Genomic DNA, 72,089 nt, shown 5'->3' with positions numbered 1-72,089 from the left:
AGAGAGCAGACAGCAGAAGCAAGAAGAACTACAATCCTGCAGCCTGTGGAATAAAAACATATTCAAAGGAAGAGAGACAAGGTGAAAAGACAGAGGGCTATGTACCAGATGAAGGAACAAGATAAAACCCCAGAAAAACAATTAATGAAGTGGAGATAGGCAACCTTCCAGAAAAAGAATTCAGAATAATGATAGTGAAGATGATCCAGGACCTCAGAAAAAAAATGGAGGCAAAGATCGAGAAGACGCAAGAAATGTTTAACAAAGACCTAGAAGAATTAAACAACAAACAAACACAGATGAACAATACAATAACTGAAATGAAAACTACACTAGAGGGAATCAATAGCAGAATAACTGAAGCAGAAGGACATTCCATCCAAAAACAGCAGATTACACTTTCTTCTCAAGTGTGCACGGAACATTCTCTATGATAGATCACATCTTGAGTCACAAATCAAGCCTCAGTAAATTTAAGAAAATTGAAGTCCTATCAAGCATCTTTTCTGAGCACAACACTATGAGATTAGAAATGAATTACAGGGAAAGAAACATAAAAAACAAAAACACATGGAGGCTAAACAATACAGATAAGTGACCTGGAAGACAGAATGGTGGAATTCACTGCTGTGGAATAGAATAAAGAAAAAAGAATGAAAAGAAATGAAGACAGCCTAAGAGACCTCTGGGACAACATTAAACACAACAGCATTCGCATTATAGGGGTCCCAGAAGGAGAAGAGAGAGAGAAAAGACCAAAGACAATATTTGAAGAGATTATAGTCAAAAACTTCCCTAACATGGGAAAGGAAATAGTCACCTAAGTCCAGGAAGCACAGAGAGTCTCATACAGGATAAACCCAAGGAGAAACATGCTGAGACACATAGTAATCATATTGGCAACAACTAAAGACAAAGAAAAATTATTAAAAGCAGCAAGGGAAAAATGACAAAAAACATACAAGGGAACTCCCATAAGGTTAACAGCTGATTTCTCAGCAGAAACCCTACAAGGCAGAAGGGAGTGGCATGATATACTTAAAGTGAGGAAAGGGAAGAACCTACAACCAAGATTACTCTACCCAGCAAGGATCTCATTCAGATTCAATGGAGAAATGAAAAGCTTTACACACAAGCAAAAGCTAAGAGAATGCAGCATCACCAAACCAGCTCTACAACAAATGCTAAAGGAACTTCTCTAAGTGGGAAACACACAAGAGAAGAAAAGGACCTACAAAAACAAACCCAGAACAATTAAGAAAATGGTCATAGGAACATACATATCGATAATTACCTTAAACGTGAATGGATTAAATGCTCCAACCAAAAGACACAGGCTTGCTGAATGGATACAAAAACAAGACCCATCTATATGCTGTCTACAAGAGACCCACTTCAGACCTAGGGACACATACAGACTGAAAGTGAAGGGATGGAAAACGATATTCCATGCAAATGGAAATCAAAAGAAAGCTGAAGTAACAAGACTCATATCAGATGAAATAGACTTTAAAATAAAGTATGTTACAAGAGACAAAGAAGGACACTACATAATGATCAAGGGATCAACCCAGCAAGAAGATATAACAATTATAAATATATATACACACAACATAGGAGCACCTCAATACATAAGGCAACTGCTAACAGCTATAAAAGAGGAAATCAACAGTAACACAATAATAGTGGGGGACGTTAATACCTCACTTACACCAATGGACAGATCATCGAAAATGAAAATAAATAAGGAAACAGAAGCTTTAAATGACACAATAGACCAGATAGATTTAATTGATATTTATAGAACATTCCATCCAAAAACAGCAGATTACACTTTCTTCTCAAGTGTGCACGGAACATTCTCCACGATAGATCACATCTTGAGTCACAAAACAAGCCTCACTAAATTTAAGAAACTTGAAATCATATCAAGCATCTTTTCTGACCAAAACACTATGAGATTAGAAATGAATTACAGGGAAAGGAACATAAAAAACAAAAACACATGGAGGCTAAACAATACGTTACTAAATAACCAAGAGATCACTGAAGTAATCAAAGAGGAAATCAAAAAATATCTAGAGACAAATGACAATGAAAACACGGCAATCCAAAATGTATGGGATGCAGGAAAAGCAGTTCTAAGAGGGAAGTTTATAGCTATACAAGCCTACCTGAAGAAACAAGAAAAATCTCAAATAAACAATCTAACATTACACCTAAAGGAACTAGAGAAAGAAGAACAAACAAAACCCAAAGTTAGCAGAAGAAAAGAAATCATAAAGATAGGATCACAAATAAATGAAAAAGAAATGAAGAAAACAATTGCAAAGCTCAATAAAAGTAAAAGCTGGTTCTTTGAGAAGATAAACAAAATTGATAAACCATTAGTCAGAGTCATCCAGAAAAGAAGGGAGAGGACTCAGATCTATAAAATTAGAAATGAAAAAGGAGAAGTTACAACGGACACCGCAGAAATACAAAGCATCATAAGAGACTACTACAAGCAACTCTACTGCCAATAAACTGGACAACCTGGACGAAATGGACAAATTCTCAGAAAGGTATAACCTTCCAAGACTGAACAAGGAAGAAATAGAAAATATGAGCAGACCAATTACAAGTAATGAAATTGAAACTGTGATTAAAAATCTTCCAACAAACAAAACTCCAGAACCAGATGGCTTCTGAGGTGAATTCCATAAACATTTAGAGAAAAGCTAACACTCATCCTTCTCAAACTCTTCCAAAAAATTGCAGAGGGAGGAACACTCCCAAGCTCATTCTATGAAGCCACCATCATCCTGATACCAAAACCAGAAAAGGATACTACAAAAAAAGAAAATTACAGACCAATATCACTGATGAATATAGATGAAAAAATCCTCAACAAAATACTAGCAAACAGAATCCAACAACACATTAAAAGGATCATACACCATGATCAAGTGGGATTTATCCCAGGGATGCAAGGATTCTTCAATATATGCAAATCAATCAATGTGATATACCATATTAACAAATTGAAGAATAAAAACCATATGATCATCTCAATAGATGCAGAAAAACTTTTGACAAAATTCAACACCCATTCATGATAAAAACTCTCCAAAAAGTGGGCATAGAGGGAACCTACCTCAACATAATAAAGGCCATATATGACAAACCCAGAGCAAACATCATTCTCAATGGTGAAAAACTGAAAGCATTTCCTCTAAGGTCAGGAACAAGACAAGGATGTCCACTCTCACCACTATTATTCAACATAGTTTTGGAAGTCCTAGCCACGGCACTCAAAGAAGAAAAAGAAATAAAAGGAATACAAATTGGAAAAGAAGACGTAAAACTGTCACTGTTTCCAGATGACATGATACTATACATAGAGAATCCTAAAGATGCTACCAGAAAACTACTAGAGCTAATCAATGAATTTGGTAAAATTTCAGCATACAAAATTAATGCACAGAAATCTCTTGCATTCCTATACACTAATGATGGACAATCTGAAAGTGAAATTAAGGAAACACTCCCATTTACCACTGCAACTAAAAGAATAAAATACCTAGGAATAAACCTACCTAGGAGGACAAAAGACCTGTATGTAGAAAACTATAAGACACTGATGAAAGAAATTAAAGATGATATAAACAGATGGAGACATATATCATGTTCTTGGATTGGAAGAATCAACATTGTTAACATGACTATACTTCACAAAGCAATCTACAGATTCAATGCAATCCCTATCAAATTACCAATGGCATTTTTTATGGAACTAGAAAAAAAAAATCTTAAAATGTGTATTGAAACACAAAAGATCCCGAATAGCCACAGCAGTCTTGAGGGGAAAAAAACGAAGCTGGAGGAAACAGACTCCCTGACTTCAGACTATACTGTAAAGCTACAGTAATCAAGACAATATGATACTGGCACAAAGAGAGAAACACAGATCAATGGAACAAGGTAGAAAGCCCAGAGGTAAACCCACGCACCTATGGTCAACTAATCTATGACAAAGTAGGCAAGGATATACAAATACAATGGAGAAAAGACAGTCTCTTCAATAAGTGGTGCTGGGAAACCTGGACAGGTACATGTAAAAGAATTAAATTAGAACACTCCCTAACACCTTACACAAAAATAAACTCAAAATGGATTAGAGACCTAACTGTAAGACAGGACACTGTAAAATTCTTAGAGGAAAACATAGGAAGAACACTCTTTGATGTAAATCACTGCAAGATCTTTTTTGATCCACCTCCTAGAGTAATGGAAATAAAAACAAAAATAAACAAATGGGACCTAATGAAACTTCAAACTTTTGCACAGCAAAGGAAACCATAAACAAGACGAAAAGACAACCTTCAGAATGGGGGAAAATATTTGCAAATGAAGCAAGTGACAAAGGATTAATCTCCAAAATTTACAAGCAGCCCATGCAGCTCAATATCAAAAAAACAAACAAGACAAACCAAAAATGGGCAGAAGACCTAAATAGACATTTCTCCAAAGAAGATATACAGATGGCCAAGAGACACATGAAAAGCTGCTCAACATCACTAATTATTAGAGAAATGCAAATCAAAACTCCAATGAGGTATCACCTCACACCAGTTAGAATGGGCATCATCTGAATATCTACAAACAACAAATGCTGGAGAGGGTGCAGTGAAAAGGGAACACTCTTGCACTGTTGGTGGGTATGTAAATTGATACAGCCACTATGGAGAACAGTATGGAGGTTCCTTAAAAAACTAAAAATTGAATTACCATATGATCCAGCAATCCCACTACTGGGCATATACCCAGAGAAAACCGTAATTCAAAAAGACACATGCACCCCATTATTCATTGCAGCACTATTTACAGTAGCCAGGTCATGGAAGTAATCTAAATGTCCACTGACAGACGAATGGATAAAGAAGTTGTGGTACATATATACAATGGAATATTACTCAGCCATAAAAAGGAACGAAATTGGGTCATTTGTAGAGACATGGATGGATTTGGAGACTGTCATATAGAGTGAAGTAAGTAAGAAAGAGAAAAGCAAATATTGCATTTTAACACATACATGTGGAACCTAGAAAAATGGTACAGATGAACTGCTTTGCAGGGCAGAAAATGAGACACAGATGTAGAGAACAAAAGTATGGACACCAAGTGGGGAAAGTGGCGGGGGGGTGGGTGTGTGGTGTGATGAATTGGGCGATTGGGATTGACATGTATACACTGATGTGTATAAAATTGATGACTAATAAGAACCTGCAGTATAAAAAAATAAATAAAATAAAATTCAAAAAAAAAAAACAACTTTGCCAATTAAAAACAATTCTTTAAATTTTTTCTACAAATGGCATATATATATGAAGAAGATCCATTGATTTTTGTTGAATTTTTTTTAATCTCTGAATAATAGCTTTTCATCCTATATATCGTTATTTCTTCCTATGTTTTAAAAATAAATCGCACATATTTACTGCCTGTAAAAAAAAAAAAAAGAAAGAAAAAGAAATTAGGGTCTTCCAATAGAAAAGATAGCATAAATTTATTTTTCAATAAATCCCTTATCCCTCAAACTTGTGGAATGACTAATACAATATTTTAAATGATAGCTGAATTTTAAAATAATATCAATATCACTGTGAACAAGAAGTAGTCCAAAAATACTACAATATGTGAGGATAAAGTTCTTTGTTCTGAGCATGTATGCAGGAAATGGCACATCTTGTGGGCAAAGGGGAAGAAAAATTTCCATGTGAGTTGGGAGATCTGAGCCCAAAGTTCATGCCTTGAGTGGGCTCCCTCACTCATGAAAGAAAGGAAGTTGAGAGAAGTCCTGCCAAGTATTTCTAAGTTTATAGCTTCACCTCATGACCAGGCATTTAATAAATCTGTTAGCTGAGTTTGCATAGGTAGGTGATAGCTCTGACTTCTCCATGGGATGAGAGATCAAGACTGCCTTCTTAAGACTCAGTACTTAACTAGAGCTCTCAGACAAATTAGATGCACTCATGGGACCTCTGCATTGGGGAAGATAATTGGAAAGGGAAGGACAGAGAGAGAGAGAGAGAAAACTAAAGTAAATCCACAATAGAAATATATAAACATAAATTAAACCTAATACTAACAGAGTCAACAAAATACAAAATCAACAAAATAAACTCCAGATGAAGTTATTGTTATAGAACAGTATGGCAAAGCTTTATAAACAAATATAGTTACAATGCTTAAAAAGAAAATAGAAGGAATTACATCCATTAAAGCACACACACAAGATACTATGAAACAAAGCAGCAATGAAAAAAAAAAACAAAACTTACCTAGAAATTTTGGAAATAAAATATGGGAAATTGAAATTAAATAAAATGTTACAGATAAGATAAATTGTAGACTGAATAAAGTCACAGAAAGAATGAACAGGAAAATAGTACTCAGGAATTCACTCAGAAAAGCAATTGAGACAATCTTAATGCCATGAAATGAATTCAGGCATCCTTTCCCAAAGTGAAATCTACATGAAGATGTTCTGTGATAAAAAAAGGGACTCTGTGCTCCTTTATAAATTTGAGAAGGATTGCATACTATATATACCACCATTGGAGATTCATAATTCACATAAATATATCAAAGTCTATGTAAAATCTTTCATTAAAAAGCACATAATTTAATTTTATATTCTTTTTCCCAAAACTATTGGATATTGAACTCCATTTCCAAATACACAATGTATTTTTAAAAAAGAGATAATGTCTTGGTACACCAAGAAAATATTGTAATATAGTGAGAAAAAACATCCAGACTGGGAATGATAAAACTAAGATTTTAATTTGAGTTCCGTCACTAAACAATTATGTGATACCTGTTACTTTTTTTCTTAAAAAAATAGAATAATAATTATTTATATTTTATAGCTTTAAGATCAACTTTTATGAATAGAATATGTCATGTCAATGTTATATGACAATCTAGAATGAGTGATGCTCTGGTGGAGGGTAAGGAAGTGCTTTCCCTGTTCTCTACAAGTGACACGTGCAGACAAATGCCCTCCTGGTATCCAGGTGTGCTATACCTTGTACTCAGAGGTGGCTAGGATGAGCATGAGAGGACTGAGGTTTCAAAAAGGAATCCTGAAGGGGAGGAATCTTGTTTGTCAAAGACACTAAAAAACAAAAAAGACATTGAGAAAGCCATTGCTGAAGGGGCAGGGGCAGCATTCAAGATGGTTGGTCTTACAAAGTCTCTAAAGTCAGTATGAAACTTACAAACATGCAAATAGACCCAGGCTTTGTTTCCGCAAAGAAGAGGGATACCCTCTTGAGAACCTGTTAGGAAAAGTTCAGTTTCGTTTTTGTGTCACTCAGAGTGGTACAACTACCACAAAGGTGATAGTTCTTGGACCTAGGACCTGGCATTTGAATAGGCACAATCTAGGGTCATTATATAGATTGGCTGTTAAAGCAAAGAAGCTTCATCATTACAAACGGGAAGGGACATGGCAGGGTACATGCTAAATATTTGAGGAGGGTGACTTACCCTCCTCAAATATTCAACAGAGCAAGATAAAAATAGTGTCCTAGAAGGTTATGTTCCAGTCTTCAGTCACAATTTAAAGAAGTAATGGACATTGTCCAGGCTGAAGTAAAGGGGATTCCCAACAATGGATAAAACACAGAAATGGTATAAGATTCAAATTCCAAGAAGAACAATCAAGGACTACTCATTGGATTAGAGGTTCAGTCTCTTAAGTTTTGGCTTATAGAAAAGCTCCACTGGATGGTATTTTAGCATACCATCCCATTTCAGAGTTGCAGAAAAGGTATTAGGATACTAAAGTAGAATTATCAAGTACTGGAAATATCAGATGGAAAAGATAGCATGGGTCCAGTGAATACTCTAAGGACTGAGCTTATTTAAAACAGTCGGATGCCATTTGAAGATCTTGGCATCTATCTTCCTTCATGATCTGCTCTTTATGCATTTTGTTTTATGCTTTACAGTGTGGAGATCATTCTCCTTGATAGATAAAATGGGAGTAAAATAAGAGAGGAATGAATCATTCTGCCTTTGCTGTCATTTTTAACAGTACCTTATCTACCCTAAGCCATGTTCTTCTTCCAGCTCTTTACAGAGTAAAAATTACTGTTTACCTGAATCTAGTGTTGGTTCTTGCTTTTCACCTCTTTCTGGTTTTTAACTTTCCAAGTGAGCTTCTTAAAGGTACAAGGGCTCTTTTCAACATATCTCTTCGTTTGCACGTCCCTCTTTTCTATCTTTTGTGCATGTCCTTTAGAACATGACTTCATCACGTAATTCCCATTTTAGTCACTCTGCTCCAGTAGAGGAGAGTTGAAAATACAGAGGGGAAGTAAGAATATGTGTAATCAGCTAGTATTTTTCTCTTTCAGAAAATGAATACACATATCAAGCACCAGAAAAACATATACAAATTAGCCAGTATGATAGCTGCCATAGAGAATATGGGATCAGTATGGAACTGAGAAACATGAAAGTAATTATTTTCATCATTGTTGCCTCTATGAAGGTTTCTAGAAACACAACCTATAACAAATAGGAAGCACAGAGAAAGAGGAAAGAGTCTGAATACTGATGGAGTTAGGCAAAATCTACATGATAAGCTGTAGTGTCCATATTGCATGCTTACTGATGCCCTCACCAGACAGATCAGGGGGACTAAGTTAACTTTTTTTTTTTTTTTAATTTTTTTTTTAAAGTATTTGTTTATTTATTTATGGCTGTGTTGGGTCTTCGTTTCTGCGCGAGGGCTTTCTCCATTTGCGGCAAGCGGGGGCCACTCTTCATCGCGGTGCGTGGGCCTCTCACTATCACGGCCCCTCTTGTTGCAGAGCACAGGCTCCAGACGCGCAGGCTCAGTAATTGTGGCTCACGGGCCCAGCTGCTCCACGGCATGTGGGATCTTCCCAGACCAGGGCTCGAACCCATGTCCCCTGAATTGGCAGGCAGATTCTCAACCACTGCGCCACCAGGGAAGCCCCCTAGGTTAACTTTTAAAGACTGCATATTCCTTTTTCAAAGTTATTTATTCCAAGATGATATGGTCATGCTTCCCCAAGATTCCTGTCACTGTAACTCTACTTATCAACGTCTCCTGTTTATCATAGTCAATTATGGAAGCTTATTGTTTCCTCATCATTATGAAAGGCAAATTTATCAGCAAGGAGAATCATTAAAATACCATACACTGCCTTTTGCAGATTTAGAATTCTAATAGATTTATTTAAGTATCTATTTAGTCATTCAATTATTCAACAAGTGGTATCTGTGTGTTAAATTCCTTTAGTGACAAGAATGACAATATCATTTCCCTCACTTAGCTTATCATCTAAGAAGAAAAAAAAATATTACACAAATACTTGTGCAATGATTACAATTGTGATAAAGTCTTTGAGGAAAAGATAATTAGGCTATGAGTACATTTGACAGGAGGATTCAAGCTTAGCTGAGGGAATTTTAGCTGACTCATCTGATGGATGAATAAAATTAGCTGGAAAAGGGAAGGGGGAACACTACAGTAAGAAAGATTAGTTATGATAAGGTCCAGAAGCAGGAGGGAACACAGAGTAGTTCAGAACTGATAGAATTCAGGCAGTAATAGAATAAGGATGAATTGTAGAACAAGACATGAGAAAATCTCAAAAACTCAGAAGGTCTCGTATTGTGGAAGGTCTTTCAGCTTATGTGAGAGTATTTGGAATTAACTCTAATAGCAACTGGAAGCTATTTAAGAGTTTTAAGCAAGAAACGTGTCTTGAATGGATTTATTTCAAAAAAAAAAATATTTTATTGGTTACTGTGCAAACACAGATGTGAGAGAGATCAACTAAGAAGCAATTGTAAGAAGCCAGAGGAGATAGGTTGCTAAGATGTACATAGGATCATAGTAAGGGAACTGTTAATATTTTGACTGCAATGTTGCAGGGGTGACAGAGAGGATGGCTATTACCAGAATGTGAGTAAGAAGGACAAGTGAGAAGATCTTAGATCTGCTTAATTATATTTACATTGGGTTGGCTAAAGAGCTACTAGTAGAAGAAAGGATGATAGAACAAAAAGCATGGCTGGGGAGAGAATAGTGAACATGGATTGGGCAAAAGAGAAGAGAAAGGTTGAGAATGTGTAAATAGAAGAATGAAAGAAATATTTTGAGGTAAGTACCGTGTGTGAGACAAACACTCACAAATCTCTCTCTTCCTTTCTCACACTCTTTCTCTCTCATATACACACATACATATTCCATGAGCAAAAAAAAAATTGATTTTAAAAATATTTTTTCATGCTTTTTGGTGTGGTTTTTTTTTTTTTTAAACATCTTTATTGAAGTATAATTGCCTTACAATGGTGTGTTAGCTTCTGCTTTATAACAAAGTGAATCAGTTATACATATACAATATGTTCCCATATCTCTTCCCTCTTGCATCTCCCTCCCTCCCACCCTCCCCATCCCACCCCTCTAGGTGGTCACAAAGCACCGAGCTGATCTCCCTGTGCTATGCGGCTGCTTCCCACTAGCTATCTATTTTACATTTGGTAGTGTATATATGTCCATGACACTCTCTCACCCTGTCACATCTCACCCCACCCCCTCCCCATATCCTCAAGTCCATTCTCTAGTAGGTCTGTGTCTTTATTCCCGTCTTGCCACTAGGTTCTTCATGGCTTTTTTTTCCCTTAGATTCCGTATATATGTGTTAGCATACTGTATTTGTTTTTCTCTTTCTGACTTACTTCACTCTGTATGACAGACTCTAACTCCATCCACCTCATTACAAATACCTCCATTTCATTTCTTTTTATGGCTGAGTAATATTCCATTGTATATATGTGCCACATCTTCTTTATCCATTCATCTGTCGATGGACATTTAGGTTGCTTCCATGTCCTGGCTATTGTAAATAGAGCTGCAATGAACATTTTGGTACATGACTCTTTTTGACCTATGGTTTTCTCAGGGTATATGCCCAGTAGTGGGATTGCTGGATCGTATGGTAGTTCTATTTGTAGTTTTTTAAGGAACCTCCATACTGTTCTCCATAGTGGCTGTATCAATTTACATTCCCACCAACAGTGCAAGAGAGTTCCCTTTCCTCCACACCCTCTCCAGCATTTATTGTTTCTAGATTTTTTGATGATGGCCATTCTGACTGGTGTGAGATGATATCTCATTGTAGTTTTGATTTGCATTTCTCTAATGATTAATGATGTTCAGCATTCTTTCATGTGTCTGTTGGCCATCTGTATATCTTCTTTGGAGAAATGTCTATTTAGGTCTTCTGCCCATTTTTGGATTGGGTTGTTCGTTTTTTTGTTATTGAGCTGCATGAGCTGCTTGTAAATCTTGGAGATTAATCCTTTGTCAGTTGCTTCATTTGCAAATATTTTCTCCCATTCTGAGGGTTGTCTTTTGGTCTTGTTTATGGTTTCCTTTGCTGTGCAAAAGCTTTTAAGTTTCATTAGGTCCCATTTGTTTATTTGTGTTCTTATTTCCATTTCTCTGGGAGCTGGGTCAAAAAGAATCTTGCTGTGATGTATGTCATAGAATGTTCTGCCTATGTTTTCCTCTAAGAGTTTGATAGTGTCTGGTCTTACACTTAGGTCTTTAATCCATTTTGAGTTTATTTTTGTGCATGGTGTCAGGGAGTGTTCTAATTTCATACTTTTACATGTATCTGTCCAATTTTCCCAGCACCACTTATTGAAGAGGCTGTCTTTTCTCCACTGTATATGCTTGCCTCCTTTATCAAAGATAAGGTGACCATATGTGCGTGGGTTTATCTCTGGGCTTTCTATCCTGTTCCATTGATCTATATTTCTGTTTTTGTGCCAGTACCAAACTGTCTTGATTACTGTAGCTTTGTAATATAGTCTGAAGTCAGGGAGCCTGATTCCCCCAGCTCCATTTTTCGTTCTCAAGATTGCTTTGGCTATTCGGGGTCTTTTGTGTTTCCATACAAATTGTGAAAGTTTTTGTTCTAGTTCTGTGAAAAATGCCAGTGGTAGTTTGAGAGGGATTGCATTGAATCTGTAGATTGCTTTGGGTAGTAGAGTCATTTTCACAATGTTGATTCTTCCAATCCAGGAACATGGTATATCTTTCCACCTATTTGTATCATCTTTAATTTCTTTCATCAGTGTCTTATAATTTTCTGCATACAGGTCTTTTGTCTCCTTAGGTAGGTTTATTCCTAGATATTTTATTCTTTTTGTTGCAATGGTAAACGGGAGTGTTTTCTTAATTTCACTTTCAGATTTTTCGTCATTAGTGTATAGAAATGCAAGAGATTTCTGTGCATTAATTTTGTATCCTGCTACTTTACCAAATTCATTGAATAGCTCTAGGAGTTTTCTGGTAGCATCTTTAGGATTCTCTATGTATAGTATCATGTCATCTGCAAACAGTGACAGCTTTACTTCTTCTTTTCCGATTTGGATTCCTTTTATTTCTTTGTCTTCTCTGATTGCTGTGGCTAACACTTCCAAAACTATGTTGAATAATAGTGGTGAGAGTGGGCAACCTTGTCTTGTTCCTGATCTTAGTGGAAATGGTTTCAGTTTTTCACCATTGAGGACAATGTTGGCTGTGGGTTTGTCATATATGGCCTTTATTATGTTGAGAAAGGTTCCCTCTATGCCTACTTTCTGCAGGACTTTTATCATAAATGGGTGTTGAATTTTGTCGAAAGCTTTCTCTGCATCTATTGAGATGATCATATGGGTTTTCTCCTTCAATTTGTTAATATGGTGTATCACATTGATTGATTTACGTATATTGAAGAATCCTTGCATTCCTGGGATAAACCCCACTTGATCATGGTGTATGATCCTTTTAATGTGCTGTTGGATTCTGTTTGCGAGTATTTTGTTGAGGATTTTTGCATCTATGTTCATCAGTGATATTGGCCTGTAGTTTTCTTTCTTTGTGACATCTTTGTCTGGTTTTGGTATCAGGGTGATGGTGGCCTCGTAGAATGAGTTTGGGAGTGTTCCTCCCTCTGCAATATTTTGGAAGCGTTTGAGAAGGATAGGTGTTAGCTCTTCTCTAAATGTTTGATAGAATTCACCTGTGAAGCCATCTGGTCCTGGGCTTTTGTTTGTTGGAAGATTTTTAATCACAGTTTCAATTTCAGTGCTTGTGATTGGTCTGTTCATATTTTCTATTTCTTCCTGGTTCAGTCTCGGCAGTTTGTGCATTTCTAAGAATCTGTCCATTTCTTCCAGGTTGTCCATTTTATTGGCGTAGAGTTGCTTGTAGTAATCTCTCATGATCTTTTGTATTTCTGCAGTGTCAGTGGTTACTTCTCCTTTTTCATTTCTAATTCTATTGATTTGAGTCTTCTCCCTTTTTCTCTTGATGAGTCTGGCTAATGGTTTATCAATTTTGTTTATCTTCTCAAAGAACCAGCTTTTAGTTTTATTGATTTTTGCTATTGTTTCCTTCATTTCTTTTTCATTTATTTCTGACCTGATCTTTATGATTTCTTTCCTTCTGCTAGCTTTGGGGTTTTTTTGTTCTTCTTTCTCTAATTGCTTTAGGTGCAAGGTTAGGTTGTTTATTCGAGATGTTTCCTGTTTCTTGAGGTAGGCTTGTATTGCTATAAACTTCCCTCTTAGCACTGCTTTTGCTGCGTCCCATAGGTTTTGGGTCGTCGTACCTCCATTGTCATTTTTTTCTAGGTATTTTTTGATTTCCCCTTTGATTTCTTCAGTGATCACTTCATTATTAAGTAGTGTATTGTGTAGCCTCCATGTGTTTGTATTTTTTATAGATCTTTTCCTGTAATTGATATCTAGTCTCATAGCGTTGTAGTCGGAAAAGATACTTGATACGATTTCAATTTTCTTAAATTTACCATGGCTTGATTTGTGACCCAAGATATGATCTATCCTGGAGAATGTTCCATGCGCACTTGAGAAAAATGTGTATTCTGTTGTTTTTGGGTGGAATGTCCTATAAATATCAATTAAGTCCATCTTGTGTAATGTATCATTTAAAGCTTGTGTTTCCTTATTTATTTTCATTTTGGATGATCTGTCCATTGATGAAAGTGGGGTGTTAAAGTCCCCTAATATGATTGTATTGCTGTCAATTTCCCCTTTTATGGCTGTTAGTGTTTGCCTTATGTATTGAGGTGCTCCTATGTTGGGTGCATAAATATTTACAATTGTTATACCTTCCTCTTGGATCGATCCCTTGATCATTATATAGTGTCCTTCTTTGTCTCTTATAATATTCTTTATTTTAAAGTCTATTTTGTCTGATATGAGAATTGCTACTCCAGCTTTCTTTTGATTTCCATTTGCATGGAATATCTTTTTCCATCCCCTCACTTTCAGTCTGTATGTGTCTCTAGGTCTGAAGTGGGTCTCTTGTAGACAGCATATATATGGGTCTTGTTTTTGTATCCATTCAGCCAGTCTGTGTCTTTTGGTGGGAGCATTTAATCCATTTACATTCAAGGTAATTATCGATATGTATGTTCCCATTCCCATTCTCTTAAATGTTTTGGGTTTGTTATTGTAGGTGTTTTCCTTCTCTTGTGTTTCTTGCCTAGAGAAGTTCCTTTAGCATTTGTTGTAAAGCTGGTTTGGTGGTGCTGAACTCTCTCAGCTTTTGCTTGTCTGTAAAGGTTTTAATTTCTCCATCAAATCTGAATGAGATCCTTGCTGGGTAGAGTAACCTTGGTTGTAGGTTTTTCTCCTTCATCACTTTAAGTATATCCTGCCACTCCCTTCTGGCTTGCAGAGTTTCTGCTGAAAGATCAGATGTTAACCTTATGGGGATTCCCTTGTGTGTTATTTGTTGTTTTTCCCTTGCTGCTTTTAATATGTTTTCTTTATATTTAATTTTTGACAGTTTGATTAATATGTGTCTTGGCGTGTTTCTCCTTGGGTTTATCCTGTATGGGACTCTCTGTGCTTCCTGGACTTGATTAACTATTTCCTTTCCCATATTAGGGAAGTTTTCAACTATAATCTCTTCAAATATTTTCTCAGTCCCTTTCTTTTTCTCTTCTTCTTCTGGGACCCCTATAATTCGAATGTTGGTGCGTTTAATATTGTCCCAGAGGTCTCTGAGACTGTCCTCAGTTCTTTTCATTCTTTTTTCTTTATCCTGCTCTGCAGTAGTTATTTCCACCATTTTATCTTCCAGGTCACTTATCCTTTCTTCTGCCTCAGTTATTCTGCTATTGATCCCATCTAGAGTATTTTTAATTTCATTTATTGTGTTTTTCATCGTTGCTTGGTTCCTCTTTAGTTCTTCTACGTCCTTGTTAAATGTTTCTTGCATTTTGTCTATTCTATTTCCAAGATTTTGGATCATCCTTACTATCATTATTCTGAATTCTTTTTCAGGTAGACTACCTATTTCCTCTTCATTTGTTAGGTCTGGTGTGTTTTGACCCTGCTCCTTCATCTGCTGTGTGTTTTTCTGTCATCTCATTTTGCTTATCTTACTGTGTTTGGGGTCTCCTTTTCACAGGCTGCAGGTTCGTAGTTCCCGTTGTTTTTGGTATCTGTCCCCAGTGGGTAAGGTTGGTTCAGTGGGTTGTGTAGGCTTCCTGGTGGAGGGGACTATTGCCTGTGTTCTGGTGGATGAGGTTGAATCTTGTCTTTCTGGTGGGCACGTCCACGTCTGGTGGTGTGTTTTGGGGTGTCTGTGGCCTTATGATTTTAGGCAGCCTCCCTGCTAATGGATGGGGCTGTGTTCCTGTCTTGCTAGTTGTTTGGCATAGGGTGTCCAGCCCTGTAGCTTGCTGGTCGTTGAGTGAAGCTGGGTCTTGATGTTGAGATGGAGATCTCTGAGAGATTTTTGCCGTTTGGTATTACGTGGAGCTGGTAGGTCTCATGTGGACCAGTGTCCTGAGGTTGGCTCTCCCACCTCAGAGGCACAGCCCTGATGCCTGGCTGGAGCACCAAGAGCCTTTCATCCACACAGCTCAGAATATAAGGGAGAAAAAAATAGAAAGATAAAAAGAGGATAAAATAAAATAAAATAAAGCTATTATAATAAAAAATAAGAAAAAAAATTATTAAGAGTAAATGTATTCAGAAAAAATTTTTTTTAATTTTTAAAAATAGATTTATTAATTTTTTTATAGTAAAAAATAAAAAGATTTTTAAGGAAAAATTTGTTAAAAAAAATTTTTAATTTTTTAAAATAAAAAATATGAAAAAACTTATTAAAAATTTTTTTAATTTCTAAAAATACGGAAAAAATTATTAAGAAAGCATATATTAGGAAAAAAAATTTTTTTAAGTAAAAAAAAAAAAAAAAAAAAAAAAAGGACTGATGGTGAAAGCAAAGGTATACAGACAAAATCTCACCCAGAAGCATACACATATACACTCACAAAAAAAGGAAAAGGGGAAATTAATATATCCTGCTCCTAAAGTCCACCTTTTGAATTTGGGATGATTCGTTGTCTATTCAGGTATTCAACAGATGCAGGCACATCAAGTTGTTTGTGGAGCTTTAATCAGCTGCTTCTGAGGCTGCTGGGGGAGATTTCCCTTTCTCTTCTTTGTTCGTACAGCTCCCAGCTTTCAGCTTTGGATTTGGACCCGCCTCTGCATGTACGTTGCCTGAGGGCGTCCGTTCCCCGCCCAGACAGAACGGGGTTAAAGGAGCAGCTGCTTCGGGGGCTCTGGCTCACTCAGGCCAGGGGAGGGAGCGGTACGGAGGAGGCGGGGCGAGCCTGCGGCGTCAGAGGCGTCGTGACGTTGCAGCAGCCTGAGGCGTGCCGTGTGTTCTCCCGGGGAAGTTGTCCCTGGATCACGGGAGCCTGGCAGTGGCGAGCTGCACCGGCTCCCGGGAGGGGCGGTGTGGAGAGTGACCTGCGCTCGCACACAGGCTTCTTGGTGGCGGCAGCAGCAGCCTTAGCGTTTCCTACCAGTCTCTGGGGTCCGCGCTGTTAGCCGCGGCTCGCGCCCGCCTCTGGAGTTCGTCTAGGTGGCGCTCTGAATCCCCTCTCCTTGCGCGCCACGAAACAAAGAGGCAAGAAAAAGTCTCTTGCCTCTTCGGCAGCTGCAGACCTCCTCTCCGGCTCCCTCCCGGCTCGCCGTGGCACGCCAACCCCTTCAGGCTGTGTTCACGCCGCCAACCCCAGTCCTCTCCCTGCGATCCGACCGAAGCCCGCACCTCAGCTCCCAGCCCCGCCTGCCCCAGCGGGTGAGCAGACAAGCCTCTTGGGCTGGTGAGCGCTGCTCGGCGCTGAGCCTCTGTGCGGGAATCTCTCCGTTTTTCCCTCTGCGCCCCTGTTGCTGTGGGATCCGCGCTGATAGCCGCGCGGCTCGCACCCGTCTCTGGATTTCGTTTAGGCAGCGCTCTGAATCCCCTCTCCTTGCGCGCCGCGAAACAAAGAGGCAAGAAAAAGTCTCTTGCCTCTTCGGCAGCTGCAGACTTTTTCCTGGACTCCCTCCCGGCTAGCACCAAAGCCCGAGCCTCAGCTCCCAGCCCCCGCCCACCCTGGCGAGTGAGCAGACAAGCCTCTCGGGCTGGTGAGTCCTGGTTGGCGCCGAGCCTCTGTGCGGGAGTCTCTCCGCTTTGCCCTCCGCACCCCTGTGGCTGCGCTCTCCTCCGCGGCTCCGAAGCTTCCCCCCTCTGCCACCCGCAGTCTCTGCCCGCAAAGGGGCTTCCTAGTGCCTGGAAACCTTTCCTCCTTCACGGCTCCCTCCCACTGGCGCAGGTCCCGTCCCTATTCTTTTGTCTCTGTTTTTTCTTTTTTCTTTTACCCTACCCAAGTACGTGGGGATTTTCTTGCCTTTTGGGAGGTCTGACGTCTTCTGCCAGCGTTCAGTGGGTGTTCTGTAGGAGCAGTTCCACGTGTAGATGTATTTCTGCTGTATCTGTGGGAAGGAAGGTGATCTCCGCGTCTTACTCTTCCGCCATCTTGCCCCCTCCTTTTGGTGTGGTTTTGAAAAATTTTAGTAAAGATTTAAGTTGACTAAGGTTTTTTGGTTGTTTGTTTTTTTTTTAATAAAATGTGTGCTAAGACCGAACTGTTTAGGCAGCTCAGTATTATTTAGGTTACAGATAGGACTGAGTGATTGATTTGATTTGAATTTTGAGGGAGAGAAGATCATCAAGTATAATACTCAGATTTCTTACTTAAATAATTACAAAGATGGTAGTATCTTTGCTGGAAAAATAAGAAAACATTTTAAAAGCTCTCTGTCTGCCTCTCACTCCTACATTTTAACTTCCTTGTGTGTCATTTTTGTGATATATTTTAGAAGAACTATAACAATATATTTTGTCTAGTGATTTTCTGTATAGTATCTTCTCACAATGATTTCACTTTGTTTTTCTTTTTTACTTAATCACCGAAGTGCTTTTCACTGTACTACATCAGACAAGTTTGAGGATTTCTGTTCAGGCATAGAATAGTTTCTCTGATTACATTATTTCCTCATGTCTTTTATTTAAACAGCTTTTTATTTTTTAAGGCATAACCTTCATTTGTTATCTCCTAATCATTTGCCTGGACTCACTAAATTTCAGTGACAGTTTCATCACTGCATTAACATGCTATGTCAAATTTCAGATTCTTTCTTTAGACAATAAGAACTCAGTGTATTGGTATAGATGATCACTATTTTTCTGTTCCTTTTTTTCTTCTATTTCCTTGTTTTTCTTTCTTTCAACAAAATCTACTGAGTGTCTGCTATGTACTAGACATTGTCTAATCACTAGTATGAAAATGGACAAAGTTTCTTTTCATAAATTAGCATCCTAACCAAAAGGGAAGAGATAGAAAGAAAATAAACATGAATAGAGTAGGTGAAGATACATGCTATTCAGATAAATAAAACAGGTTGATATCAGGGTGACTTGAAAGCTACTTTAGCTTCCCTGGGAGGTGACATTTAAGATGATAAGGGAATAAGAGGCCATATAAAGCCCTGTGAAGGTCAGGTGGGAAAACATTCTAGGCAGAGGAGATAGACCTAAGGTGGAATTAACATATATACACTAACATGTATAAAATGGATAACTAATAAAAGAAAAAGAAAAAGAAAATCTAAGATATTTTAAAGACATGCTTTCAGACTTTTGGAAAGAAAGTTATTTTTTTCTCCAAATGAAAAATAAATGAAAACATATCATTAAAAAAAAAAATAGAATGAGCTTAGGTTATGTAAGGAAGGAAAAAACAGACCAAAATGACTGAGTCCTAACAGGAAGAGGAAGAATGATGAGAGATGAGGGTCACCACACTCAGAGCTTTGTGGGCCAGGGTCAGGGAGTGAGTATTTGCCCAAATGGAATGGCACATCCTGAGAACAGTTTGAGCAGATGAGTGGCAAAACCTGGATTACTCTTTTAAAAAGTCCATTTGCTGGCGTTTTGGAGGATGACTTGAACGTGGACATGTGGAGAAGCAGGCGGCCAGTAGATGTTTATTTTGAGAGTCCAGGTAAAAGATTATTAATCCTTGAATTAGAATGACAGTGGATATTTAGAGAAGTGAACCAATTTGAGAAACGCTTTAGAGGAACAATTGATGAGACTCATTAAAGGAGGCATAGTGGGTTGAGTAAAAGAGAGGCAGCAAGGATAACCCCTAGATTCCCTACTTGTACAATTGAGTAGATGGAGGTATTTTTTTTTTCTCCCACAAAGATGAGGAAGGCTTGATCTGGGGAAAAATTTTTTTTCATGAAAAATTAGGAGTTGCCTTTTTTCTGTTTTGGCCAGGTTAAATATGAGATGGTTATTAGGCATTCATGTAGAATTTTAAAATATTAGTTGGATAATCTAAACTGGAGTTAGGGAAACCCAGGATAGAGATGAATTATTTGCAGATTGTTGTAGAGGTGCAAAGTGGAGCTATGAGAATAAAGAAGATCACCCATGTCACCCAGGAGGAGTGAATGGAGATGATGAGGGTGCCAAGGAAAGATCCTGGAGCATGCCAAACTTAAAGATCTAGAAGAGGCACAGAAGCCTAGGGAGATAGAGGCTAATGAAGTAAAAGAAAACCCTAGTAAGAGGACAATGTGCTCCCAATGTGGAAGCTGAAAAAAAAATGGTATTTCGAAGAGGAGGGATCTTTTAATAGTTGATTGCTGCTGATAGATCAAATAATATACATCAGTGCATGCCCCATGGGATATGAATGATGTTCTAAATAGACCGTCTGGTATCATTATGGGAAAACTGCTCAGTATTTCCTCATGTATACTAAATACCTTTTTTTTTTTTTTTTTTTCTGGTCTCAAGCTCTCTTCTATTGGTGGTTTAATTACTTTTTCTTTGTTCATCAAGATCAACTACAAGATAATCCTCAGGATAATAATTCTGCTCAGGGGAGTAATTTTTCCCAATTCCTCCTATTTCTTTGATTTGTGCTCCTAGGCAAATCAACAGAAATGAAGAGAAGCTGGTAGGACTGGCAAGTCAGTAGAGATTAGAGGTATCTGCTCAGGCCTCATGGAGATCACAAAGTTTGGAGTCAGACAGAAACAGGATTGAGTCTCATTTCTGACACTTACTATGAGCCCTGGGTTCAAACTACTATACCTCTCTAAGATAAGATTCTCAAGTGTGAAGTAAGGTCAATGAAATCTACCTCTCAGGGCACACATGAAGATACAACAAATGGTAAATGCTTAGCACAGTGCCTGGCACGTGGTAAGTGCTTCATAAATGTCAACTACTCCCAAAACAAATTATGACTGCAATTTCAAAACTGGCCCATGAAAGGTGGGGAAAATAGGAATTGGATCAGAAAAGCACAAAGGTACTGTGGAAGGTGGAATAATATGGGCAAATATAGGGGAACAGAAGAATCCGTTTTGAATTGAACAGAGGTTACGCAAAGAGCCAAATAGCAATCCTATTTAGTTACATCTTCAGTTCTCAGTGAAACCACAGAAGAGGCATACCTCCAAACTTTCAGAAAAAGTGTCCCGGTAAAACTCATTTCTTGTGGGATTAAAGAATGCTTACTCAATAGCCAGCCCTCCCTGGATTGTCTGTGCCATATTTATAGGTCAGCTGCAGCTCTACAAGTTCTCTCACAATGTAGTTCATCCACAGTTTTAATTTAGCTCTCTCCATTCTCCTCTTTTCCTCTCCACATTGTCTAAGTGCTAATAATAATAATTCAATTTAATAACATCCATCCTCACAGAGTACTCAAGCCCATCCGGTCCTCAAGGACACCTAACCCTTCCCGGGCTCACCTCTTAGCTTCTTTATCACACTTGAAGCACATCATAAACTACATCTTCCCTAGACCTTGTCATAAAGGGTGAGGCCGACATTGCAGGAATGAAGTCAGGGAAATACAACCTTGAACTGGTTTATCTCCTCTCCTCCCTGCCCTTCTCCTCCCCCTGCCATTCCCTCTTCTTTTTGACCAGTACTTTTCCTTCACAGGCAGAAAGGAAAAATGTAAACTTGTGTTCCCACCAGGGCTTCCTGGAACAGCTCACTTTCTGTTTGGTAATTGAAGGCTGATCTAATGTGAAGGATGCTCAGCCTTGATAGCTGCCTCAACAGTCATTAATTTGCTAATAGAAATTGCTTTTTGATGATGCAGGTCAGGATGATGGCCTCTAGTTTGTGGATAAAGAAATTGAAACATGAAAGGTTAAATGTCTTCTATGCAGTGATAGTGCTGAGAATAAGTGAGAGAAAGGACTCACTTATCTGGCATTCGGTTCCCTGAAAACTTTAGCTTCTTGAAATATAGGGGAAAAAAAGGAAAATGTGAACATAACATTTGTGAACAGCCAAAATAATTATAAAAATATGTGCTTAGAAGCACTCATGAACTTGATTAACATAATTGTGTTAGATTCATTTATCCTCAGTTTACACAATTTTAACAATATTGCATACTTTCCCTCTAAGTACATTAAAAAAAAAAAAAAAGTTAAAGCCAGAAATGGTTTTAAATAATAGTTGAAAATTATCAAGTACAAATTATAGAATAGACATTATTGCTGTTAAATCTTTATTTGCATTATTTGGGTAATTTTTTGCCATATTATGAACAAGAGAACTAACACTCTGAGGGGCTGTATCATGTAAACAAGGTTACATAGCAGGTTAAAGGAAAAGACAAAATGTAACTTCTGTATACATAACATCCTATCCCATGTGTCTGAAAAAAACAAAGATACTATCTACTACATGAAATTCCTTTGAGATCATGTGTGAATGCATAATAAAGAGCTATAGAAAGATAAATAGAAAAGATCATATTTTGCAGAAATTCCCAGGAAGTGGACATAACTTAAGCTGTCATCAGTGTCTCAGTGAAGGTTAACTGACAGCCAGTGAGAGACTGGCCAAACTGAGCAGAGAACTGAGCTAATACGGGCAGCATTCCGAACTACCATAGGGCACTGAAGCCTCTGCTCTGAGAATTATGCTTTTTCATTAGTTTCTTTTTTACCAGAGTCCAATCTGTAACACTAGATTGTAGACATTAGATTGTGTAACACTCAGTGTCACTCTCTCTTGGCATCCTTCTTCAGTGTGGCACAGTGTTCTTGGCCCACTGAGAGATACACTCTACCCAGCCCAGGACCACTAACTGATGCACGAAGATGATCCTTCCAGGAATTTGGAAGAGGTACCATCAAATGGGTGCCAAACTGGGAAGTAGCTACTGGAGTCTTCAGTTCTTTCACATTTTCTCCTCTCAATTGTACTGATCTCTCTATTAGTGATCTCTACCTCCAGAGATCTTACATTGTTTTGCTTTCTACCATTACATCGTATATGCACAACGTACCTGACAATTTTTGCTGAAAACTTATCTGTCCTCATTGAAAAGGAACTGATCATATTCATTTTTTAGAGCAGGGAGGAAATATATCTATGTATTTCGTAGTGGAGGCTGTGATACTGTAGTATACAGCTCAGATCTTCTCACCCCTTTGAAAGAACAAAGAACTATTTCTTCCAAGTTGTGGGAATGTTGGCAGCTGACAGCTCTCAGGTGAATTCTTTTATGGGAATCACTTGACCTGAAGGGAGTCACCTTGACCAAAGTCACACTCTTTCTCCAGAACATCCCGCATTCAGCAACCTGCTCACATGAGTATATAAAACAATGGCTTCCTTGTCTCCAAGTGGAAGAATTCTGAAAGGCCATTCCAGGTCAAGAGCTCTCATAGAATTGTCCTTATGCGTTTGTTGTGTAAGCATCAAAGTTATCTTCATCCTCTATCCAATTCTGCATCCTTTAGTCTCTCATAAGAGTAGTTTCTGGAATACTGGAATTGAAATATCTTCAGATATAGGTTTGCTTTTCTTGCCTGGCAGAACTGATTCATCATTTATATCTCAGAACTTACTTCCTGCATTGTTCTTAGTACAACAACAACGGACTGTATCCTGCAAAACTCTGCCTTAGACCAAGGGGGCCTCTTTAGAACAAAGAAGGTGTGACAACATATACATGACCATAGATGGGATCTGTTGGTCCTATCATTTCCATGCCATCCAGATGATGCCAGACTGCTAGAACAAGTTGCAACTGAGGTACCAGCTTGGTGATGATACCCTGTGAAGAAGATGTGCTATCTTCTAGGACACATCAAGGATCCCAGTAGTTTATATCATGGGTATAGAATTCAAGATGTAGAGCTAGGAGGGAACCACTTATTAACAGTTTCAGTGACTTGGGAAATTTGTGTTTCTCACCTTCAAAATTTGGGGCTCCATAAGTTTAGAGGTCCTAATTCCCAAAAAGGGAAGTCTTCTAACAGGGTAAAAAGCATAAATACCATTAAACTTTAAGCTACAGTTCCCACCCCATCACCTCAGCTTCATTGTTTCATGACACCAGCAGGAAAGCAGGCAAGGGTTATGGATCCTGATTATCAGGAAGAGATAGGACTGCTGTTACACTATCCAGAAAAGAATGTGTTGGATACACAGATCATTCACTTAGAAACTTCTTGGTGTCACTTGGGTCAACTTTGACAAGTATCCATGGCAATTTAAGACCATTAGTAATGGGACCTCCAGCACATCCCACTAAACTTTATCTTACATTTCCACAGGAAAAGAGTTCCATCAGAATCCTAGAGGAGCTCATTGTACAAAATGTATCTGAGTGTAGCAAGGGCTTAATTAGCATAAATTATCGTGAATACTATGGTGTGCTGCCCACATCTCTACCCTTTAAGACAGAGACCCTCATTTCTCCAGCTTCTGGGAGTGTTGTCTGTTGACAGTCCTCAGCTTAGTAGGTCTCCTGGAATTTCCCACTGCTGAAGAGAACCATCTCATGCAAGAGTACTTTCTCTTCTCAGAGACATATCTAGTGACTGATTGATGTACATCCTACAACTGTATCTCCTGAGAGCACAACTCAATAAATTTCATGTTTGCCAATCATTGTCTCAGAGTTTATTTCCAGAGATCCCAACCTTGGCATACCTATATATCTCTACCTATCCAGGGAGACTTGAATTAAAACCAAACCAAACAAAGCGAACAAACAGAAAGCAATACTTTTGTCCTCCAAAAAGAACTTTTAACACAAAAGGAGTTTCCAAGTATCTCTACTTTCCCAGAGGGAGAAATTTGGGGCAGGGATTACTCTCAGGAGGTCACTAAATCATACTTATGCTTTGCTATTCTAAGTGTAATCTAAGGAGTAGCAGCATCAGTGCCACCTGGGAGTTTGTCAAAAACACAAACTTCCTAACCCCATCTCAGACCTACTGAATCTCAATATGCTTTTTACAAAATCCCCAGATGGTTTGTTTATATATTCAAGTTTGAAAAGAACTGCTCTGGAACAATACTCTTGAAATGTTTTTGAATGACACATTCCTATCATTTAAAAAATGAGCATGTACTCCTAATATGTATATTATGTATAATAATATAACATTTTTATTGTTTATTATATATTCACTTGTTTATTATATGTGATAAATATAATACAAAATCTATACAATATTTATCAATTATAATGATATCATGTACAATTATTCTAATATGTCATAAACATTGAAAAAATATTCACAAATACAGAGAATTAAAAGAATAAGGCAAAAATATTAGGAGCAATTTTTGTAGTTTCCTCCCACTCCTCAATAGATTGTCACATCACTCCATCTTGGGTGTGTGTTCTCCATATTGGCGATTTCTGCTCTCTAGCAGACACAATCCCGTGCATTAGGTAGAGTCTTAGGAGAGGGATTAATGGGAATATCAAGATTAGGAAAATTCAGAGATTATTTTCTCTGTGGACTGGGAATGGGAAGAAAATTAGAGTGGTTTGAATTGGCATAGAGTGGTGACAGAAACTAAAAATGCCCCTATCTCAAATAAACTAGCAGATTCTGGGGATAGAGAAAGCTTCTCCTTTATTCTCCATTCTGTGTGATTCCAGTCCAAGATGTTCCCCAAACCTGTCCACTTTTCACATGGGATGCTTGCTACTTGCAGGTATCTGACTGAATTTTCAGCAGCTGTTTAGCAGGTCATTTCATTTGTCAGGTAGATGAAGGTAATGAGAATTTATCAGCTCCCAGTTCAGATTCACAGCTGATCTGTCACCACACATTTCTATAAATATTGCTCTTATTTACCCAGGATGCATTTCAAATGTGCAGGATATTATACACATATTTTATGCACATATTTAGATACTTACATATATACATATCTTATATATAAATATTACACATATATACATATTTTATACACACACACATACAATACATATCCAGACCAAGGTTTATAACTCTACTCCTCATTTTTCTGGCATGCCAAGATGAACCAGTGAAGTTGCGAGTATCTGAATTGACATCTTCAATGATAATTGTATTAATTCTTAGGCTTAGGAGGTTGGTATGGAATCTGTTCAGGACCCCTGGTGTGGGAGCTGAGCTCCATTGTTCCACAAAGAAGAAAGCACCCTATAATTTCACTGAAAGTGGAAGGGCAGCAAAATGATATTGTTTAGAAACTGCTCAAAGTAATAGCCATTGTCAGGCTGCCTTGTCAGCGCCTCTGTCAGCAATGGAATGTTGCATGGGAATGAGAAAAAAATTCTCTCTCCAAATGCAAGATAATTTAAATATTTGAGTGTGTTAGGAACAGGGGGTTTCAGGAAGAATGGCAAGTAGCTTTATTTTCCAACAAAGGAAACGATGTAGGAAATAATACCAGTAATAGTCAAGACAGTTGAATATTCTGTGTGGTGGTCAGAGGACATTGTTCCAGAATGTCTGAACTGGATGGCTCAGTGAGCAGTCACTGGTGAAACATTTCCTCAAACCAAGTTTTCATTCCAAAACCTGGTAGAGATGTGTGGAGAGAACAAAGTATTTCCATTCATGATGGCTCCTCAAGTTCACTCTGTCAGTCCTTCTCAACTCCATACATACAAAAATGGTAATGAACCTACAGAAAGAGAACCCATGAGAATAAAAATGAAAAGCTATTAGTCAAATGTCCTTTCAGGTCTTCTGTTTCTGATGACAGAAACAAACTATGGAATCCAAGGGTTCAGCTACCATGGCATAAAAGGGAGTAGAAGTACTCCAGTCAGGATTGGGTGTGGGTCCATTCTTAATGCTACAGTGACATTTTTTTTCCTTGTAGAGAGATTAAAAAATTAATTCCTAGATTGCTTCATGGAATTACTCTTTTGCTAAAGCTGTAGGACTAGGACGATGGCAGAAAGTAATAGCTGTATGACACTGAACTGAATTGAGCTGACCTTTGGATCTGTGAGTAAATATGCAAAATTATCAATACTCATGCAGAGCAAAACCACTGAAAAACCTGTAAATTACCTAATTTTGTGTTATAAGCTTAAGGTGTAAATGTACCCAACTAACCAAAAAACGTCTTGCTTTTTTTTCAGAGAAAGATCGTACAATACAAAACAGATCTTAAACAAACAAATCAAAAACTTCCACTCTAAATGAGCGTACAAATCAAAATTCCAAAAACAAATTAAAAATTCAAACAGTAAACATGCCAACCAGCACAATTAATATTACAAAATATTCATTATAGATTAAAAGCATTTTACTATTTGACAAACATTTAAGTTTTTCAGTCTGCTGTTAGTCTTCATTTAGTATGCTGAAGATGATCAAAAGATAATGACACTATGCCATTTATTTGAAAAAAATTATGAAAGCACAAAGAAAATGAAAATAAGATCAGAGGTATAGGAAAAAGAACTAGTTCATAAGTTTGGAAGTAAAAAATATAGTCTTTTAAATAAAAATGCACCTGATATGATAATTGTAGACTAGACATGGTAGAAGATAAAGTCAGTAGTTTCAAAAATAGCCCTAAAGACAACATTCAGCATGTAGGATAGATAATTTGATAAATTATGTGAAAGAGTATTTAAAGAGAAAATTTTCATGATCTCAGGATAGGCAAAGTTTCTTAAATGTGACACCAAAAGCACATTCCATAAGCAAACACACCAAAAATAGATAAAATGGATTTCATTACATTTAAAACTTTTGCTTTGAGAAAAACACTAAGAGAATGAGAAAGCAAATTAAAGACTAGGAGAAACTATTTGCAAATCTCATATGCAGAAAGGACTTGCATCTGGAATATATAAAGTACTCTCAAAACTTGACAGTCAGAAAACAAACAACCCAAAGAGAAACTGTGTAAAAGTCTTGCACAGACCCTTCACCAAGGAGTGTATACAAAAGGTGAGTAACCACATAAAAAGGTGTCAAACTCAATAGCTGTTAAAGACATTTAAATTAATACCATCATGAGATAGTACTGCACATCTATTAGGAAGGCTTAAACAAAAAATACCGATAATAACAAGAGCTGGAAAGGATGTAAAGAAACTGGTAGCCATCATATGTTGTTGTGGGAATACAAAATAGAACATGACTCTAGAAAGCCATTTGGCAGTGTCTTTAAAGCTAAACATACACTAACCATACGATCCAGCTATCGACTCCAGAGTATGTACCTAGAGATAAAGAGTGCATGAATGTTTATAATAACATTATTCATAATCACTTAAAACTGGAAACAACTCAAGTGTTCTTCAGTAAGTTAATGGATAAGCCAACTGTAGTATCATCACTAAAAATTACTATAGATATATTATACAAAATATGGATATATTTTAAAGCTTGGACACATCTCAAAGGCATCATATTGAATAAAATAAGTCAGTCTCAAAAGGTTACATATGATATAGTTCCATTTATGTGACATTCTGAAATAGGAAAGACCACAATGACAGAGAACAGAACAATAGCAACCAGAAGTTATAGATTTAGAGAAGACATGACTATAAAGTGACAGCATGAGAGAGTTTTGAGGAGTGACACAACTATTCTGTATCCTGATTCTGGTGGTATATGAATATGAACCTATACATCATTGAATTTAACACCAAAAAATAACAAAACTTACAGTATGTTAATTTGAAAAATCAAGTTAAAAAATCAGCAAACAGGGTGACAGATATGTATGTGTGCATGTTTCTGAAAGTGACAGATAAAGTATATGCATAGAACCCTTGGAACCACTCACCAGTTATACAGTGAAAAAACTAAGGCTAAAATTTTTCAAAGAATCAATAATATGCAAGTTACATCCTCTCTCCAAAAGGCAACTTAACTCAAAACAAAAACAAAAACAAAAAGTTCACTTTGGACAAATCATGTATTTATATATTTAGAAATAAATTCGTTCTTCCTATGGAATAAAAAGGAAATGAAATTTAAAAAATACTTAAAAATGAAAGACAATGTAATTTCAATATATCTTCTAAAATGAGCAAGTGTAAATAAATACTTTAAACATTTAACTAAGAATAATAAGGTAAACCAAAGTAAGCTAGAGAGAAAAAATAACTAAATAAGAATCTAAGAAACAAAAGAGCATGTCAGTAAAATCCAAAACTCTTACTTTGAAATTTTTGGGGTATATATCAAATATTTTGTAATAACCATAAATGGAGAGTAACCTATAAAACTTGTATAAAAATTTAAAAAATAAAATTAAAAAGATTCCAAAAAAACAAAAAAATATGCAAACCTTTAACAAACACATGAAGCCTAAACAATATGCTACTAAATAACTAAGAGATCACTTAAGAAATCAAACAGGAAATCAAAAAATACCTAGAAACAAATGACAATGAAAACATGATGACTCAATAACTATGGGATGCAGCAAAAGCAGTTCTAAGAGGGAAGTTTATAGCTATTCAATCTCACCTCAAGGAACAAGAAAAATCTCAAATACACAACCTAAGCTTACACCTAAAGTAATTAGAAAAAGAACAACAAAACCCGAAAGTTAGCAGAAGGAAATAAATCAAAACAATCAGATCAGAAATAAATGAAAAAGAAATGAAGGAAACAATAGCAAAGATCAAAAAAACTAAAAGCTGGTTCTTTGAAAACATAAACAAAATTTATAAACCATTAGCCAGACTCATCAAGAGAAAAAGGGAGAAGACTCAAATCAATAGAATTAGAAATGCAAAAGGAGAAGTAACAACTGACACTGCAGACATACAAAGGATCATGAGAGATTACTAAAATCAACTATATGCCAATAAAATGGACAACCTGGAAGAAATGGACAAAGTCTTAGAAATGCACAGCCTTCCGAGACTGAACCACGAAGAAATAGAAAATATAAACACACCAATCACACGCACTGAAATTGAAACTGTGAATAAAAATCTTCCAAGAAACAAAAGCCCAAGACCAGATGGCTACACAGGCGAATTCTATCAAACATTTAGAGAAGAGCTAACACTATCCTTCTCAAACTCTTCCAACATATAGCAGAGGGAGGAACACTCCCAAACTCATTCTATGAGTCCACCATCACTCTGATACCAAAACCAGACAAAGATGTCACAAGAAAGAAAACTACAGGCCAATATCACTGATGAATATAGATGCAAAAATCCTCAATAAAATACTAGCAGACAGAATCCAACAGCACATCAAAAGGATCATACAGCATGATCAAGTGGGATTTATCCCAGGAATGCAAGGATTCTTCAATATATGCAAATCAATCAATGTGATACATGATATTAACAAATTGAAAGAGAAAACCCATATGATCATCTCAATAGATGCAGAGAAAGCTTCCGAAAAAATTCAACACCAATTTATGATAAAAGCCATGCAGAAAGTAGGCATAGAGGGAACTTTCCTCAACATAATAAAGGCCATATATGACAAACCAACAGCCAACATCGTCCTCAATGGTGAAAAATTGAAACCATTTCCACTAAGATCAGGAACAAGACAAGGTTACCCACTCTCACCACTATTATTCAACATAGTGTTTTAGCCACAGCAATCAGAGAAGAAAAAGAAATAAGAGGAATCCAAACCAAAAAAGAAGAAGTAAAGTTGTCACTCTTTGCAGATGACATGATAGTATACATAGAGAACCCTAAACATGTTACCAGAAAACTACTAGAGCTAATCAATTAATTTGGTAAAGTAGCAGCATACAAAATTAATGCACAGAAATCTCTTGCATTCCTATACACTAGTGATGAAAAATCTGAAAGTGACATTAAGAAAACACTCCCATTTACCATTGCAGCGAAAATAATAAAATACCTAGGAATAAACCTACCTAAGGAGACAAAAGTCCTGTATGCAGAAAATTATAAGACTGATGAAAGAAATTAAAGATGATACAAATACATGGAGAGATATACCATGTTCTTGGATTGGAAGAATCAACATTGTGAAATTGACTCTACTACCCAAAGCAATCTACAGATTCAATGTAATTCCTATTAAACTACCACTGGCATTTTTCACAGAACTGGAACAAAAAACTTCACAATTTGTATGGAAACACAAAAGACCCTGAATAGCCAAAGCAATCTTGAGAAAGAAAAATGGAGCTCGAGGAATCAGGATCCCTGACTTCAGGCTATACTACAAAGCTACAGTAATCAAGACAGTATGGTTCTGGCACAAAAACAGACATATAGATCAATGGAACAGGATAGAAAACCCAGAGATAAACCCATGCACATATGGTCTCCTTATCTTTGATAAAGGAGGCAAGAATATACAGTGGAGAAAACACAGCCTCTTCAATAAGTGGTGCTGGGAAAACTGAACAGCTACATGTAAAAGAATGATATTCGAACACCCCCTAACACCACACACAAAAATAAACTCAAAATGGATTAAAGACCTAAATGTAAGGCCAGACATTATCAAACTCTTAGAGGAAAACATAGGCAGAACACTCTATGACATAAATCACAGCAAGATCCTTTCTGACCCACCTCCTGGAGCAATGGAAAGAAAAACAAAAATAAAAAAATGGGACCTATGAAACTTCAAATCTTTTGCACAGCAAAGGAAAGCATAAGCAAGGTGAAAAGACAACCCTCAGAATGGGAGAAAATATTTGCAAATGAAGCAACTGACAAAGAATTAATCTCCAAAATTTACAAGAAGCTCATGCAGCTCAATATCAAAAAAAACAAGCCAATCCAAAAATGGGCAGAAGACCTAAAAAGACATTTCTCCAAAGAAGATATACAGATTGCCAACAAGCACATGAAAGAATGCTCAACATCATTAATCATTAGAGAAATGCAAATCAAAACTACAATGAGATATCATCTCACACTGGTCAGAATGGCCATCATTAAAAGATCTACAAACAATAAATGCTGAAGAGAGTGTGGAGAAAAGGGAACCCTCTTGCACTGCTGGTGGGAATGTAAATTGATACAGCCACTATGGAGAACAGTATGGAGGTTCCTTAAAAAACTAAAAATAGAACTACCATATGACCCAGCAATCCCACTACTGGGCATATACCCTGAGAAAACCATAATTCAGAAAGAGTCATGTACCAAAATGTTCATTGCAGCTCTGTTTACAATAGCCAGGATATGGAAGCAACCTAAGTGCCCATCATCGGATGAATGGATATAGAAGATATGGCACATATATACAATGGAATATTACTCAGCCATAAAAAGAAATGAAGCTGAGTTTTTTTTTGTGAGGTGGATGGACCTAGAGTCTGTCATACAGAATGAAGTAAGTCAGAAAGAGAAAAACAAATACCATATGCTAACACATATATATGGAATCTAAAATAAATAAATAAATAAATAAAATGGTCATGAATACCCTAGGAGCAAGATGGGAATAATGACACAGACCTAGTAGAGAATGGACTTGAGGATACAGGGAGGGGGAAGAGTAAGCTGGGACAAAGTGAGAGAGCGGCATGGACAAATATACACTACCAAACGTAAAATAGATAGGTAGTGGGAAGCAGCCACGTAGCACAGAGAGATCAACTCGGTGCTTTATGACCACCTAGAGGGGTGGGATAGGGAGGGTGGGAGGGAGGGAGATGCAAGAAGGAAGAGATATGGGGACATATGTATATGTATGACAGATTCACTTTGTTATAAAGCAGAAACTAACACACCATTGTAAAGCAATTATACTCCAGTAAAGACGTTAAAAAAAAAAGAATGATAAAGTGGGAGGAAAGGAACACAAAGGTACACATACAAATTATTGATATAAATAAATAGGACATAATTGCCTAGAATACAGAAAATCTTAAAATATTAAGAGAATATTATAAAAAACATGTACCTGAATTTAAAAACTTTAATGAAATGAATGATTTTCGGAAAACACACAAATAAGCCAAATTGACTGAAGAAGAAATAGAAGGACTTCCCTGGTGGTCCAGTGGTTAAGACTTTGCCTTCCAATGCGAGGGGTGTGGATTCGATCCCTGGTAAGGGAGCTAGGATCCCACATGCCTCACAGCCAAAAAATCAAAACATCAAACAGAACCAATATTGTAACAAATTCAATAAAGACTTTAAAAATGGTCACATCAAAAAATATATATATCTTAATGAAAGAAGAAATAGAAAGTCTTGATAATTCAGTAACAATTATTGAAATTAAGTGTAACAATATGTTTTGCCTTTGAAGTTAACAGCCCCAGATATTTTATGGCAAATTTGGTAAGATACTATATAATTTTATGAATTTGGTGTTTTAGAGCACAAGTATGTAATTCTGTAGTTCTTGTTTGAAGTATTTCAAATTAAAATAAATTTAAAATAAATGAAGAAAAGCACAGAGATTAGAGCAGAAGATGTGCCTCAAGCTTCTGGCTTGACCTTTTGCTCACAATGATGTAAGACATTTAACATGACTGAGGCCTAGTTTTCTTTTTTACTGTGAGGGGAATATAAGGTCATCTGTATGAATGTGTCTAGGACATGCATGATTCATGTTCTATAAGTATTTCTGAATCTGATCTGATCATCTCAACTCAAAAAGCTTAGAATCTCTTAATGGATCTTATTGTAAGTCATCAACACAAGGCTTCCCTGGTGGCGCAGTGGTTAAGAACCTGCCTGCCAATGCACGCAAGGAACACAGGTTCGAGCCCTGGTCTGGGAAGATCCCACATGCCGTGGAGGAACTAAGCCCATGCACCAAAACTACTGAGCCTGCGCTCTAGAGCCCATGTGCCACAACTATTGAAGCCTGCATGCCTACAGCCCATGCTCCACAACAAGAGAAGCCACTGCAATGAGAAGCCTGTGCACGGCAACCAAGAGTAGCCTCCACTTGCCACAACTAGAGGAAGCCCGCGTGCAGCAACAAAGACCCAATGCGGCCAAAAATAAATAAATAAAATAAATAAATTTATATATATATAAAAAAAGACACTAACACAGAGACAAGCAGTACTATAAGATTGGACCAAACAAAGGTCGCTTTTGAGTTTGTAATAATACCAGTTGAGAGCTATATGTGGAAGATGAATGAGACAAAATGTGAAATAGTTGTTACTAGAATATGAACAAATAATAAATTCTGAAACTGTAAATTTCAAATTTCAAAATTTGTGATTATGTGTGCATTAACAGAAGTGGGATGTCTAGAAAGGCAGGTAATGCACCCTGGTTTGAATGACCCTGGATGTATGGAGCTCACTCCTTCATGCCACACTCAAAACACTAACTGCAACAAGTTCAGATCAGGGAGTCCAAGATGCCAGGAAAACTGAACAGCTTTTATTGTGAGGACCCAAAGAAAGATCCAGGAAATTACAATATGGAGAAAGGAAGCCCCAGGAGAGACATGAACGGATGGCTTCAAATGTGTGAAGACAAGAAAGGCCAACAGCCAGAATCTGTGTGCTGCATTGTGAGAGGATGACACTTTTGTCACTTTAAGTCTCTATCTGAACTGTGCTATGCCCTACCTTGCCTTTCTCCACTCTGAGATTTTCACATGCAGGCCAGATAGTCTCGCTAGAGGAATGCTCTATGGGTATCAGGACCAGATGAGCTTCGAGGTCCCTCTCAAACCTGACGCAGTACTTCTGAGCGGTTCCTGTACTGCAGCCCACTCCCTTTGTAGGTCAGAGACCTTGAGAATTATGCAAAAACAGGACTTCCACCCCTAGATCATTGCACCTCCTGGCCACAGATTTCCCCCCCAGGCTTTGTGAGCCACTCTGTGAGCCAAACTGTTGATCACAGGGAGCGAAGCTTATAAATGTGTTTATAACCCCTTTATCATGATCTGAAAATAATTTGATGTTTTTGGTCCTCTGATGATGGATCCAGAATAGAATCCTCTGTGAAGATGAGTCCAAAATGGTGTTTAAATGTCTCAATGACATAGACTTTTAGAAAAAAATGTGAGGTCAGGGGTTTGTGATTTGTGATAGTGAGTCTTGGAGTCAAGCTCTACAGTAGTGGTGGAATGAGCCAGGCTTCACAAGTGTGACATTCCTGGTACAACAAATCCTTCTACTACCATCATCATTCCTGCAGCTGACATCTGCAGGGTGTGGTGCTATTTTCACTATGTACAGTATCTCAATCTTCCCAACATTTCCATAGATCAGATGATTTTTTTAAAAACTTACATTTAGCAGATATGAAATTTTAGAAACAGAAAAGCTGATTAACTTATCTAAAGTCACACAGTAGGTATACGGTGACAGAGCCAAGATTGAATCTGATGATCTAATGGCACTGACCACACCAGCCCTTCTTTGAACCACCAAAGCATTGATTGGGAGAATTCACTCATTTCGTAACTGTCACTTGTTGTACAGTCACATAGCCTATAATTTCAATTCAGAGGAGTGAGTCTACACTGTACACTTTTATTGCTCTTTGTCCAAAAGTGAAAATGAAATAGCAGACAATCATGAACCTATTCTGTGCCTCTTCTGTGCAAATTCTGTGCCTTTTCTTTCTAGTGTCAGTAGATTTACTTTGCTAGTTAGATTCCATTCTGGGACAATCCTTAAAACACTCTGCGTGGTCGTCGGTGGCATGGCAGGTGTTGGCTTAGCATCATCCTAGGGCTAAAGAGATTCATGATGAAGGCTATAATTCTCAAAGGCTACATAAGTGAGAATTGGTTATCTGAAAAGCCTCACCGTGTGTTGGAGGCAGTAGTGCACCTGGGAACCGAAGGGCCTGAACTCAGCGACCTCTAAGATTTTCTCTAACTCTGCCTCTGTGTGTTCAGAGATCCATCAGCAGGGTCCTTTCTTCAGTGTCCACACCTGAGTGTTCTTCTTACAACTGTAGCTCCCACTTCTGGTTCAGAGCTTCTTATTTCCTTCTCCAGGCAGCATTCTAGCCTTGATTAGAGTGTAAAATTTTATATCACCCAGCATGGCATTTCTGTCCTCTCCCACCACTGTTTTGTAATTTGAAATGAAGTTGTTGAGGGAAAAGCACAGCATTTGCAAATGGTGGGAATATAGGTGAATTCCACTTCCAACTCTTACTACCCATTAACCTTAGAATATCATATGCCATGGAATCATACAGATCTGGTTCAAATCTGAGATCTTTCACTTTGTTGTAGAATCTTGGGCAAATGACTTATCTACACCTCACTTGCAAATGGGGATAATACTAATGGCATTAATTATACTGTGGGACCATATATGTAGAGTAGCTAGCATAAACTGTTTAATAAATGATAGCTTTTACTCTTAAAATTTATGTAAAATGCCTAACACAGAGCCCAACACCTAGTAAATGCTCAGTCAGCTTTATTACTTATCCTTCCACCTAAGCATATCTTGAGTATTTTCTTAACATTCGGACCACAACTTTAATTCTGGACACTGTGATTGCTGCTCTACTGAGCTTTCATGGTCAGCCCTAGACTAGGTTAGTATTTCTGGTCTCCATCCTGCCCCCCAATTTTTCTACCTCCATCTCCCATAATGAACTAGTAACTTAAAGGCATACCTCACTGAATCCTAATATTTGGACCACAAGGAACCATAGAAGACTCTTTTCCATGCATTAATTATCAGCTTTTCTTGGTGGTTGATGTTGAGAATTCATGGGATTTCTATATTGTTAGGGCTTCCATAACAAATTCACATGAGCTTTGTGGCTCAAAACAACATAAATTAATCATTTTATTGTTCTAGAGGCCAGAAGTCTGAAATCAAGGTATTGGCAAGGCCATGCTCCCCCTGAAGTTTCTAGAGGAGGAACCCTCCCTGTCTCTCCCAGCTTCTGGTTGTTCCCAGAAACCCTTAGCTTCCTTGGCTACTTCACTCTTATCTCTATCACCTTGGTCACATTGCTTCCTCCTCTTCCTATGTCTCTGTGTCTTCTCTTCTGTAACTCATAAGGACACCTCTTACTTTTTTTAAGGCACATCCAGCTAATCCAGGATAATCTCCTCATCTCAAGATCCTTAACTACACAGACAAATACCCTTTTCCCAATTAAGGTCACATTCACAGTGTTCTGGGATTTAGGAAAAGGACGTATCATTTTGGAGGTCACTAATCTATTTATTGCACTAGAGGAAGGAGAAAAAAAGTGGAGAAGAAATGGACGTATGTCCTCCACATTGGAGATTTGTACATTGCCTAAAGGCTTAGACCCTAAAAACCTCAGGTAGCCAAGACACACTTTCCTTTCTCATTCCTCAGGTTTGACTCTATGGATGAATCAGCCTATGGACGTACCATTTAAAGAGCTGTATAAAATCACCTCTCAGATGAAATAATCAAGGTAACTGACCTCTCTTTGAACTTGTTTCTTCTAAGAATACTTCACACAAGTGCTTGTTTGTCTGGTCTAAGGCCATTGATCCTAATTTGCCCACACTCTGATCACCTGAAATAATTCCTTTCCTTATTCCTTACCTATACCTAGATTTATATTCAATTATCATATTCCCTACCCACTGTCATCATTGCTCTAGGCTGGATGTATAAAGCACTTAGAATAATCTTTCTCTGTAGGTCATATCCTTTAATCCTTTTATCATTTGGGGGTCCTCTCCAATTTATCAATGTCTCATTCTAAAACAATCAGCCAAAAGGCTACAAGAAGTGTTGTGCACCTTGTTTTTAAACAGATAGATAATGGATATTCACAAAGAAGTCAGGAGATTTTCAGAAACACATATTGTCAGCCTTTCCTAGTGCTTTATGCACTTCTCCACTCCCTCAGCAACTGCATTAATTTCTTTCAACCATCAGGGGAAATGGAGAAAACAGACAGTTCAGGGTGGATTAGTTATGTCTAAAAATAATAGTAGCTGCCATTTATCCCATGCTCACCATGTGCCACCACGTGTGCTTTGCATGTATTGTTACCTCATATAATCCTGTCTTCTTTCAGTTGCACAGAGAAAACATAGGCTGAGAGAAAGTAGGAACTTTTTGGATGTCTATACAACTGTTAAATCATGATGCTGTGATTCAGTCCCAGGTTTGGTTGCAGAGTCTGTGGTCCATGATGCTTCATCTCAGTAAAGCACTAGATCACATTTTAAACCCCTAAGAAAACACTAAGAATACTACCTCATTTAAAGGATAGTTCACTAAATATTCAGTTTACTGTCTGGATTCAGCTATTTTATTCTCTCCAAAATGATTTGCTTGTCTAGATTTGGCCTTTGAATCAAGACTAACCTTTCTAAAGGGTCATTACCTTAAAAGGTCATTTAATCTATACTCATGCCTTGGGGGTACCATTCAAGAAGGTAATTTCTCAAGGTCAATAAAGACTTCTCTTTGCAACTTTAACTCTGTCTCTTTTAAAAACTGTTTTACACAAGTTTTCAGCTGATCTGCTTATAACAGTTTTCAATGGAGTCAATACATACAACTCAATCAACTGTTCTACCCAGTCTTGATCTGTGTTCTGCAAGTTTTACAAGGAAAACATTAAAAATATACATAACTTTTGTTAAGAAAATAGGTTTTACAGAAGATAAGGCTTGATAAAATGTAGATGGGAAATACTTAAGATGGTCCATGATCCAGGGTGATACTTTAGGGCATAGAATGGAGATTGGTAAACCTGTTTAACTGAAATACCTGAGAGGTTTAAAAATTCCATAAGCCCATCCCAGACCAACTGGATGAGATTCTCAAAGGTTGAGATCTGAGACTTGTTAGTTAAAAAAAAAGTTTCAGATAATTATTATTATCAATCAGATTTGTGACTATAGACTATTGGCAGAATATATATTCAAAGAAAGGATACTAATGTTGGTAATAATTAGACTAATATCTTATTGCTATTTAGTGCTTTCCAGTTTTCAAAGTAATTTTCCACCAACTATTTCATTTGACTTTTGCAATAAATCAAAATATTATTCTATAGACCAAAGTCAAGCAACATATGATACAACTAAAACTCAAGGTACTAAATCTCTATTTAGCTCCTACCCTAAGTAACAAGGGTATTAACTGGTAATGCTGGGCTGTAGCCCAGGCCTCTGAGTAGCTAGTCTAGTCCTTCCCAGTCAGTGAATCTGGGCAGCCTTAGTTGAGGAAAGATGAAGCTAGTAAGGAAAGAATCCTATTTGGGAAGAAATAAAGAAAACTGAATTGGGCTCCAGTCCTGCTTCTCACTTGCTACATGGTCTTTAACAATTCACCTCATCGTTCCAGGCTTTATACTGTTAAGAATATAGGCTCTAGAATCACACCATCCTTGGTCAAACACTGGTTCTACCACAGTAGCTGAGGTACCGTGGACAAGTTACTTAATTTCCCTCTGTGCCTTGTCATCCTCATCTGGACAATAGGCTATGGTGAAGATTAAATGTGTGGATATATGTAATATGTATATATGTACATATATATATAGAGAGAGAGAGAGAGAGAAAGAGAGAGAGAGAGAGATGTTTGGGGACGGGAGAGGGAGAACGCTAGAACAGTTTCTATAAAGAACTGAGTGTCCCTTTAATTATTAGTTTAGGGAAATTAATCAGATAAGTGCAAAGTTTTGATTAGGCATAGACTTTTTAACATTGACTCTTAGAAGAGAATATTAGACAATAAAATCATATATGAGGAATAGTTTATAAATCAGAAGTTTATAAATCAGAAGATTATTTCCCTACTTTTAAGAATAATATATTTATTGAGCATTTAGAGGTTATATGACGTGTGCCAGACACTGTGATAAATGTCTAACATGCATTATTTCCCTTAATCTTCAACACAGTGCCATGACCTGTGAATGCTCTTTCATTCTCATTTTACAGATAAGGAGACTGAAGCTTAGGGAAACTAATTGCCCAGAGTCACAGAGCTGGTGTGTAGGGCAGGGCAGTGGAGATTAGTTCACAAGTCATTCATATCCAGCCCCTGCTCTCTACACCAGCCCCTAACTGCTTGTGTATGTGCACCACGAGCACAATTTCCAAAAGGAAGAAGCTCATCCTTCATACTTGCCACTTCTTTCTGATTCCTTCTTATCATCTCCTGTGCTTTTCATTTCCTCCCAAATTCCCCCTCCACTATACCCACCATCAGTCTTTAGTACTACCTTTTAGCTACACAAATTCTATCATATCAACCCCCTTCTCAGACCAGACCTTAATAGAATTGATCTGTATGCCAAAAATTACTTCCCCCTTCACAATGAAATTGTCATTTTCTGTTCTCAGCCATGTAACGAATGCAGAGAAATCTGACTATGTAATTCACAGCAAGGAATGCTTCACAGTAAGAAAGATAATCTTTACATTTCTGGGGAAATTTATTTTCTAAAATGTGTTGGTTAACTGAACTACAACTTTACTTAGTAGAGTGTTAGACTATGAAAAGATGAAATGGAGGATTTGGCCTGGATTAGGGAGATACTGCAAGGTAAAAGGCCCCTACATAGTTCTTAACAGAAACTATGGGTGCATGTTTAAAAGGGAGGCCACAGCCATATTCCAAGAATTCACACATTTGAAAATGAAAAAGTGAATGTGCCCAAGTAACATTGGTGTTTGGAGGACAAAGATGCTCTTTCATCATTTTATTAAAGAAGCCACAAAGTGATGGAAGGATGGGTATTGCATGTCCATTCTCTAGAGCAGCTTGCCCAGCCCCCTTCCCATTTTATTAAATCCAAGAAAGAAGCATTGTCCTTTGGTTGACAGTAAACTGTCATACAACATTGGCTCTGTCTCCTCTGAAAGCCAGTGCTAAGGTGTTCTCTATAGCATGATATTTTCAGATTAAAGAAAGATGACATTTCCAGGATAAAGACAGCCAGCTCTGTGGTAGGATCAGCTGCCTGCAAACTCACTTCAGTTAGAAATGACTGTTTTTCCTGTTTTTCTGCATAAAAGCTTTTTGCTTTTTGGAGAAATCTACAGATTCACTTCAAAGTAACCTGTACCACACACACACACAGAGCAAGCCTGGCAGGGAGCCTGAGGAGAAGGGGTGAGGTTCTTCTATTCACAACATCCTGGAGGGGTTCAGGGAGGAGTCAGAACCCTGGCTCCTCTTCATCTTTCGGCACATTGGCTGGCTGTCTTCCAGAAATATCTTTGAGAATCTCCTCCATGAAGCCAAAGTTGGCTCTGACCTCAAGAAGTAAACCCAAAAAATAACCAACAATACACAAGTCAGGTAGAATATGATACTGAATACAGATGGTAACAATATCAGTAATAATTCTACCTTGATTGTTCTATCTGGTAAACAATGTATATATTTATGTGAGTGTGTGCTATGTATATGTGTGTATGTGTGTGTATGCATATGGTTTATACATATATGTGAATGTGTGTTTTATACATATACATATAATATTTTTATACTTAATATCCTTAACTACAATATTGTTCCTGTTCCTGTTAGCACCTGAGTACATGAGGATTAGGGAGGGCTTTCCCAAGGACATTTAACTAGTAAGTCATGGAGAAATTTCCAGACCCAGCTTTGTCAGACACCAGAGCACATGTTTTTAATCCCCGTAATACCACCTTCTAATAGTATAGTAAATGCATCAAAGGTTTAAAGAAAAAATGAATCACTAGAGGCTGCAACAATGTATAGAAATCAAGAGGTTGGATTAGACAAGTCTTTGAAAAATGGGTAGGGTCAAGATGGAAGGGTGACCAAAGGCCTGGCATAGGATGGATTAAATAGTGAGAACTAATATGCCCAGACAATGGGGGTGGGGGACAGTGGGAAGGTTTTGATTAGAAGATGATCTTGGGGTTGAGATTTCATCCTGAGGGCACTGGAGAGTCACAGAATATTCTCAAGTAGACACATAGCACAATATTCTTCCCTAATAGGAAATTGTTTCCTGAAGGCTTCTTTTAAATGTGGTCATCTATTGTGGTTGTGCTAAAAATAAACACATGGTGAAGGACTCCTTATATTTTGCAGACATATATTGAAATATTTAAGGATGAAATGGTAGGATATTTAAAGTATTTGCTTTAAAAATCCACTATGTGCATTGGAGGAAATGAGGTAGGAGTGAAAACAAACTTGACCTCACGTTGTTTCATGGGTTCATGAAGGTTTGTGATACTGCTCTACTTTTACATATCCTAAACTTTTTCCATAATAATAAATTAAATAAGAATCATTAACAATTTTAGTACTGCTTTAAATGGTGAGTATAAAGTAAAATATAAAATAATAAATCTACCTGTGAATTTTTGAGACTGTGAAATAAAACAACAATGGATTTTCCTGAAAAAAAGTGAGCATGGTTTCAGGATCAGCTCTCAAGTCATTTCCCATTATGTTATTAACTTAGAAAAGTACGTCTGATAATAGCAATACTTTACACACATATAATCCTTTACTTCAAAGTATTTCACATGCATCATTTTATATGATCTTCATAGGATTCCTGAGAGTAGCTGGGCTCCCAGCATGAAGTTTGTCCTACTTGGCATCTAGTGAGAGGATTCTGGTGGAGACTTTAAAATATCTTACTTTGACCTTTGAATTTCTCATGGCAATTGAAAATTTAGCAAAGATAGACAGTAATGACAAAATAATGGTGATTGTTATTGCTGTCAAAGGAGGTACAAAGACCTAAACACATTAGCACAAGTCTGAAAATAATAATCCCAGCATCTACTTTGTTCCCAGAATGCCCTCAATGAATATGTTCTGATGAATGAATGACCCACTTTCATACTGACGTATGATTAAAATAGCCATCTACAGAAGTCTAAAGTTCAGTCCCATTGAGATATTGTCACATACATTTATTTACATATTCTAAGTGCTTATAAGGGGTAAATTTTAATCTCTTTCTGATAATTTCAAAAAGTTTACTTTTTTGTGTTTTATATTGCCTTGACTATTTCAGACTCATATGAGAAAGAAGCTGAGGAATAGATCAAGTGATAAGCCCATCCAGCTTAGTAGGTCTAGAAAGAGTCTGAGAATTATGGAGTTAAAAACATATTTTTCTTATACATGTTCTACCAGTTTATTCTTATTTCTCTTTCCTCTTTCCAGACTCATTTTCCTATGGGTACTTTGAGCTAATAAGAGGTAGCATAATATACAAAAAACCAAGAATTTTAATTCAGTAAATTATATTGATGCTAACAAGTTTGTCCTTGGGGAAGTGTCTCTGGGTTTTATTTTCCTAATTTTATATTGAGCTAAAACCTTGCCCACTTCATACAAGATATTAGTTGCTACAACGCTTCTTAAATGATATGAGTTAACACGTCAAAGTTTTATTATGTGTGAAGCTGGTATAGATCTGAAAATTTATCTTCAAGAATCAAACAAATGAAGCTCCAATGGTAGAATTAAAACACCATGTTTGATAGTCTAGGTTAGGGTTACCTGTCAGGTGCCCTTCTATTCATTCCCCACCATATGTTGCAACCTGTTATGCCCAGTTATAGGGCTGATAGTCTAGGAAGGCATCTGAGAAATGAGAAGTCAAAATTAAAATGTAGCTCAGTCATTAAGCTGTCCTTTTGGCAAACTTGCTGGTCTCTTTTCATGCATTGCCAATGATTATTTTGGTGTTTTAGAGGTTTGGCCATTAGGCCATTAAATGCTTTGAGCTCCATTTTCCTTTTCTATAAAAACAGTATGACACTGATGACTAGTGGGCTGTTATATTTATGTCAGCATGAATAATGTAGTAAAAGTAATAACAATCATATAATGGTCATATTTTATATGATAGTTACTTACCAAGGTATAATTAATGTATTGTATCCTCATTACTTAATATGGGCCTCCTGCCTTGTTTCATGTAGACAGCTGTTTATGTGGGGACCCAGATGCTGACAGTATCTTGTCTGCCATAGCTGAAGAGAAAGGTGAGGAAGGAAGCTATTCAGCTAATATATTCCTAATGCTTTCTCTTCCTCCTGCAGTTGGCTTCTAGGACTCTGTGCTTTAGAATAGGGCTGGCCACAGACTCTACAACAACAGATTCTGCAAAATATAATTGACAACCCATGACAAATGTGGAGATGCCAGGCACATTCCCACATTACTCATGCTGAGTTTCCTTCTTTACAAGAAATGTCTTCAGGCTTAGGGAGTGACTTGCCCCAAGACTCAGAATCAGGAAGTAGCAGAATCAATACTGGGTTAGGTCCACTCCATGAGTGAGCCCCTTCCACACTCTACCATTTTCTTTGTCCTGAAAGTGCCCTGGTAGGGGGGTAGGAGAGAGAAACTGGTATCATAACTAAATCAGGCTAAATAGCATGGTTCATCAGTACACTTGGAACCTTGAATTAATTTACATTTTGTTGAACAAAATTCAAAGGCAGGTGATAAAAAATACATATATGGAAACATTGAGAAGTTTACTTAATATAGCAGGTGGCTGCTTAGGGAACTGCATCCTGGTACTTGTAGGGATGCTCAGAGCAGCCTTGTATTTCCATCTCTACATGTATCTCCATATCCGATGGTGTTCATTCCATCACCACTGCTGATGACGGGCTCATTTCTCTTTTGAAAACGGTGAGCTGCTGCATTGATGGACCTCACCCCACCCTGATTCCACCCTGCTTTCTTCCCCCCATTCATTGTATGCATAATTGCATGAGTAAGATGACCTACCAGTATAATGGGCCTGCTGATATTGTGGTGCAGGAAAAAACTGGGCTGTTTGTTTTAGAACTTCTTTTCTGTTTCCATTTTTGATTAAGCTCTGGCTTTAAGTATCAAAAATGATGTAGTTTCCTTGATAGCTGATCTGTATATCAGTTTCTAATGAGGCCACTATAGTGAGTTTTCTTTCTGGGAGATGCATGGGAATAAGCAAGTCTTGCACTACTCCTCAAGTGAAAGCTTTACCCAAGTCTGTCCCCTTAGCTCTCCACTTTAGAGATTTATAGAATAATACTATTCCACCAGCAAGCCTTCACTGTTAAGCATCTCGGGGGAGAATATTGATTGGTGGAGGAAAAAGTATTGAGACTAATCGAGTCAGGGGCTCGAGACATCCACTGAGGCAAGGACAAGATCAGTGGAACACCTCAAAACCCAGGGGACTTGCTAAACACTAGTATTCTTTGGACCTTCACCCATACTCAGGATTCTACTTTCTGTGTGTGTGTGTGTGGCAGGAATAAGGGCAATGGCCAGGTAGATAATGATGGCAGAAGAGACCAAGACCATCATTTGGAATGTCTGTTCCTTCAGGTGAATGCCAAGCTGTTGGGGAGGGAGTGGTAATTAGAGGTGCAACAGGTAAGGTTCTTTGTTGTAACAAATATAAACTAGCTTCTATAGTTTAAGACATATATTAAAGAATATTGGCTAGCTCACAGAGTCTTCAGGCTATGCAGCCCAGGAGGACGCCCAAAGCCAAACCACAGAACTGGCCCAATGGAGGCAACCTGGTACCTCTGCCAGGTACAGATACCATGGAAGCCAGCCCTGGAGGCTTCTGCTGGAACCATAGCCACCACTGCCCCTGGAAACTGGATGTATCTGCCACTACCATTTCCTAAAAGGATTCCACATAGGGCCTACTTCTTTAAATTCCTATCTTCCAATTCACAGTCCATCCCTTGAGCTTGATTGACAGATATGAGTGGACCTCAGCTGCAAAGGAGATGGAGAATTGGGTACCTGGCTCCTGCCAAGAGTGAAAATGTAGGAAGTAAAGTACCTCAACTTGAAAAGGTGCTCAAAGTTGCTGGAAGGCCTCAAAATTTATAAATATCTGTTTAATAGAAATCTGTGTAGGAGAAATTACAAGCCGACATGGGACTATGTGACAAGTAAACCCTTGAGGACTGAAATAAACTAACAGGAAACTAGAAGGGCACCAGGGACTATGATTAGAAGTCAAGTAAAACAGATTGATGGCTCATTTGAGGATCAAGGATGCTGCTGGGTCACGTTAAAACAAGTAATCAGGGATGCTGGGAAATATACTAGGAGCAGTTAGCTAATTAAGGTCCTACTCTATTGGATGTTAAATCCCTAAGCTAGGACCTTTTTGATTTAGGGGCAAGGTGGATCTAGGTTTCTTAGTTTTTCTTTGGTTTTGTAATGTTTTGCTTTGGTATTTACGGGGCCAAAAGGAACTGACAGAGCCTATGTTCATTTATTCAGCAAAATTATTGTGCATATGTGAAGTGCTAGGCACATGGTCCAGGTATTTGAGATATAGAGAGGAGTAAAATACCATCCCTATCTTCAGTGTATTTACAATCTATGGAGAGCAGATGCAAAACAGGGGGACAGGTCAAGGTGGACCAAAAGAAGCAATTGTTATACTTTTATCTGATCTTCCTTTCCATCATAGATTTTATCCTAGTTGGAACTTACATATTCATTTGATTGTTTATTTGTGTAAGGATCTCTGTCCCACTGGAATGTAATGGAAATAAGGGCAGAGATTTCTGTTTATCACTCTATATTCTCTGACTAGTGTAAAGTAGATGTCAATAAACATGTATTAAAAGAATGAATTAATGGATAATGATGAACAGAGAGCTGATCCTTCCCAAATGAGTGTTTCTCACTAAGTATTAGGTGATGGGGAGATGGAGGAAATTATAGAAAGAAGGGCCAATATTACTTCGAGCCTAAGTAAAAAGCCTAAGTAAAGGCCAGAATCTATAAATCTTGTGTTGTTGAAACATAAATGTTGAGGCCAGTGAAGATGACTGATAAGGTTGGAAGTCATAGAGGTCAGACATGAAAGGGCTTTGCATTCATTTCTTAATTCTCTGTATTCTGTTTGTATTTTGTCATAGCTTCCATGGGTCAAGAATCCAGGCATGGCTTAGTTGATACCTCTACTCAAGTCTCACAAGTCTGCAATCAAGGGGCTGAGTCTGGGTTTCCAGCTCAGTCTCAGCATCCTCTTCCAAGCACATGCATTTGTTAGGCAAAATTCACTTCCTGCCAGCTGTAAGACTCATGATGGCTTGCTTCTTCGGGGCCAGCGAAGGGCCAGCTCCCTTTAATCAGTCTCCCCTTATTAAATCATGCTTACTCCTCATGCAATTTCCCATTGGCATGTAGCATAACTTAATCATAAGAGTGACATCTGTCACATTCATAGGTCAAGGGAATGGGATTATTCAGGCCAGGGCATAGAAGTTTAGGGTCCATCTTAGGATTCTGCCTATCATATCATTGAACATTGTATAAAGAAGCTTGTCATCTCTCCCGAGTAATGGAGAGTCATTGAAAGGATATGAGAAATGGAATGATGAAAGCATATTATTTTCTCTGTGAATCAGTGATGTGGATGACAGATTTTAGAGGACCTGTAGTTTGGTGGACAAGATATTAGACTATGGCAGAGATCTAAGTGAAAGATGATGATGGGGCAGTGGGAGTGAATGGTACAACTGCCAACCTGTTATTTGGATCAGAAACCTAGGACTCACTCCTGATTTATCTATTTGCCTTACTTTCCACATCCAAGCCACCAGCAAGCTTTATCAACCATAACTCCCTAATAGTCAGAGAATACGTAATTTCTCTCCATAGCTATCACCTAGCCCAAGCCAACATCATCGACATCATTCATTCTCCATATCTTTTAAAATATAGTTTATATTTATGTTACTATCTTTCTCAGCCACCTCAATGGTTTCCCACTGAATTTAAAATGAATTAAAAGTCTTTATCATATCCCACTGGGTTCTTTCCTCTGCTTATCTTTCAGACATAGTGGTAGGCCCTGAAACCACTGTGCTCCAGCTAAAGGCCCTTCACTTTTATAGGCTGACTGTTCATCATTCCAGGGCCTTTGCTGCTGCTGTTCCTCCAGCTTAGACTGCTCTTCCTCCATATATTTGTAGCTGACTCCTTCACATCATCCAGATCTCAGGTTAAATGTCACTCAGAGAGGATAAGCAAGTCATTCTCAGTCATAATTCCTTATCTTATCGTCTTCATAAGGGATCCATATGTGGATTAACTTGTTTATTTGTTTACAGTTTGCCTCTCCCACTGAAAGGAAGTTCCAAGATGCCATCACCCTATTCACTCATTATCTCTAATGTAGAGACATATGGCTGATACACATCAGATTGTTTAACAGGTATTTATTAAACCAGTATATGCATTTGAAGAAAATTTTAAATGATTTGGACTTGATGATTAATTGAAGGTGATTGACAATGGAAATGAAACATGAAAGGATCTTGGCTTTTTAATTCGGGCCACTGAGATTAAAAAACAAAAAAATTAGAAAAGAGTGGGATTTAGACAGAAGATAAAGGGCATATAGTCTAAGCAGAAAGACCATGAATGAGACATGTAAGAAAACCTTGTAAATAGCTTTAAAAAGTTTTAAGAATCCAATGGATCAACAATATTTTATGATGCAGTGATCAGACTACAACACAGCCATTCCACTCAATGTGAAGAACCTGCTGGTGACTTTAGGGAGAGGAATTTCTTTGTCATCTTCAGGATGAAGTAGAAGGCTGGGCAAACTTCAAGTATCCCAAACACTAGTCATTTAATTAAGTAACCGCTGAGTATGAATATTCTGTGAGACCCAAGTGGTACAGGATTTAGCATTAGAGAGGCACACCTCTGCCTGTAAGAACAAACATCTTTAAGCCATTCTCCTTCGTTTAACAAAGGAGTAATTCTAACTATTCAAAGATTGTGGAGTGATTCTTGTTCTTGTTGAGGGTGGGTAGATATTTTATCTGAAATTTTCATGCCCAGCATGTTTTTCTCCAAATGTTTTTCTTGCCTTTTTGAAAGGCCATGTTTATTTAAAGGAAAATCTAATCTGTCTGTGCCTGATGCGTTTCCATTTAGCTCAGCCAAATGTTTCTTTTCCTAAGAATTACGTGCTGATCAAGTGATGCAGTTGCTTGTCAGAAGTGAAAGTCACACTTACCTAGGGAAAAATCTCCTGACCCTACCAAAAGGCATGAGCTCAATTTGAGATGACCCACCCCAGGGAGTCTGCCCAGGGTTATGGTCTTAGGAAAAGTGAAACAATGTCCTGTGTCCTTTTACTAGAGGCCAGCACTGAAAATGAGGCAGAGCTGGAGAATGATCAACCCTCTGGCAGGGCTCTGTTTTATCCCCTGGTCCACCATTCATTTGGCAGCGAGTCCCTGCAAGTTTGTGTGTTTCAACTTTTCTCCCTGGATGAGTACCACTGATCTACTGTCTTCCAAGGATATTGAGACACAAAGTGAAAAGAAGGAAGAGAAAATATTAGTGGAGTGTTTGAATCACATCACAGGCACTCTTCATCCCCCCACTTGAATTCACACTCAGCACATTAAGGAGAATCCTGTTTGGAGTATGATAAGTCTGCCTGAGTTCTGGTTTAAACAGAAACTAGGAATGTGGATTTGGATGAAGCTTTGTTGTTGTTGTTTTGTTTTGTTTTGTTTTCCATCATGACTTCTCACTAAGAACCATTTCACTCAGGGAAAATACCGACTAACCTCTTAAATGGCATCCCCTGAACTTCCGCAGAAGTTGGAGGATGTTTATGCCCTGTTCTTCCTGCCACAGGGGACTTCCAGAGTGCACAGATGATGGTTCTTCCTCCAGTGGGTTCTTCCAGTGACATTCATCTTTGCACTGTATACCCAGAACAGCTTCTGTCAATTTGTTTCATTCTCCAGCCCCCAATATCAGAATGAATTTATGGCATCATGCCTGTTTTCTCGTTCTCTCTTCCTCCTTTCTTCCTGTGGAAGAATATCCAAACCAATTGATCTGAAGATAGCGTAGGAACAGATTAATAGGCCAGGAAGACGTTTTACATATAATTTTGCTCAGTGTCATTGTGAGTGTTTCACATTTATTTATAGTTGGTAAGCACCTGTTTTACATATAAATTAGAAAGAATTAAGATGATCCTTTTAAGAGCTTCACACTTTTCTTGGACTCCTGTATGCTTTGTTGAGTGGGGAAGAAAGGACTGAGCTTTAGTCAGTGCTAGGAATGAGAACTAAACATAAGATTTTGGATTCCGTTGGTCATGTGTCACACACGTATACCTCACTAATCCTAGCTTCAGAGAAAGTGATGGATGCCCACTAAGCTCCAACCACTCCCTTGGGAGAGCCTGGGTCCCCAGGCTGCCAGGGTTCAACTCTGTTCACTCTACCATGGATGCTCAGTTAGCAATTGAGGGTGTGGGATTCTGTTTGCCCAGTGTACATCAGCAAGTGCGCACAAAATTAAACTATATTCTTATGAGATTAACTCCTCTCAACCCTCTTATCCTATAACTCCTCACTACTAACTATGTGTCTGCTAGTTAAATATATGAGTTCTCCCAAGCGCTGCTCATATGTACTTAGAAGCAATTCCCTCTTCAGCATCCATAAGATTGTCATGACACTGCCTTCCCCTGTGCTCTCCACTCTGCTGAGAACTAAGAAAACATTGCAACCTCTATTCTTGCCCAGAAGGGACTTCCTTGTTTTCTCCTGAACTCACTGTAAATCGCCTAATTTCAACATAGCCAAGACTAGGTGTTACCTTTAATAAGAGTTTACTGAATGGTCAATAATAACAAAATGGAAGTGTAGACCTAAAGATACGTTGTATAGGACAACAAAGTGCCAAGGATCATGGAGCTCAGAGGTTCAGGCCCATTCACAGTATATACCTTTATGCATCAAGAATAGCTGCCCAGAATGCCTGGAGTGCCCTGAGTGTAAGAGGGAAGACCAAATCTGACTCCACATTAGATTTGTTTCTTTTACTTTAACCTTTTTATTCTATTGCTTTTGCTTCCAATTAAGAATGTTGCCTATAGCCTGAAATATATAGGATAGCCCATTATCAAAGCTCTGACCTTAAAAGTTATACAACTTTTCTGTTCCTATAGAGATAAAAAGTTGCAGAACAGAGAAGAGCATTTGTCTTGTTAGAGGTTTACAGGAACACAGTGACCTGGCCTATGTGTACAGCTGCAAGAACAAAGGATTCCAACACTAGGAAGTTTGCAACGACCAACCATACCCCTCCCACTTTCAGTATAAATGAAGCCTGAATTCTGACTTGGGTAAGGTGGTTCTCTAGGACATTAGCTCACCATCTTCCTGGACTCCCAGCTTTCTGAATCAAGTTGTTATTCCTTGCCCCATCACCTCATCTCCCAATTTATTGACCTGTCGTGTGGCAAGCATTATGAGCTTGGACTCGATAACATGAGCACCACTGCTGCCAAGCCCAGACCTAACCGCCATGAGACTGAAAGAAAAGGAGTGCTGCTTTCCCTCTGGTCTTATGTCTGCTTCACCATCCCTCATTCCCTAATCCAACCTTATATGGGGGTAATTGACAGTGAGAACATAACCATTCACTCTGGGGAGACTCTGCTTCCACACACAAGGGTATGATTTTACACAACGGCCTCCAGCAGGGCAGTTTAATCAAAATGTCATAGCTTCAGAAAAAAAAAAAAAGTCATAGCTTCAGATTTGTGTCTCCTAAATTACGAGTTCACAAACATAACAGAATATTCATTCATTCATTCATTCATGTATTCATTTAGCAAACCAGTATTTATTGATCACCTAATATGTATAACTTTTCACTGTGGCTGGCACATAGTAGGTGCTCTATAAATATTTGTTCACTGAACGAATGGATGAGTCTGGTACTTTAACTTGGATAAGCTGATGGCTTGTTAAGACAACTCTTTCTGGAATCAGATAATGTGACTTCAAGTGACGGCTCTATTTTCTTATTAGTAACCATGGGCAAGTTACCTAATTTCTCTAAACCACAATTGCCTTATTGGTAAAGATGATGATGGCAGTGATGATGGTGATGGTGATGATCATGATGATTATAAAATGATAACATCTCTCTTATAGGTTTTTTGTTAAACACTTAAGTTAGGGCAAAATAATATTAGGATATTAGAGGACTAAGTGTAATCATGGATGAGCTCTGTAATTAATTTCATGATTCCCTGAGTCTCATGTGCCTAGTGAATTTCAGTTAGCCCATAAAGCTGGTGAGGTTTGCCTCTGCCAAGCTTCTTGTCTCAGTTTTTGGCATACTGTTCTGGATGTCTTTGTGGATAGCCCTCTCTGAACGGGCTCTCCCTTGATTGGGACCCTGACAACCTTCTAACACTTTCCAGCTTTTCTCATTTAGAAAGCAGAACCCCTGTATCCCAGTTTCTGCTTGAAGATCCATCTTGAATCCATTTGCTGCCTGGAATTCTGACAAGGGGCATGCCTAGTCTCCAGTGTTGCCTGTCTCCATGCCTACCAAACAGAATAAACCACTTTGATTGTTGACACTGAACAAGCCTGGCCTCACCTGGGCCCTTGATAGTTGTTACATTTTAGGAATAAAACTAAAATCTATATCAGAGGTTTATCTTGAAGATTATAGGAGAAAAAAACACGTGAAAACGCTTAGCACAGTAATTCCACTGAAAGGATTCAGTGAATGATAACCTTTATAATAATGATGTGCTGTCATCACTCACTTCCTTTTTTCATTTATCTTCTTCATTACTTTTTTACTTTCCATTCAATGATACAAATTAGCTGGATCTGCATGGGTTGATTGGTAGATATAGTCTTCGTTTTCTACAATTCGGAAAGAGCAAAAGGGCATCTAGCACGACAGCCATGGTGATACTGGGCAAAAAATTCATGCCTTTAGTTTCCTCTGAGCTAATTTATCTCACCTTGTCTTATTTTTAATATAAGACTCATTGAACCATAAGGGTCTCCCACTTTCCCAGGAAATGCTTGCCTATAAATTTCTTCCTAGAATCTATCAAGTATCAACATTTTAATATTTTATATACTGCAACCATATCTTCAGGACGTGCGATTTGTTTACATAGCAAATGAGCTATTGGGAATTCCTTTCAGGAGAAATTTTCATTCTTTGAATAATTCTAATGATGGCTGAGTTTCTAGAAAAATATTCATGAGGTTTTGTATTATTCATGGAAGAAACAATGCCTCTCTATTTATTGACCTCCCAGATCTATTTCAAGTAAACTCACAGTAAAATGTCGAGACATGGGTGTAAAGAATATGGCCACAATATGACCATTTGTAAAGAAACTAGATATTTTTTACACTAAGTCGGTTTATCCAGGCTTGAATATTATAAGGGCAGATATCTAGCGGATAAAATTAAAGCAAGAAAAACAAAATCCCTGGTCTGTTGTGTCTTCTGAAGAATAAGTGTGTTTATGGATTCTGCTCTGCATGTTTGGGCCATGGGGGAAATGACAAGCTGCACCCATTCTCCTTCTTTCCTAACACCCTCACCACCCTTTGTTATACACTACTGGAGCTATGGGCTTCTATCTACTCTTGTATCCTTCAAAGTACTCAATCCAGTGACTTTTACAATACTGGCATCAAAATGAGTTTAATCATTAAATAAATAAGAGCTTGAGAGTCTGTTTGCTTTTTTTTTTTAATATTGAAAGAAATAACAGGAATCAAGTGTAGAGAAGAAAAGCAAAGGAGCATGAAAATAATATCAGGGGGTACAGGAGTGTGTTACTTCTTTTCATACCTGCTAGAAAGGAGTTAAGCTAGTAAAATCATGATCATCAGCATCCTCAATTTTTTATTTGATAAATATTTAAATGTCTAGATTGTCTGTAGAGTTAGGAGTCTCTTTTCCTATTTTTAAACTGTGCCCTGCCTAGTCTCCTTTTACTCTCATGCTTAGGTTTCAGAGAAATGCTGTAATACCATCTAATTATTTCAGACTCCTGTCAAAATTCCCCATCAGATTTCCTTCCACAGCAAGCTGAACTGGGCACAAAAGCAAGCTCAATGACCCTGTTAAACCTTTATCTGAAAGTGTGACTTCAGCCCTAGCTAGGGAGTTCTCTACTTTTTTTGAGGCTAATTTGCTGCTCTTAGCATATCAAAGAAAAACCATATTCCAAAATGAAAGCACTTCCAGACCCACATTTCTACCCAAAATGTGGCACAGATGAATGAAGTTCTTGTTCCTTCTCATTCTTTCTCTCTGAGACTTGCTCCCACTTCTGAGACTGCTGATGAGTGTGTCTCTGTCATAACCACCACCTCAAGAAGATGTTAGGTTTGTACTGCTTTTCAATCTTTTCAGTAGGGCTGTTCTTTAAAAGTGACTCCATTGTAGGTACTAGAGGTCTAAAAGGTCCCTTCCCTAATGAGGTTAAAGTTAAGAGGGAGAGATGAGATTTTACATGGAGATAACATATTCTTATCCCTCAAGTATCTGCAAAAAATCAAGACAAATAAAGAATAGGCTGGAATTTTTTTTTTTTTTAAAGACACATGTCAAAAATCCAATGCCTTCAAACTTATTCTATTAATTTTTTATGTGGGTCACATTCATATAATAACTCATCCTTTACATTTTCTACCATTATAAAAATACTGAATTTCACAAAATGTTTACACGTGCCACATGTGATGAACAAAATATTTTCAATTATATTTCCTATTCTACTCTATTCATTTAAATAACAAAAGTGAATCCTTACCACAAAATTGATTTTCCAACCCATTAATGGATCCTGACCCACAGCTGAAAATCCCTGTCTCAAAAACTCACACTCTATGAATTTATATTTTACAAACAATTCTTAATAACTTTGATGATTAATCCCAACATACAGAAGCTAAAAACAGCCAGTTGTACAGTTAAGCAAGATTGATAGAAATAAGAATGAAAACAAAGAAGTGAACCATTCCAGCAAGACATGTAAAGGATCAGAAACAGCTCCCAGTGCACTCAAATGGGGACCATTTAGTGCTAGAACTAATAGCTGCTCATATCCCAATAGAGACCCTGAGGAGACAGCTGCATTATAGCTATGGTCAACAAGTACATTGATAATGATGACTCCCAAGTCACCAAGAAAACTTTAATTGATGCTCCTCATAACATATTTAAAGCAATTTAACAAATTATTGAACAGCACCTTCACTAAAAGTATTGTATTTAAATAGCGTACAGACCATTTTAGAATTATTTTGAACAAAAATATTTACTACTACCATAAAAGGAAGAGAGTTTTGCAGTTTTTAAAACATATTGCTGTTGTGGAAGTCTTCCAACTTGCGGGGAATTCCCCCTCCATACACCATCCTGGGTAACATAGTCTCCCAGCACATCAAGTGGTTTAACAGCCTAAAAACTGGACCTATGGGAAATAATATTTTTATTATTTTTTATATCACTCCCAACTGACAGAAATAAGTCTATACTTCTGCTAGAGAGGCTAATACTGAATCTATACCTCCTAATTCTCTAAGTGACCCTCCCCTGTCCTAGGTGGGTACCTCTCGACTCTGCCCCACCCTCTCCTCTCTGGACCACTCCCTACCATATTCCTCATCTCAGTACAGGTACCAAGATCTCTGTTCAACCATCTCAGCATTTTTTGAAATGTTATGGTATTTTCTCTGGCAATTAAGTTTTCAACTGCTTTCCCTTATAGGATTTCTTCTACCCAAGTTTAGGTACTCTCTCTTATCTCAGTAATGTACATTCCATTTTATTTTCCTATTTTAGATTATAGAGTCATTAATTCTGTACCAAGTGGCTAAAGAGAGAGAAGAGTGAAAAGGCAGGGGATGGAGACAAGCTAAGCTTTCCTTTTGACATGGGACTCTGGAGTTCCCTGAGATCTATGGACCACTTAAAAGTAATCTTCAGCTATCTGGAATATCAGCTTGTGCAGTACAGTTTCTTCCTAAATGATGATGTAAAAATACTTCACTTGTTTTTATGACAAAAAGGTTTTCATACTGCTTTGCTGATAGAATTTTAGGATATCTGGTGGAACATGTAATAGTCCCTAGAATACATCAGTCTAGGCATGACTGAAGAGAATGGGTTTCACAAAGAGTGCTTAGCTCCAGAGTGCTTAGTCTTAGTACTTAAAGGAAATGTTATGACCTAGAAAATGTATATTTGCCCAATCAAAATCCCAGAGGTTTATTTTGTGGATATTGACAACTGATTCTAAAGTTAATATGGAAAGGCAAAGGACCCATAGGAGCCATCATAATTTTGAGGAAGAACAAAGTCGGACAACTGACTCTACCCAAAGTCAAGACTTACTATAAGCTATGGTAATCAAGACAAAGTGGCATTTGTGAAGGAACAGAAAAATAAACCAGTGAAAGAGATTAGAGAGCCCAGGAATAGATTTACACCAATACAGTCAACTGATCTTTGACAAAGGAACAAAGGTAATTTGATGGAGAAATGATAGTCCTTTCAAACACATAAATATGATGCTGGAACAACTGGACATCCACATTAAAAAAAAATAATAATAATCTAGACACAGACCTTTCACAAAAATTAACTTAAAAGGGATCGTAGACCTAAATGTAAAACACAAAATTATAAAACTTCTAGAGGATAACTTAGGAGTAAATCTACATAACCTTGCCTATGATGATAACGTTTTAGAAACAAAAGCACTACTTTAGTAGTATGTCACAAGTTTGATATACAGTATTTCCTTATTTTGCAGTTTTAATATATTTATGTCTTCTATTGTAACTTGTTTTTTGAACTATATAGTTAGAGGTGTATTTTTTTATTTTCAAACAAAAGAGTTTTCATGGTAGCTTTTCGGTATTGCAGGTTCATTTTAATCATGGTTGATGGACATGCTTTGTGTGAGTTTGGTATTTTGAAATTTGCTGAGAAATTTGTTGAACACTCTGTGGTCAATTTTAGTAAAGGTTTCGTGGAAACTTGAAAATAATTTATGTTATGCTGTTATTAGGGTAAATGTTCCACCGGGTCATATTTGTCCATTTTTCCTCTTCTCTCTTTTCATCCTATGTTCGCTGTTTTTTAACCACTCTTTTAACTTTTCAGTCCTGTCTCTATGCTGCATCCTACATAATTCCTGTTGACCATATCTTTCAATTTACTAAAAGTCTTTTACTAAATATCATACTAAAATATCTTATATGTTATTAATTTTATAGTCAGTTGTGTCCAATTTACTCTTAAACCTTATCTTTGAGTTCTTTATTTTAATTATTTTACTTTTAATATATATGAAATCTATTTGTTTTTTTCAAACCTACTAACCACTTATTTTTTGCAGTTATTTGGAAACTTTGCTTTCACTATTTAAACAAAATAATATAGTGTTTTAATTTTTGTCTTGTAATTAAAATATTAAAATTAAAAAAAAAAATATCTGTTACTACTGGATTTTCTTCCTGGTACAAAGTTTTCTTGTGTTTTATTGTTTCTGTTTTTGTTTTCAATTTAAACTAGTTTATAAGATGGAAAATCCATGAGTAATTTTTTAATCACTAATTAGTTTGCTTAATGAATAATTGTAAGGCAAACAACCTGTTAATCACAACAAAAATCAAGAAACAATGATATGAGCCATACCAGGATCCTTTCCACGTGCCTATATCAATCATAGACCTTGTCTTTTTCCAAAATATAACCACTGATCTGACTTTTATAGTAATTGCTTTCTTTTCTTTATTTATGATTTTTTCACCGAAGTTGCAGTCCTAAACACCATAGTTTAATCCTGACCATTCTAAGTTCCTAACCATTTTTTAAAAATATATGTATGTATTTTACATGGTCCCCCTTTATCTTTCTAAAATAATTTATCTGAACATCCCAGGATATTTCACCTATAGAATTCCCAACATTTGGGATTTTTCTGATTGCTTACTCTTGGTATAGTATCTCTGTTCTCTATATCTCTCACAAGTTGGCATATGAATCCAGAGGCTTGATCAGGTTTAGCTTTCATCTTTGTGTCAGGATCATATGTGCTTTTATAATGCAAAGAATGTCCAGGTTTTGCTTTTTATTTTATTCTTTTGTATTTTAGTAGGTGTTTGTGCTCATTGTCTAGGTATTTAAATTAATTAGAGGAACAAAATGGTAAAATTCTAAATATATATGATTAATTTATTAACTTGAATACATTTAATAAATAGATACTTCCTTCATATACTACTTATACAGTTATACATATTATACATATTATATTTACTTATACAATTCATATAGAAAATACAAATTAATGCTTAATTTATCCGTCTCATTTATAATTTTTATATAATATATTGAATTCATTTTATCCTCAGATGACTAATTATATATTTTTGAAAATATATTACTAACTCATGGATTTAAACATGTATTAGTTTCAATTTATTAAAATTGATATCTCTATTACAGTTCAAATTGTCCCATATTTGGCCTGTATATATAGTTAAAAGTTGTTTTCTGAGTCTTTTGCACATAACTCTAGAAGACTTTAATAGCTTTCTTGCTATCAAATGACAAGAAATTCCAGAATAAACATTCTAGTTTCAGCCATTTCTCCATGAAGTCCCCATTTCTTTCAATGGGAGATGATAGTATTTCAAGACCACAATCTGAATTCCAGAAATGCTTACTACTGATCTAGAAATACCTTGTAAAATAATACTGGTATTTCCCCTTATATTGCTTCTATGTATATATTTTTTCCATACCAATGACTTTTTAATCATTGTGGTTGTCTGAAGCTTGATGTTTAGTAAATTCCTTAGGAAACAACAATTTTCTCTGAGCTTTATATGATGATAATTTCTTATATGTGACTTTATATTTGAACATAAATTTTACTGGATATAAAATCTTCGACTCACATTTCCTCCCCTTAAATATCTTAAGTATGTTAATAGCTTTTTTGGCATAAAACATTACTATAAAAAAGTCTGATAGCAAACTGATTTTATTTTCCTTATTATTCATATGCCCTTGATTTCTTAGATATCCAGAGTATTTTTTTTATTCTTTTTCTTTAAAGACCAATGTTGTAAGTAGAATACATCTTGCTGCTGGTCATTCAATATTATCAAGTGCATGTTATTTTCTTCAGTATTTTCAAATCTTCATTTCAGAAACTTTTCTTGAACAATAGATTTTAATATTTGTTCTCTTTTCTTGCCTTGGTTTTCTTTCCAGGACCTCCCATTATAAATACTTTGGATCTTCTGTGCCTGTCTTCAATTTTTCACTTTCTTGAAAAGTTTTTTTTTAATCTCACTTTCAATTTCTTTATATTTAAATTTTTTCTAAAGGTATTATTTGTCATTTTCATTTACTTAGTGTTCCATCTACTTTCATCTTAATTTCTAAACTAATATTTACTTTGCTTTGGAATTCTTAAATTCTGTCACCTACTTCTGAATTTTTATCATTCTGATTTATGTTCTTCCATGTCTTATTTAATTTTATCAATATATTTTAGCAAATTTAAAAATAGTACATTATAGTTGTCATATATGTATTAGGTATGCCTTTGTGGCATTGTTTTACTCACTGGAGAGATTTTATACTACTCCTTCATCTCTTTTACTTCATAATAACTTTGTATGATACTGTGTAGTTCTTGTAACTATTGGTGATTTGCCCTTAAAGTCTTGTAATTTGGAGTATATATGAAAACCTGTTGACTAGCTTTCACATAAATTGTATCTATGAGTTTTCACTTTTACTAGCTTGTTTCCCTGTTCTTAGGTGAGATCAAGAAAAATCCAGACACCGTACTGCCCTGTTCATGCTAACTTCCCAGATTTTGCTGGTTTATTATATTTTACTATGAGCTATTCATTTTTATGATAAACTATTTGTGGAAATTCTTTGAAGCCTGTTGTAAATGTACATGACTGAAGTTATCTGTATAAACCATTAAAATTAAACTCATGGACTTCTAATTCCAGAAAAAATGAACTAAGCACAACCCCCCATCCCTCCCACTAATTAAAGTATAACCCTGGAAAAAATATAAAACATTGATCAAAATACTCTGAAAGGTGCAGAAAATAAGGTAGTCTATCTATGAAAATCAAGATTCAAAGGAAAATTAAGTGATGAGTTTCATCAAATTTCTTACCCCTTTTTTCATATTTTCTTTCTATTTTTTTCTTTCTATATATCAGCAGTCAGGAAATGTTTATTATTAAATGTCAGATAGTAATCACTTTCATATTTACAGTCCACGTGGTCTCTGTCAAAACTACTCAATTCTTCCTTTGCAGCAAAAAAGCACGACTGCTTTCCAATAAAATTTTATTTACAAAACCAGATAATGTGTCAGATTTGGCCTAAAACTCATAGTTTGTCAATCCCTGCTATATATATCCCATTGGGAGTGATAGAGCAGTCCATAATCCATGAATGCCAATGGAAACTGATGAAAAGATGTTGCAGAAAAGCCCATTTTCTCTAAGCAAAGAATGAGAAAGAAGAATGATCCCATGTCATCCCGCTTGTTGCTTCAGGGGCCCTGGGTCAGAGCCCTGTTGATAATTTCTAGTACACTAAGGCCAACAGAGACTGCTCCCCTTCCTCTCTTTAAATGGGGAGAAAAAACCCATTGTCTATCTTTGCTTAAAATTAAGCAAATAACAATCTCATGTGCTTTCATTTAGTACCCCATCTGCTTTCATTGATACAGTGTGTGGTGTGGATTATGGAGAGGAAAAGCTAATGAAAAGGATTCTTTAAATTTGTGTATAAAGTTCTAAGCAAAAACCCGAGCATCTCATGGTGAAATACACCAGCATCAACACAGCAAAAGTTGTGAGAACTCAACCACAGTATGGAACACTGCCCAAGTTTCAGATTAGCATCTGGATATCATACAAACTAGACAGACCTGAAAAACTGCAAGACTTTGAAAACCCAATTGACAATTGAACCACATTCAACAAAAGTACAACAATATAAGTGCTCTAGAACTAAATAGATTGATTGCCTGCTTCAATATTATATTAAAATAAAAACTAGACCCTCATACGCAATACTAAAAATATCCAGAATAAAATCCAAATTTACCTGCCATATCAAGAACCAGGAAAATCTCAACTCAAATGAGAAAAGACAATCAACACATATCAACACAGAGATGAGACAGATGTTGGAATTATTTACAAGATTTTAAAGCAGCTATCAAAATATTCCATGTAATTATAAACATGTTTGAAAAATAGAATGTCTTAGCCAAGAATTAGAAGATATGAAAAAGAAAAAAATAATAATTTTAGATTAAAAAAAGCACTTACTAGACAAAAAAATACTTCCAAGGTATTTCAAATACTTCCAAAGCTAACACTTCCAAAACTATGTTGAATAATAGTGGTGAGAGTGGGCAACCTTGTCTTGTTCCTGAACTTAGTGAAAATGGTTTCAGTTTTTCACCATTGAGAGCGATGTTGGTTGTGGGTTTGTCATATATGGCCTTTATTATGTTTAGGTAAGTTCCCTCTATGCCTACTTTCTGGAGAGTTTTTATCATAAATGGGTTTTGAATTTGTCAAAGCTTTTTCTGCATCTATTGAGATGATCATACAGTTTTTCTCCTTCAGTTTGTTAATATGGTGTATCACAGTGATTGATTTGCGCATATTGAAGAATCCTTGCATTCCTGAGATAAACCCCACTTGATCATGGTGTATGATCCTTTTATTATGTTGTTGGATTTTGTTTGCTAGTATTTTGTTGAGGATATTTGCATCCATATTCATCAGTGATATTGGCCTGTAGTTTTCTTTTTCTGTGGCATCATTTTCTGGATTTGGTATCAGGGTGATGGTGGACTCATAGAATGAGTTTGGGAGTGTTCTTCCTTCTGCTATATTTTGGAAGATTTTGAGAAGGAAAGGTCTTAGCTCTTCTCTAAATGTTTGATAGAATTTGCCTGTGAAGCCATCTGGTCCTGGGCTTTTGTTTGTTGGAAAATTTTTAATCACAGTTTCTATTTCAGTGCTTGTGATTGGTCAGCTTATATTTTCTATTTCTTCCTGGTTTGGTCCCAGCAGGTCGTGCTTTTCTAAGAATTTGTCCATTTCTTCCAGGTTGTCCATTTTATTGGAATAGAGTGGCTTGTAGTAATCTCTCATGATCCTTTGTATTTCTGCAGTGTCAGTTGTTACTTCTCCTTTTCCATTTCTAATTTTGTTGATTTGAGTCCTTTCCCTTTTTTGCTTGATGAGACTGGCTAATGGTTTATCAATTTTGTTTCTCTTCTGAAAGAACCAGCTTTTAGTTTTATTGATCTTTGCTACTGTGTCCTTCATTCCTTTTTCATTTATTTCTGATTTGATCTTTATGATTTCTTTCCTTCTGCTAACTTTGGGGGTTTCTTTTGTTGTTTCTCTAATTGCTTTAGGTGTAAGATTAGGTTGTTTATCTAAGATGTTTCTTGTTTCTTGAGGTAGGATTGTATTGCTATAAACTTCCCTCTTAGAAATGCTTTTGCTGCATCCCATAGGTTTTGGGTCATTGTGTTTTCATTGTCATTTGTTTCTAGGTAATTTTTGATTTCCTCTTTCATTTCTTCAGTGATTTCTTGGTTACTTAGTAGTTCATTGTTTAGCCTCCATATGTTTGTATTTTTAGTTTTTTTTTTTCCTTTAATTGATATCTAGTCTCATAGCACTGTGGTCAGGAATGACACTTCATACAATTTTCAACTATCTTAAATTTACCAAGGCTTGATTTGTGACCCAAGATATGATCTATCCTGGAGAATGTTCCATGAGCACTTGAGAAGAAAGTGTATTCTGTTGTTTTTGGATGCAGTGTCCTAAAAATATCAATTACATCCATCTTGTTTAATGTATCAATTAAAGCTTGTGTTTCCTTTTTTATTTTTATTTTGGATGATCTGTCTACTGGTGAAAGTGGGGTGTTAATGCCCCCTAATATGATTGTGTTACTGTCAGTTTCCCCTTTTATGGCTGTTAGCATTTGCCTTATATATTGTGGTACTCCTATGTTGGGTGAATAAATATTTACAATTGTTATATCTTCTTGGATTGATCCCTTGATCATTATGTAATGTCCTTCTTTGTCTCTTGCAATAGTCTTTATTTTAAAGTCCATTTTGCCTGATATGAGAATTGCTACTCCAGTTTTTTTTGATTTCCATTTGCATGGAATATATTTTTCCATCCCCTCACTTTCAGTTTTTATGCGTCCCTAGGTCTGAAGTAGGTCTCTTGTAGACAGCCTATATATGGGTCTTGTTTTTGTCTCCATTCAGCCAGTCTGTCTTTTGTTTGGAACATTTAATCCATTTACATTTAAGGTAATTATCAATATGTGTGTTCCTATTACCACTTTCTTAATTGTTTGGGTCTTGTTTTTGTAGGTCTTTTCCTTCTCTTGTGTTTCTTGCCTCAAGAAGTTCATTTAGCATTTGTTTTTTTTTTTTTGTTTTTTTTTTTTTAGAAATTCACGTTCTTTTTTATTTATTTATTTATTTATTTATGACTGTGTTGAGTCTTCGTTTCTGTGCGAGGTCTTTCTCTAGTTGCGGCAAGTGGGGACCACTCCTCATCGCGGTGCGCGGGCCTCTCACCATTGCGGCCTCTCTTGTTGCGGAGCACAGGCTCACAGGCTCCAGACGCGCAGGCTCAGTAATTGTGGCTCACGGGCCCAGTTGCTCCGTGGCATGTGGGATCTTCCCAGACCAGGGCTCGAACCCGTGTCCCCTGCATTGGCAGGCAGATTCTCAACCACTGCGCCACCAGGGAAGCCCTAGCATTTGTTTTAAAGCTGGTTTTGTGGTGCTGAATTCTCTTAGCTTTTGCTTGTCTGTAAAAGTTTTAAATTCTCTCTAGAATCTGAATGAGATCCTTGCTGGGTAGAGTAATCTTGGTTGTAGGTTTTCCACTTTCATCACTTTAAATATTTTCTCCTACTGCCTTCTGGCTTGCAGAGTTTCTGCTGAAAGTTCAGCTGTTAACCTTATGGGGATTCCCTTGTATGTTATTTGTTGTTTTTCCCTTGCTGCTTTTAATATTTTTCGTTGTATTTAATTTTTGATAGTTTGATTAATATGTGTCTTGGCGTGTTTCTCCTTGGATTATCCTGTATGGGACTCTCTGTCCTTCCTGTGCTTGATTGACTGTTTCCTTTCCCTTATTAGTGAAGTTTTCAAGTATAATCTCTTCAAATATTTTCTCAGTCCCTTTCTTTTTCTCTTCCTCTTTTAGGACCCCTATAATTTTAATGTCAGTACGTTTAGTGTTGTCCCAGAGGTCTCTGAGACTGTCCTCAATTATTTTCATTCTTTTTTCTTTAGTCTGCTCTGAAGTAGTTATTTCCACTATTTTATCTTCCAGGCCACTTATCCATTCTTCTGCCTCAGTTATTCTGCTATTGATTCCTTCTAGAGAATTTTTAATTTCATTTATTGTGTTGTTCATCACTCTTTGCTCTTCAGTTCTTCTAGGTCCTTGTTAAACGTTTCTTGTATTTTCTCCATTCTATTTCCACGAATTTGGATCATCTTTACTATCATTACTCTGAATTCTTTCTCAGGTAGACTACCTATTTCCTCTTCATTTGTTTGTTGTGGTAGGTTTTTACTTGCTCCTTCATCTTCTGCATATTTCTCTGTCTTCTCATTTTGCTTAACTTAATGAAATATGTCAAAGATGTGTATGCTGGAACTATAAAACACTGATAAAAAATCTAATACCAAAATAATTATAGACTTATTTCATATTTATAAATTAGAAGACCTAATATTATCAAGATGTCAGTTTCTTTCCAACTAACCTATATATTTAATGCAATCCTAATCAAAACCTCAGTAAGCTTTTTGCAGAAATTTACAAGATGACTCTAAAATATAGAAGGAAACAAAAGAAAATGTTTCCACAAAGTCAGTTATTAAAGAAAGTAGTACTTGGGATCTTGGCAACAAAAGAAATATGGAGAAAAATTCATAGAGTAATAGTGACAGAGATCCCATGAAGACAACTGTGAAGTCAGACCAGAAAATAAAGATTTCAGAGAGTAGCTGTTGAACACAAGATTCCAGAAAGGAAGTCTCCAAGGAAAATATGTCACTGCTATTTTATAAAATAAATTCATCTTAATGAGACAAAAGTTAAAGATGTTTTACATCTCTGACACAGATTTCAGAGACAGATTAATGATACTTAGGAAAAAGTAAAGAAAATGAAAAAACACAATTATATATTCAAAGAAGAAAATATGACACTAAAGAAATGGAATTGTGTGTGTGTGATGGAGGTAGTACAAGTGTTAAACCTTTTTGCAACAGAGTAGTAAGTCAAGAGAGAAAAACTTTAAAAATCAGGAAATAGGAGTATAAATTTGTCATTTAGGAAAATAGCATTAAATAACTGAAGAAACAACTAAAATACATAATATTAGAATTAAGGTGGGGAAGTATGGAGCAAGAAACTGCTATTAATTGTAATAGATATATTGTAATATGTGTATCTCATTAAATTTTCAATTCAATATTTCTTAAATTTTTATTAAATATAAAATATAATGCATACATTACTAGTGTATAGTTTAATAATTTTCACAAAGTTGTTCTCAATTTTCAAAGCCCAGTTAAACTCTGACACCCTCCATGAATTCTCTTACCTCTGGAGTCCTCAATAGTCTTGCCGTTTATGTCAGACATCACTATTGCTACTGCTCATCTTAAGTTCACATGTTGATGTGTATGATCCTTCAACCACTACATATATATGCATTAACTCCAGAACAATTTATAAGTCCTCTGAGGATATAGGATCTGTGGAGAACCAGTCATTGGCATGAGCCAGCCAGCCAACTGCCTGAATCCCTTCTGCATTGTGTTTAATCATGAGTGAGATAAATGGGAATTATGTTGTCAATTAACTCTGGTTGCCTCACTCAGATCCATGTGTGTATGTGTGTGTAGAAATATAAATTGTTCCTACTGCTCAGTTAAGAAATATACTATTATCCTGAATTTAATTTAAAAATATTTTTATAATGCTAGCTTTTTTCTAAAAGTGTTTACTCTTAGCTACTGGCAAATCCTGTGTTTACTGAGTAAAAACAAAATCTACTTCCTAAATATAATGTCTTTCACATTCTTAAATATATTTAGTTGGTAGGGTTACATAAGTTTGGAGAAAGAAATAATGAAAAAACTAATTATTTCACACAAATAAGGGATAAATGGTGCAGTATTCTTATGGAGGTTCTGGCTCTGAAAACCTCTGGAAACAGGACAAGTGACCTTGTTTCTGCGTGAGCAAGAAAAGAAACAGGCAAAATAACAAATGTAACTTTATTTTTCACTGAAATGCAATATAAATCCCTTTCTTTATTCCCCCAATGAAATCTTCAGTAAATCCCCCCAACATTCACTAATTTCCTTTTGCAAGTAAAAATTTACTTTGGGAAGCACAAATGAAAAGATACGAGGATAGTAAGTGTAAAAGCTACAAACCTATGAAAAGAGGTAAACACTCTTTTAAAAAAGTCAGTTTGTTTCTATCACCATTAAACCAATATTGAACATGTATTTTAAATCATAGGTTACAAGGGGAATAAATTTATTAGACTTAAAGGGTACTACATGTCTCCATTTGACCCTGAATTTTTCTACTCAACAAAGTTTATTCTAATTTCGTCATTCACCCCCAAAACATTTATTATATTCTTTACTTTGGGTAAATAATTAAATCAGTTTACCTGGAACTTTCCCAATTTTAGCACTGGAAGTCCTGCTTCCGGGAAATCCCCCAGTCAGGAGTAAACTGGGATGGTTGGTCACCTTAGAACTCCAGGATCACTGGCTGTTTCTCAGCACCAGAGAGTTTTAATAGGTAATTGTGAACTGAATTGAAGAAATGAAAGTATGAAATGATATCAAGGAATCTATGCTGCTTCAAGTTTGGGGTCAGCTCAGGTTGAAGGAGGCAAAGGGTCTCTTGATACTCTCTCTCAGGAAGCCACATAAAACCACAACACTGGATTATAGGCAAAACGTTTGCTGTCACACATGCTGTTTTATCCAGCTTGTCTGGCTCTACTCTGAATCCTGTCTTAAATGCCACATTCTTGTGTTTTCGAGAAAACCTGAACTTAAGTGACAGGACATAAATAGCTGGATAGAAAAATCTAATTCAATATAGGCCAGAGAAAATCCAAACCCCACAAATCCCCACCCTAAGTCCTCAAGCTGGAGGAGTTAAGAGCATTACATCACCAGTGGCTGCTCCCATTGGCTGATGGTACCTGAAGGATCAAAACACCTATTCCTTGGACTAACTCTTTCCTTCCCTTGCAAAGCATCAGAAACCTGGGTACCATAGACTAAAACAAAGACCCTGGGCAAGGACAGCTTTTCAGAGCGGCCCACACTTCCATGTCACTGTTTCAACATGTAAGTCGGGGTGAGCATGTCTGCGTGCAGGACACAGTGAGCCCAGGAGAGAACTCTCCTCCTTAGGAAGCCTAAGATGCTGGCTTGACTGGGAGTTGAAAGAGACCTCCAGTGAACTAAATGTATTTGCTTTCTTCTCCCACTGGTGCTATAGGAAAAGAGTCTCATTCTAATAAGTTTTGTCAAAAGCTGGCAAGGAGAGCAGGTGCCAATGAATCCAACTAGTCGGAAGCATTAGAGATATCGTGGGCACCAGAGGCTAGAAGTGTTGCCATGGGAACCAAGTGAAGGGTGTTTGGCGTTAGCTGGTTAGGAGATTTGTTTTCTTGTTTAAGACAGAGCTGAACAGCTACAAGTCATGCTCTCTGTTTTCTACTTTAGCATTTTTGGGCAAATCCCCCTGCTCTCCATCCCCCCATCCCCAGCCTTAAATAGGATTTGAGGAATTTAATTTCTCTGCTAACATGAATAATGCTTAAATATGAGGCACACCAAAATCCTTTGAAAAAGGTATTTGCAGCAAATGAGGGCAGTTCTAATCAAAGAACTCTTTATGTTGGAGAGAAAATCGTTGCTTCAGGGTCAGAGTGGTGTTTTTTCAGCAGGATGTGAAGACAGTATTTTGAGCTGCAAAGCTCTCACCCTAGCTTGCATAAACATCTTCCCATCATGCGTTCTTTGGCATTCATACTCCCAGCTTTGAGGACTCATATACCTTGGAAAGGACTCTGAAACACAGGACTGCTTAAGAAAGGGATGGGATCTCTGATTTTTGCAGATCTTTTTGAAGTCTTTTAAAGACAAAGAAAAAAAGAAAGAGGACTGTCAAGAGTTTTAAAATAGTAATTATCCAGCAATAAATATTATAATTTGGGTTACCAAAAATTTAGCCCTCTTCTAAGAGTTGTGGAAGACACAAGAGGAGGGTCAAAATTAGGATTCTGGTGACCTGTCAGGCTGAGGGAGCAATGGAATCCTCTAGACCAGACAGACAAAGGAATAGTGGAAGGGATATGGGAGGTCTGAGCTACAGGAAACTGGAGGAGCAGGTCCCATGGATAAGGTGCTCATATCCTGATGATGTGCGAAAGGCATCTGCTCTTTCAAGCAAGACTAAGTAGGATAACTAGTAGATGCCATAAATTGAGTCACGACAATGCCTAGCAAGTAGAAACAGTATAACAAGCATGGAAGAACAGCATCACTGAGCTACCAAAATAAGAACCTGGGTGCTGAAGTTAGAATTCAAAATGCAAGCTTAGTTATAGCATTAGGACCAAGACTGGCTAGAATCAGGACCAAGACTTGTTGGGAGTATTCATGCATAAGATTAAAATAGGACTAGCAACCAGTGTGTTGTGATGGAGCCACTGGGGCATCATCCTAGCATTCTTTAAATTGACTTTCAGTGTTATCTTTATATTTGCAGGTTGTAGTTAATGACAGCAATTATGAAGGTTATTAGAGACACAAGAGAAGGATTCCTCATTTCAGGGATACCTCAGATTCCAGCATTCAAATAATTTATAACTCTGTTGTGAAAATTAAGGCTTCATACTCACAGGTTTCAGTAGAGCACAATTATACGCCAGCCAGATATGAAAGTCCTCAATGTGGTGGAGAGAACAAAAGGTAGAGACTGGCATGGACTGGAATAAGTGGTGGAGTTGGATCCCTAGAAAATCTGCCTTACAGCTATTCATTTGCTCCCACATCCAACAAATATTTATTGAGTGCCTACTTTTGACAAGTATTCCCTTAGATTCAAGGAATACATGTTGGACTAAAACAATCATGTTCATTGCCCTAAGGGAGATTACAGTCTAGTAGCATAAGAATTCAGTGTGTATATATGGATGCGAATAATTGTGTGTATGTTTTAATTCAAAGGTAAGATAGATATTACAGAAAAATGAAAACCTATTTATGACAGGTGGTATAATTTGAATATAGAGGAAATTCCACATGAAAGCAGAAATAATCTTTGGGAATGCTGAGGAAGTTATTTTGCAAAGCATTTTCCTGGGGATTACTAAACTGGAAACACATACACCAGACTAAGAAATGACTGCTTACTTTTAGTACATTCTTCTAAATTGGGCATATAGACTCCATCTGGATTACAACCTTTCTGCACATTGTGTAATAAACACTATGTCTGTGGAGTGAAAAGCCAAGACCCGTAATTAAATCAAATGCATATATGAATTTATTATATTAGTCAGGTCCTAAAAGGATTTTAAAGGGTTTACATGCTGTATACAAAGTTAGTTTTTGTTTATTTTTTTTTATGTGGGTATGTGGGGTCAACAAGATTATTGTTAGAAATTAAAGGGTCCAGATTATGGAGTCTTTACTCGTCATAATGGAGTTAAGAAAGAGCTCTGAACATAAACAATTCAATTAAAAATGGTTAGAAGAGTTGAATAGGCATTTCTCCAAAGAAGAAAATGAATGGCCAATAAATATAAAAACAGATATTCAAAATCATTAGTCATTATGCAAATGCATATTAAAGCCACAATGAGATAACACTTCACACCCACGAGTATGGTTAATAAAAAATACAAACCAAAACCAAAAAAAGAAAGACAATATAAGTGTTAGAAAAGTTATGGATAAATGGAAGTTCCATACATTGCTGGCTGAAACCTAAAATGGTGCAGCCTCTTTGGGAAATAGTTTGATGGCTCCTGAAATTGTCAAAAGTAGAGTTACAATACAACTGAGTAATTCCGCTCCTAGATATTTACCCAGAGAAATGACATAGTTCTACCTCGATATTTGCACATGAATGTTCATAGCATTACTCATAATAATCCTAAAATAAAACAATCCAGATGTGCATCACTGGTGAACAGAATAAAATGTGGTATGACTACACAGTAGAACACTATTCGGTAATAAAAAGGAATGAAGTGCTGATAGATGCTACAATGTAGATAAATCTCAATAACATTATCCTAAGTGAAAGAATCCAGACCAAAAAAAAAAAAAAAAAGACTGCATATTGCATGATTAAATTTATATGAAATGTCTAGAATTGGGCAAATCTATAGAAACAAAAAGTAGCTTTGTTCTATCTGGGTATGGGAATGGAAATGAATATTAACAGTAAAGTTCACCAGAGATCTTTTTAGATGATGGAAATATTCTAAAACTGGAATGTAGTAATGGAATGGTTGTACAACTCTGGAAATTTATTTAAAATTATTAAATTGTAAACTGAAAATTGATACATTATATGGTATGTACATGATACTTCAATAAAGATGAAAAAAAAAAAAAAAGACTTGTAACGAACTGTGACAAAGTATCTGCTAATCACATATCTGACAGAGGATTTTTATCCAGAATATACAAACAACTCCCAAACTCATAAAATAAAAAAAAAAAAAAACAACACAATTAATAAATGGGCTAAAGAGTTGAGAAGATAATTCACCAAAAGATATATATAAATGGAAAATAAACACATAATAGGTGTTCAATATTATTAGTCATTAGAGAAATATAAATAAAAATCATGATGAGATACCACTGCACATTTATTAGAATGGTTGAAACAAAATTTTCTGGAGTTAGTGTTGGGGGTCTATGGTGAATTTGGACACTCACTTTGTTCTCATTCCCCCACAAGAGAGCTTCTGAGCCAAGGGAATCTCTCATCAGCACTGTGCTTTATGGGCTTGGGAGAGGGATGATATGGGTACATTGAAACTGTTCTTTCTACCCTCTTCAATGTGTCTTTCTCTGTCTTGGTGCTCCATCCAGGTGCTGTAATCTCTCACCTGGATTCCAGAGCTCTTGTGATGGTATTTTTGTCCATGGATAATTGTCAAATCAATGTTTCTGTTGGGATACAGGGATGGAATATCTTATTCTACCATCTTGCTGATGTCATTCTCACATTTGCTTCTGTTAGTTACCTTTTCCCACGAGAGTTGAGATTTTTCATGATTCTATATATGCCAAGTAGTTTTGGATTGTATCCTGGACACCTTGAATATTACATTCTGAGGCTCTCAGTCTCATTTAAATCCTTTGGGGAAATGTTGATGTTCTGTGATTTTATACCACCTCTCAAGAGTCATTGAAGGCTTCTGGGTAGGGATAGGGTTAATTTACCAACATTTCTGGCTTCAGGCAGAATGATTATGACCTTCCAACGTTCCAGAGAAGATCTCAGGCAGAGACACAGATATCAGATGAGTAATTGAAAGTTGGCCAGCATCTTTGAAAAGGTTTAGTCCATGGAATATGATGGGTTCTGCAAAGTCTGCTATGTTGTGACTGTATTTTGAGCTATTAATCTATTTCCACCCTTATTTAGCCCTCTACCCCATGCCATTCAAGTGATTTAATCTATTTGTCAGCTCTGCCTATAGGAAGGAAATATACATGAATAGAAAATTCTAAGTCATACAGGATTTTGTATCCCCAATGCTTAAACTTATGGTGCTGTAAAAGCATAAACAAATTGATTCAGAAAGAAACAAGGGAAATACTGTGTGATGAATGACACAGAAAAGCAAAGATGAGGAGTTTATAGATCCCAAGAATTGTGGGAGCCAAGTACACATATGGAGCATGTCCTAGAGACAAACAGGTACCCAAAGAGCAGGGGCCTCTATAAGATTTCTGAAGACTCAAGTTCAAGGCAGAAGGGCAGCCAGATCTGAAGAAGTCATTCAGATGAGCAACCATACAAAGCGATGATAAATGAAACATTTTTTAATACCTTAAATTGTTTTAAAAGAAGATTATTTTGCTCAGAGCTCATGTGAGTATTTATTTGATTCAAAATTTCAATACACTGAATAACTATCTGGATGTATTTCAATATATAAAGAATTCATGCTCTGAATTGCATGAAACATTTAATAATATTATACCAAAATTGTTGGTCATTACTTTAAAGTAGCACAGTATAACAGAAAACTAGAATATCAAAGATTTTTTATATTTTTTATTTGATATTGGACTATAGTTGCTTTGCAATGTTTTGATAGTTTCTGGTATATAGCAAACTGATTCAGTTATACATATACATATATCTGTTCTTTTTCAGATTCTTTTCTCATATAAGTTATTACA

This window comes from Balaenoptera ricei, chromosome 14 (assembly GCF_028023285.1).
Source record: "Balaenoptera ricei isolate mBalRic1 chromosome 14, mBalRic1.hap2, whole genome shotgun sequence".
NCBI classification, from domain to species: Eukaryota; Metazoa; Chordata; class Mammalia; order Artiodactyla; family Balaenopteridae; genus Balaenoptera; species Balaenoptera ricei.
The sequence above is the reverse complement of the archived record's forward strand: the minus strand, read 5'-3'. Positions refer to the sequence as shown.